The sequence below is a fragment of the Phyllobates terribilis genome, unplaced genomic scaffold, assembly GCF_046119375.1.
Source record: "Phyllobates terribilis strain yellow unplaced genomic scaffold, ASM4611937v1 Scaffold_5__5_contigs__length_657084704, whole genome shotgun sequence".
NCBI classification, from domain to species: domain Eukaryota; kingdom Metazoa; phylum Chordata; class Amphibia; order Anura; family Dendrobatidae; genus Phyllobates; species Phyllobates terribilis.
This window is the reverse complement of record NW_027362765.1, coordinates 561906224-561978312: the sequence shown is the minus strand read 5'-3', so window position 1 is coordinate 561978312 and position 72089 is coordinate 561906224.

Sequence of the window (72089 nt, the reverse complement as noted above, 5' to 3'; positions counted from 1 at the left end):
TGGAGGTCAGTATAGATGGACTAATAGAACAAGTCCCACACACTGCTAGAAGGCCAAATATTTTTTGAAAGCTAGATGCAGAAAAAAATTATATTCAATTTGCAACCTGATGGAGGTCAGTATAGATGGACTAAAAGAACAAGTCCCACACACTGCTAGAAGGCCAAATATTTTTTCAGAGCTAGATGCAGAAAAATATTATATTCAATTTGCAACCTGATAGAGGTCAGTATAGATAGACTAATAGAACAAGTCCCACACACTGCTAGAAGCCCAAATATTTTTTCAGGGCTGGATGCAGAAAAATATTATATTCAATTTGCAATGTGATGGAGGTCAGTATAGATGGACTAATAGAACAAGTCCCACACACTGCTAGAAGGTCAAATATTTTTTCCGAGCTATGTGCAGAAAAATATTATATTCAATTTGCAACCTGATGGAGGTCCGTTGAGATGGACTACTAGAACAAGTCCCACACACTGCTAGAAGGCCAAATATTTTTTCAGAGCTAGATGCAGAAAAATATTATATTCAATTTGCAACCTGATGGAGGTCAGTATAGATGGACTACTAGAACAAGTCCCACACATTGCTAGAAGGCCAAATATTTTTTCAGAGCTACATGCAGAAAAATATTTTATTCAATTTGCAACCTGATGGAGGTCAGTATAGATGGACTAATAGAACAAGTTCCACACACTGCTAGAAGGTCAAATATTTTTTCAGAGCTAGATGCAGAAAAATATTATATTCAATTTGCAACCTGATGGAGGTCAGTATAGATGGACTACTAGAACAAGTCCCACACACTGCTAGAAGGCCAAATATTTTTTCAGAGCTAGATGCAGAAAAATATTATATTCAATTTGCAACCTGATGGAGGTTAGTATAGATGGACTAATAGAACAAGTCCCACACACTGCTAGAAGGCCAAATATTTTTTCATAGCTAGATGCAGAAAAATATTATATTCAATTTGCAACCTGATGGAGGTCAGTATAGATGGACTAATAGAACAAGTCCCACACACTGCTAGAAGGCCAAATATTTTTTCCGAGCCATGTGCAGAAAAATATTATATTCAATTTGCAACCTGATGGAGGTCAGTATAGATGGACTACTAGAACAAGTCCCACACACTGCTAGAAGGCCAAATATTTTTTCAGAGCTAGATGCAGAAAAATATTATATTCAATTTGCAACCTGATGGAGGTCAGTATAGATGGACTAATAGAACAAGTCCCACACACTGCTAGAAGGTCAAATATTTTTTCAGAGCTAGATGCAGAAAAATATTATATTCAATTTGCAACCTGATGGAGGTCAGTATAGATGAACTAATAGAACAAGTCCCACACACAGCTAGAAGCCCAAATATTTTTTCAGAGCTAGATGCAGAAAAATATTATAATCAATTTGCAACGTGATGGAGGTCAGTATAGATGGACTAATAGAACAAGTCCCACACACTGCTAGAAGGCCAAATATTTTTTCCGAGCTATGTGCAGAAAAATATTATATTCAATTTGCAACCTGATGGAGGTCCGTATAGATGGACTACTAGAACAAGTCCCACACACTGCTAGAAGGCCAAATATTTTTTCAGAGCTAGATGCAGAAAAATATTATATTCAATTTGCAACCTGATGGAGGTCAGTATAGATGGACTATTAGAACAAGTCCCACACACTGCTAGAAGGCCAAATATTTTTTCAGAGCTAGATGCAGAAAAATATTATATTCAATTTGCAACCTGATGGAGGTCAGTATAGATGGACTAATAGAACAAGTCCCACACACTGCTAGAAGGCCAAATATTTTTTCAGAGCTGGATGTAGAAAAATATTATATTCAATTTGCAACCTGATGGAGGTCAGTATAGATGGACTAATAGAACAAGTCCCAAACACTGCTAGAAGCCCAAATATTTTTTCAGAGCTAGATGCAGAAAAATATTATATTCAATTTGCAACCTGATGGAGGTCAGTATAGATGGACTAATAGAACAAGTCCCACGCACTGCTAGAAGGCCAAATATTTTTTCAGAGCTAGATGCAGAAAAATATTATATTCAATTTGCAACCTGATGGAGGTCAGTATAGATGGACTAATAGAACAAGTCCCACACACTGCTAGAAGCCCAAATATTTTTTCAGAGCTAGATGCAGAAAAATATTACATTCAATTTGCAACCTGATGGAGGTCAGTATAGATGGACTAATAGAACAAGTCCCACACACTGCTAGAAGGCCAAATATTTTTTCATAGCTAGATGCAGAAAAATATTATATTCAATTTGCAACCTGATGGAGGTCAGTATAGATGGACTAATAGAACAAGTCCCACACACTGCTAGAAGGCCAAATATTTTTTCCGAGCCATGTGCAGAAAAATATTATATTCAATTTGCAACCTGATGGAGGTCAGTATAGATGGACTAATAGAACAAGTCCCACACACTGCTAGAAGGCCAAATATTTTTTCAGAGCTAGATGCAGAAAAATATTATATTCAATTTGCAACCTGATAGAGGTCAGTATAGATAGACTAATAGAACAAGTCCCACACACTGCTAGAAGCCCAAATATTTTTTCAGGGCTGGATGCAGAAAAATATTATATTCAATTTGCAACGTGATGGAGGTCAGTATAGATGGACTAATAGAACAAGTCCCACACACTGCTAGAAGGCCAAATATTTTTTCCGAGCTATGTGCAGAAAAATATTATATTCAATTTGCAACCTGATGGAGGTCAGTATAGATGGACTACTAGAACAAGTCCCACACACTGCTAGAAGGCCAAATATTTTTTCAGAGCTAGATGCAGAAAAATATTATATTCAATTTGCAACCTGATGGAGGTTAGTATAGATGGACTAATAGAACAAGTCCCACACACTGCTAGAAGACCAAATATTTTTTCATAGCTAGATGCAGAAAAATATTATATTCAATTTGCAACCTGATGGAGGTCAGTATAGATGGACTAATAGAACAAGTCCCACACACTGCTAGAAGGCCAAATATTTTTTCTGAGCCATGTGCAGAAAAATATTATATTCAATTTGCAACCTGATGGAGGTCAGTATAGATGGACTACTAGAACAAGTCCCACACACTGCTAGAAGGCCAAATATTTTTTCAGAGCTAGATGCAGAAAAATATTATATTCAATTTGCAACCTGATGGAGGTCAGTATAGATGGACTATTAGAACAAGTCCCACACACTGCTAGAAGGCCAAATATTTTTTCAGAGCTAGATGCAGAAAAATATTATATTCAATTTGCAACCTGATGGAGGTCAGTATAGATGGACTAATAGAACAAGTCCCACACACTGCTAGAAGGCCAAATATTTTTTCAGAGCTGGATGCAGAAAAATATTATATTCAATTTGCAACCTGATGGAGGTCAGTATAGATGGACTAATAGAACAAGTCCCAAACACTGCTAGAAGCCCAAATATTTTTTCAGAGCTAGATGCAGAAAAATATTATATTCAATTTGCAACCTGATGGAGGTCAGTATAGATGGACTAATAGAACAAGTCCCACGCACTGCTAGAAGGCCAAATATTTTTTCAGAGCTAGATGCAGAAAAATATTATATTCAATTTGCAACCTGATGGAGGTCAGTATAGATGGACTAATAGAACAAGTCCCACACACTGCTAGAAGCCCAAATATTTTTTCAGAGCTAGATGCAGAAAAATATTACATTCAATTTGCAACCTGATGGAGGTCAGTATAGATGGATTAATAGAACAAGTCCCACACACTGCTAGAAGGCCAAATATTTTTTCATAGCTAGATGCAGAAAAATATTATATTCAATTTGCAACCTGATGGAGGTCAGTATAGATGGACTAATAGAACAAGTCCCACACACTGCTAGAAGGCCAAATATTTTTTCCGAGCCATGTGCAGAAAAATATTATATTCAATTTGCAACCTGATGGAGGTCAGTATAGATGGACTAATAGAACAAGTCCCACACACTGCTAGAAGGCCAAATATTTTTTCAGAGCTAGATGCAGAAAAATATTATATTCAATTTGCAACCTGATGGAGGTCAGTATAGATGGACTAATAGAACAAGTCCCACACACTGCTAGAAGGTCAAATATTTTTTCAGAGCTAGATGCAGAAAAATATTATATTCAATTTGCAACCTGATGGAGGTCAGTATAGATGGACTAATAGAACAAGTCCCACACACTGCTAGAAGGTCAAATATTTTTTCAGAGCTAGATGCAGAAAAATATTATATTCAATTTGCAACCTCATGGAGGTCAGTATAGATGGACTAATAGAACAAGTCCCACACACAGCTAGAAGCCCAAATATTTTTTCAGAGGTAGATGCAGAAAAAAATTATATTCAGTTTGCAACCTGATGGAGGTCAGTATAGATGGACTAATAGAACAAGTCCCACACACAGCTTGAATCCCAAATATTTTTTCAGAGCTAGATGCAGAAAAAAATTATATTCAATTTGCAATGTGATGGAGGTCAGTATAGATGGACTAATAGAACAAGTCCCACACACTGCTAGAAGGCCAAATATTTTTTCAGAGCTAGATGCAGAAAAATATTATATTCAATTTGCAACCTGATGGAGGTCAGTATAGATGGACTAATAGAACAAGTCCCACACACTGCTAGAAGGTCAAATATTTTTTCAGAGCTGGATGCAGAAAAATATTATATTCAATTTGCAACCTGATGGAGGTCAGTATAGATGGACTAATAGAACAATTCCCAAACTCTGCTAGAAGCCCAAATATTTTTTCAGAGCTAGATGCAGAAAAATATTATATTCAATTTGCAACCTGATGGAGGTCAGTATAGATGGACTAATAGAACAGGTCCCACACACTCCTAGAAGGCCAAATATTTTTTCAGAGCTAGATGCAGAAAAAAATTATATTCAATTTGCAACGTGATGGAGGTCAGTATAGATGGACTAATAGAACAAGTCCCACACACTGCTAGAAGGCCAAATATTTTTTCAAAGCTAGATGCAGAAAAAAATTATATTCAATTTGCAACCTGATGGAGGTCAGTATAGATGGACTAAAAGAACAAGTCCCACACACTGCTAGAAGGCCAAATATTTTTTCAGAGCTAGATGCAGAAAAATATTATATTCAATTTGCAACCTGATAGAGGTCAGTATAGATAGACTAATAGAACAAGTCCCACACACTGCTAGAAGCCCAAATATTTTTTCATAGCTAGATGCAGAAAAATATTATATTCAATTTGCAACCTGATGGAGGTCAGTATAGATGGACTAATAGAACAAGTCCCACACACTGCTAGAAGGCCAAATATTTTTTCCGAGCCATGTGCAGAAAAATATTATATTCAATTTGCAACCTGATGGAGGTCAGTATAGATGGACTACTATAACAAGTCCCACACACTGCTAGAAGGCCAAATATTTTTTCAGAGCTAGATGCAGAAAAATATTATATTCAATTTGAAACCTGATGGAGGTCAGTATAGATGGACTAATAGAACAAGTCCCACACACTGCTAGAAGGTCAAATATTTTTTCAGAGCTAGATGCAGAAAAATATTATATTCAATTTGCAACCTGATGGAGGTCAGTATAGATGAATTAATAGAACAAGTCCCACACACAGCTAGAAGCCCAAATATTTTTTCAGAGCTAGATGCAGAAAAATATTATAATCAATTTGCAACGTGATGGAGGTCAGTATAGATGGACTAATAGAACAAGTCCCACACACTGCTAGAAGGCCAAATATTTTTTCTGAGCTATGTGCAGAAAAATATTATATTCAATTTGCAACCTGATGGAGGTCCGTATAGATGGACTACTAGAACAAGTCCCACACACTGCTAGAAGGCCAAATATTTTTTCAGAGCTAGATGCAGAAAAATATTATATTCAATTTGCAACCTGATGGAGGTCAGTATAGATGGACTATTAGAACAAGTCCCACACACTGCTAGAAGGCCAAATATTTTTTCAGAGCTAGATGCAGAAAAATATTATATTCAATTTGCAACCTGATGGAGGTCAGTATAGATGGACTAATAGAACAAGTCCCACACACTGCTTGAAGGCCAAATATTTTTTCAGAGTTGGATGCAGAAAAATATTATATTCAATTTGCAACCTGATGGAGGTCAGTATAGATGGACTAATAGAACAAGTCCCAAACACTGCTAGAAGCCCAAATATTTTTTCAGAGCTAGATGCAGAAAAATATTATATTCAATTTGCAACCTGATGGAGGTCAGTATAGATGGACTAATAGAACAAGTCCCACGCACTGCTAGAAGGCCAAATATTTTTTCAGAGCTAGATGCAGAAAAATATTATATTCAATTTGCAACCTGATGGAGGTCAGTATAGATGGACTAATAGAACAAGTCCCACACACTGCTAGAAGCCCAAATATTTTTTCAGAGCTAGATGCAGAAAAATATTACATTCAATTTGCAACCTGATGGAGGTCAGTATAGATGGACTAATAGAACAAGTCCCACACACTGCTAGAAGGCCAAATATTTTTTCATAGCTAGATGCAGAAAAATATTATATTCAATTTGCAACCTGATGGAGGTCAGTATAGATGGACTAATAGAACAAGTCCCACACACTGCTAGAAGGCCAAATATTTTTTCCGAGCCATGTGCAGAAAAATATTATATTCAATTTGCAACCTGATGGAGGTCAGTATAGATGGACTAATAGAACAAGTCCCACACACTGCTAGAAGGTCAAATATTTTTTCAGAGCTAGATGCAGAAAAATATTATATTCAATTTGCAACCTGATGGAGGTCAGTATAGATGGACTAATAGAACAAGTCCCACACACTGCTAGAAGGTCAAATATTTTTTCAGAGCTAGATGCAGAAAAATATTATATTCAATTTGCAACCTAATGGAGGTCAGTATAGATGGACTAATAGAACAAGTCCCACACACAGCTAGAAGCCCAAATATTTTTTCAGAGGTAGATGCAGAAAAAAATTATATTCAGTTTGCAACCTGATGGAGGTCAGTATAGATGGACTAATAGAACAAGTCCCACACACAGCTTGAATCCCAAATATTTTTTCAGAGCTAGATGCAGAAAAAAATTATATTCAATTTGCAACGTGATGGAGGTCAGTATAGATGGACTAATAGAACAAGTCCCACACACTGCTAGAAGGCCAAATATTTTTTCAGAGCTAGATGCAGAAAAATATTATATTCAATTTGCAACCTGATGGAGGTCAGTATAGATGGACTAATAGAACAAGTCCCACACACTGCTAGAAGGCCAAATATTTTTTCAGAGCTAGATGCAGAAAAATATTATATTCAATTTGCAACCTGATGGAAGTCAGTATAGATGGACTAATAGAACAAGTCCCACACACTGCTAGAAGGTCAAATATTTTTTCAGAGCTGGATGCAGAAAAATATTATATTCAATTTGCAACCTGATGGAGGTCAGTATAGATGGACTAATAGAACAAGTCCCAAACTCTGCTAGAAGCCCAAATATTTTTTCAGAGCTAGATGCAGAAAAATATTATATTCAATTTGCAACCTGATGGAGGTCAGTATAGATGGACTAATAGAACAAGTCCCACACACTCCTAGAAGGCCAAATATTTTTTCAGAGCTAGATGCAGAAAAAAATTATATTCAATTTGCAACGTGATGGAGGTCAGTATAGATGGACTACTAGAACAAGTCCCACACACTGCTAGAAGGCCAAATATTTTTTCAGAGCTAGATGCAGAAAAATATTATATTCAATTTGCAACCTGATGGAGGTCAGTATAGATGGACTATTAGAACAAGTCCCACACACTGCTAGAAGGCCAAATATTTTTTCAGAGCTAGATGCAGAAAAATATTATATTCAATTTGCAACCTGATGGAGGTCAGTATAGATGGACTAATAGAACAAGTCCCACACACTGCTAGAAGGCCAAATATTTTTTCAGAGCTGGATGCAGAAAAATATTATATTCAATTTGCAACCTGATGGAGGTCAGTATAGATGGACTAATAGAACAAGTCCCAAACACTGCTAGAAGCCCAAATATTTTTTCAGAGCTAGATGCAGAAAAATATTATATTCAATTTGCAACCTGATGGAGGTCAGTATAGATGGACTAATAGAACAAGTCCCACGCACTGCTAGAAGGCCAAATATTTTTTCAGAGCTAGATGCAGAAAAATATTATATTCAATTTGCAACCTGATGGAGGTCAGTATAGATGGACTAATAGAACAAGTCCCACACACTGCTAGAAGCCCAAATATTTTTTCAGAGCTAGATGCAGAAAAATATTATATTCAATTTGCAACCTGATGGAGGTCAGTATAGATGGACTAATAGAACAAGTCCCACACACTGCTAGAAGGCCAAATATTTTTTCATAGCTAGATGCAGAAAAATATTATATTCAATTTGCAACCTGATGGAGGTCAGTATAGATGGACTAATAGAACAAGTCCCACACACTGCTAGAAGGCCAAATATTTTTTCCGAGCCATGTGCAGAAAAATATTATATTCAATTTGCAACCTGATGGAGGTCAGTATAGATGGACTAATAGAACAAGTCCCACACACTGCTAGAAGGCCAAATATTTTTTCAGAGCTAGATGCAGAAAAATATTATATTCAATTTGCAACCTGATGGAGGTCAGTATAGATGGACTAATAGAACAAGTCCCACACACTGCTAGAAGGTCAAATATTTTTTCAGAGCTAGATGCAGAAAAATATTATATTCAATTTGCAACCTGATGGAGGTCAGTATAGATGGACTAATAGAACAAGTCCCACACACTGCTAGAAGGTCAAATATTTTTTCAGAGCTAGATGCAGAAAAATATTATATTCAATTTGCAACCTCATGGAGGTCAGTATAGATGGACTAATAGAACAAGTCCCACACACAGCTAGAAGCCCAAATATTTTTTCAGAGGTAGATGCAGAAAAAAATTATATTCAGTTTGCAACCTGATGGAGGTCAGTATAGATGGACTAATAGAACAAGTCCCACACACAGCTTGAATCCCAAATATTTTTTCAGAGCTAGATGCAGAAAAAAATTATATTCAATTTGCAATGTGATGGAGGTCAGTATAGATGGACTAATAGAACAAGTCCCACACACTGCTAGAAGGCCAAATATTTTTTCAGAGCTAGATGCAGAAAAATATTATATTCAATTTGCAACCTGATGGAGGTCAGTATAGATGGACTAATAGAACAAGTCCCACACACTGCTAGAAGGTCAAATATTTTTTCAGAGCTGGATGCAGAAAAATATTATATTCAATTTGCAACCTGATGGAGGTCAGTATAGATGGACTAATAGAACAATTCCCAAACTCTGCTAGAAGCCCAAATATTTTTTCAGAGCTAGATGCAGAAAAATATTATATTCAATTTGCAACCTGATGGAGGTCAGTATAGATGGACTAATAGAACAGGTCCCACACACTCCTAGAAGGCCAAATATTTTTTCAGAGCTAGATGCAGAAAAAAATTATATTCAATTTGCAACGTGATGGAGGTCAGTATAGATGGACTAATAGAACAAGTCCCACACACTGCTAGAAGGCCAAATATTTTTTCAAAGCTAGATGCAGAAAAAAACTATATTCAATTTGCAACCTGATGGAGGTCAGTATAGATGGACTAAAAGAACAAGTCCCACACACTGCTAGAAGGCCAAATATTTTTTCAGAGCTAGATGCAGAAAAATATTATATTCAATTTGCAACCTGATAGAGGTCAGTATAGATAGACTAATAGAACAAGTCCCACACACTGCTAGAAGCCCAAATATTTTTTCAGGGCTGGATGCAGAAAAATATTATATTCAATTTGCAATGTGATGGAGGTCAGTATAGATGGACTAATAGAACAAGTCCCACACACTGCTAGAAGGTCAAATATTTTTTCCGAGCTATGTGCAGAAAAATATTATATTCAATTTGCAACCTGATGGAGGTCAGTATAGATGGACTACTAGAACAAGTCCCACACACTGCTAGAAGGCCAAATATTTTTTCAGAGCTAGATGCAGAAAAATATTATATTCAATTTGCAACCTGATGGAGGTCAGTATAGATGGACTAATAGAACAAGTCCCACACACTGCTAGAAGGTCAAATATTTTTTCAGAGCTAGATGCAGAAAAATATTATATTCAATTTGCAACCTGATGGAGGTCAGTATAGATGAACTAATAGAACAAGTCCCACACACAGCTAGAAGCCCAAATATTTTTTCAGAGCTAGATGCAGAAAAAAATTATATTCAAGTTGCAACGTGATGGAGGTCAGTATAGATGGACTAATAGAACAAGTCCCACACACTGCTAGAAGGCCAAATATTTTTTCCGAGCTATGTGCAGAAAAATATTATATTCAATTTGCAACCTGATGGAGGTCAGTATAGATGGACTACTAGAACAAGTCCCACACACTGCTAGAAGGCCAAATATTTTTTCAGAGCTAGATGCAGAAAAATATTATATTCAATTTGCAACCTGATGGAGGTCAGTATAGATGGACTAATAGAACAAGTTCCACACACTGCTAGAAGGTCAAATATTTTTTCAGAGCTAGATGCAGAAAAATATTATATTCAATTTGCAACCTGATGGAGGTCAGTATAGATGGACTACTAGAACAAGTCCCACACACTGCTAGAAGGCCAAATATTTTTTCAGAGCTAGATGCAGAAAAATATTATATTCAATTTGCAACCTGATGGAGGTTAGTATAGATGGACTAATAGAACAAGTCCCACACACTGCTAGAAGGCCAAATATTTTTTCATAGCTAGATGCAGAAAAATATTATATTCAATTTGCAACCTGATGGAGGTCAGTATAGATGGACTAATAGAACAAGTCCCACACACTGCTAGAAGGCCAAATATTTTTTCCGAGCCATGTGCAGAAAAATATTATATTCAATTTGCAACCTGATGGAGGTCAGTATAGATGGACTACTATAACAAGTCCCACACACTGCTAGAAGGCCAAATATTTTTTCAGAGCTAGATGCAGAAAAATATTATATTCAATTTGCAACCTGATGGAGGTCAGTATAGATGGACTAATAGAACAAGTCCCACACACTGCTAGAAGGTCAAATATTTTTTCAGAGCTAGATGCAGAAAAATATTATATTCAATTTGCAACCTGATGGAGGTCAGTATAGATGAATTAATAGAACAAGTCCCACACACAGCTAGAAGCCCAAATATTTTTTCAGAGCTAGATGCAGAAAAATATTATAATCAATTTGCAACGTGATGGAGGTCAGTATAGATGGACTAATAGAACAAGTCCCACACACTGCTAGAAGGCCAAATATTTTTTCTGAGCTATGTGCAGAAAAATATTATATTCAATTTGCAACCTGATGGAGGTCCGTATAGATGGACTACTAGAACAAGTCCCACACACTGCTAGAAGGCCAAATATTTTTTCAGAGCTAGATGCAGAAAAATATTATATTCAATTTGCAACCTGATGGAGGTCAGTATAGATGGACTATTAGAACAAGTCCCACACACTGCTAGAAGGCCAAATATTTTTTCAGAGCTAGATGCAGAAAAATATTATATTCAATTTGCAACCTGATGGAGGTCAGTATAGATGGACTAATAGAACAAGTCCCACACACTGCTAGAAGGCCAAATATTTTTTCAGAGTTGGATGCAGAAAAATATTATATTCAATTTGCAACCTGATGGAGGTCAGTATAGATGGACTAATAGAACAAGTCCCAAACACTGCTAGAAGCCCAAATATTTTTTCAGAGCTAGATGCAGAAAAATATTATATTCAATTTGCAACCTGATGGAGGTCAGTATAGATGGACTAATAGAACAAGTCCCACGCACTGCTAGAAGGCCAAATATTTTTTCAGAGCTAGATGCAGAAAAATATTATATTCAATTTGCAACCTGATGGAGGTCAGTATAGATGGACTAATAGAACAAGTCCCACACACTGCTAGAAGCCCAAATATTTTTTCAGAGCTAGATGCAGAAAAATATTACATTCAATTTGCAACCTGATGGAGGTCAGTATAGATGGACTAATAGAACAAGTCCCACACACTGCTAGAAGGCCAAATATTTTTTCATAGCTAGATGCAGAAAAATATTATATTCAATTTGCAACCTGATGGAGGTCAGTATAGATGGACTAATAGAACAAGTCCCACACACTGCTAGAAGGCCAAATATTTTTTCCGAGCCATGTGCAGAAAAATATTATATTCAATTTGCAACCTGATGGAGGTCAGTATAGATGGACTAATAGAACAAGTCCCACACACTGCTAGAAGGTCAAATATTTTTTCAGAGCTAGATGCAGAAAAATATTATATTCAATTTGCAACCTGATGGAGGTCAGTATAGATGGACTAATAGAACAAGTCCCACACACTGCTAGAAGGTCAAATATTTTTTCAGAGCTAGATGCAGAAAAATATTATATTCAATTTGCAACCTAATGGAGGTCAGTATAGATGGACTAATAGAACAAGTCCCACACACAGCTAGAAGCCCAAATATTTTTTCAGAGGTAGATGCAGAAAAAAATTATATTCAGTTTGCAACCTGATGGAGGTCAGTATAGATGGACTAATAGAACAAGTCCCACACACAGCTTGAATCCCAAATATTTTTTCAGAGCTAGATGCAGAAAAAAATTATATTCAATTTGCAACGTGATGGAGGTCAGTATAGATGGACTAATAGAACAAGTCCCACACACTGCTAGAAGGCCAAATATTTTTTCAGAGCTAGATGCAGAAAAATATTATATTCAATTTGCAACCTGATGGAGGTCAGTATAGATGGACTAATAGAACAAGTCCCACACACTGCTAGAAGGCCAAATATTTTTTCAGAGCTAGATGCAGAAAAATATTATATTCAATTTGCAACCTGATGGAAGTCAGTATAGATGGACTAATAGAACAAGTCCCACACACTGCTAGAAGGTAAAATATTTTTTCAGAGCTGGATGCAGAAAAATATTATATTCAATTTGCAACCTGATGGAGGTCAGTATAGATGGACTAATAGAACAAGTCCCAAACTCTGCTAGAAGCCCAAATATTTTTTCAGAGCTAGATGCAGAAAAATATTATATTCAATTTGCAACCTGATGGAGGTCAGTATAGATGGACTAATAGAACAAGTCCCACACACTCCTAGAAGGCCAAATATTTTTTCAGAGCTAGATGCAGAAAAAAATTATATTCAATTTGCAACGTGATGGAGGTCAGTATAGATGGACTAATAGAACAAGTCCCACACACTGCTAGAAGGCCAAATATTTTTTCAGAGCTAGATGCAGAAAAATATTATATTCAATTTGCAACCTGATGGAGGTCAGTATAGATGGACTAATAGAACAAGTCCCACACACTGCTAGAAGGCCAAATATTTTTTCAGAGCTGGATGCAGAAAAATATTATATTCAATTTGCAACCTGATGGAGGTCAGTATAGATGGACTAATAGAACAAGTCCCAAACACTGCTAGAAGCCCAAATATTTTTTCAGAGCTAAATGCAGAAAAATATTATATTCAATTTGCAACCTGATGGAGGTCAGTATAGATGGACTAATAGAACAAGTCCCATGCACTGCTAGAAGGCCAAATATTTTTTCAGAGCTAGATGCAGAAAAATATTATATTCAATTTGCAACCTGATGGAGGTCAGTATAGATGGACTAATAGAACAAGTCCCACACACTGCTAGAAGCCCAAATATTTTTTCAGAGCTAGATGCAGAAAAATATTACATTCAATTTGCAACCTGATGGAGGTCAGTATAGATGGACTAATAGAACAAGTCCCACACACTGCTAGAAGGCCAAATATTTTTTCATAGCTAGATGCAGAAAAATATTATATTCAATTTGCAACCTGATGGAGGTCAGTATAGATGGACTAATAGAACAAGTCCCACACAATGCTAGAAGGCCAAATATTTTTTCCGAGCCATGTGCAGAAAAATATTATATTCAATTTGCAACCTGATGGAGGTCAGTATAGATGGACTAATAGAACAAGTCCCACACACTGCTAGAAGGCCAAATATTTTTTCAGAGCTAGATGCAGAAAAATATTATATTCAATTTGCAACCTGATGGAGGTCAGTATAGATGGACTAATAGAACAAGTCCCATGCACTGCTAGAAGGCCAAATATTTTTTCAGAGCTAGATGCAGAAAAATATTATATTCAATTTGCAACCTGATGGAGGTCAGTATAGATGGACTAATAGAACAAGTCCCACACACTGCTAGAAGCCCAAATATTTTTTCAGAGCTAGATGCAGAAAAATATTATATTCAATTTGCAACCTGATGGAGGTCAGTATAGATGGACTAATAGAACAAGTCCCACACACTGCTAGAAGGTCAAATATTTTTTCAGAGCTAGATGCAGAAAAATATTATATTCAATTTGAAACCTGATGGAGGTCAGTATAGATGGACTAATAGAACAAGTCCCACACACTGCTAGAAGGTCAAATATTTTTTCAGAGCTAGATGCAGAAAAATATTATATTCAATTTGCAACCTAATGGAGGTCAGTATAGATGGACTAATAGAACAAGTCCCACACACAGCTAGAAGCCCAAATATTTTTTCAGAGGTAGATGCAGAAAAAAAATTATATTCAGTTTGCAACCTGATGGAGGTCAGTATAGATGGACTAATAGAACAAGTCCCACACACAGCTTGAATCCCAAATATTTTTTCAGAGCTAGATGCAGAAAAAAATTATATTCAATTTGCAACGTGATGGAGGTCAGTATAGATGGACTAATAGAACAAGTCCCACACACTGCTAGAAGGCCAAATATTTTTTCAGAGCTAGATGCAGAAAAATATTATATTCAATTTGCAGCCTGATGGAGGTCAGTATAGATGGACTAATAGAACAAGTCCCACACACTGCTAGAAGGTCAAATATTTTTTCAGAGCTGGATGCAGAAAAATATTATATTCAATTTGCAACCTGATGGAGGTCAGTATAGATGGACTAATAGAACAAGTCCCACACACTGCTAGAAGGCCAAATATTTTTTCAGAGCTAGATGCAGAAAAATATTATATTCAATTTGCAGCCTGATGGAGGTCAGTATAGATGGACTAATAGAACAAGTCCCACACACTGCTAGAAGGTCAAATATTTTTTCAGAGCTGGATGCAGAAAAATATTATATTCAATTTGCAACCTGATGGAGGTCAGTATAGATGGACTAATAGAACAAGTCCCAAACTCTGCTAGAAGCCCAAATATTTTTTCAGAGCTAGATGCAGAAAAATATTATATTCAATTTGCAACCTGATGGAGGTCAGTATAGATGGACTAATAGAACAAGTCCCACACACTCCTAGAAGGCCAAATATTTTTTCAGAGCTAGATGCAGAAAAAAATTATATTCAATTTGCAACGTGATGGAGGTCAGTATAGATGGACTAATAGAACAAGTCCCACACACTGCTAGAAGGCCAAATATTTTTTCAGAGCTAGATGCAGAAAAATATTATATTCAATTTGCAACCTGATGGAGGTCAGTATAGATGGACTAATAGAACAAGTCCCACACACTGCTAGAAGGCCAAATATTTTTTCAGAGCTGGATGCAGAAAAATATTATATTCAATTTGCAACCTGATGGAGGTCAGTATAGATGGACTAATAGAACAAGTCCCAAACACTGCTAGAAGCCCAAATATTTTTTCAGAGCTAGATGCAGAAAAATATTATATTCAATTTGCAACCTGATGGAGGTCAGTATAGATGGACTAATAGAACAAGTCCCATGCACTGCTAGAAGGCCAAATATTTTTTCAGAGCTAGATGCAGAAAAATATTATATTCAATTTGCAACCTGATGGAGGTCAGTATAGATGGACTAATAGAACAAGTCCCACACACTGCTAGAAGCCCAAATATTTTTTCAGAGCTAGATGCAGAAAAATATTACATTCAATTTGCAACCTGATGGAGGTCAGTATAGATGGACTAATAGAACAAGTCCCACACACTGCTAGAAGGCCAAATATTTTTTCATAGCTAGATGCAGAAAAATATTATATTCAATTTGCAACCTGATGGAGGTCAGTATAGATGGACTAATAGAACAAGTCCCACACAATGCTAGAAGGCCAAATATTTTTTCCGAGCCATGTGCAGAAAAATATTATATTCAATTTGCAACCTGATGGAGGTCAGTATAGATGGACTAATAGAACAAGTCCCACACACTGCTAGAAGGCCAAATATTTTTTCAGAGCTAGATGCAGAAAAATATTATATTCAATTTGCAACCTGATGGAGGTCAGTATAGATGGACTAATAGAACAAGTCCCATGCACTGCTAGAAGGCCAAATATTTTTTCAGAGCTAGATGCAGAAAAATATTATATTCAATTTGCAACCTGATGGAGGTCAGTATAGATGGACTAATAGAACAAGTCCCACACACTGCTAGAAGCCCAAATATTTTTTCAGAGCTAGATGCAGAAAAATATTATATTCAATTTGCAACCTGATGGAGGTCAGTATAGATGGACTAATAGAACAAGTCCCACACACTGCTAGAAGGTCAAATATTTTTTCAGAGCTAGATGCAGAAAAATATTATATTCAATTTGCAACCTGATGGAGGTCAGTATAGATGGACTAATAGAACAAGTCCCACACACTGCTAGAAGGTCAAATATTTTTTCAGAGCTAGATGCAGAAAAATATTATATTCAATTTGCAACCTAATGGAGGTCAGTATAGATGGACTAATAGAACAAGTCCCACACACAGCTAGAAGCCCAAATATTTTTTCAGAGGTAGATGCAGAAAAAAAATTATATTCAGTTTGCAACCTGATGGAGGTCAGTATAGATGGACTAATAGAACAAGTCCCACACACAGCTTGAATCCCAAATATTTTTTCAGAGCTAGATGCAGAAAAAAATTATATTCAATTTGCAACGTGATGGAGGTCAGTATAGATGGACTAATAGAACAAGTCCCACACACTGCTAGAAGGCCAAATATTTTTTCAGAGCTAGATGCAGAAAAATATTATATTCAATTTGCAGCCTGATGGAGGTCAGTATAGATGGACTAATAGAACAAGTCCCACACACTGCTAGAAGGTCAAATATTTTTTCAGAGCTGGATGCAGAAAAATATTATATTCAATTTGCAACCTGATGGAGGTCAGTATAGATGGACTAATAGAACAAGTCCCACACACTGCTAGAAGGCCAAATATTTTTTCAGAGCTAGATGCAGAAAAATATTATATTCAATTTGCAGCCTGATGGAGGTCAGTATAGATGGACTAATAGAACAAGTCCCACACACTGCTAGAAGGTCAAATATTTTTTCAGAGCTGGATGCAGAAAAATATTATATTCAATTTGCAACCTGATGGAGGTCAGTATAGATGGACTAATAGAACAAGTCCCAAACTCTGCTAGAAGCCCAAATATTTTTTCAGAGCTAGATGCAGAAAAATATTATATTCAATTTGCAACCTGATGGAGGTCAGTATAGATGGACTAATAGAACAGGTCCCACACACTCCTAGAAGGCCAAATATTTTTTCAGAGCTAGATGCAGAAAAATATTATATTCAATTTGCAACCTGATGGAGGTCAGTATAGATGGACTACTAGAACAAGTCCCACACACTGCTAGAAGGCCAAATATTTTTTCAGAGCTAGATGCAGAAAAATATTATATTCAATTTGCAACCTGATGGAGGTCAGTATAGATGGACTAATAGAACAAGTCCCACACACTGCTAGAAGGTCAAATATTTTTTCAGAGCTAGATGCAGAAAAATATTATATTCAAATTGCAACCTGATGGAGGTCAGTATAGATGAACTAATAGAACAAGTCCCACACACAGCTAGAAGCCCAAATATTTTTTCAGAGCTAGATGCAGAAAAAAATTATATTCAAGTTGCAACGTGATGGAGGTCAGTATAGATGGACTAATAGAACAAGTCCCACACACTGCTAGAAGGCCAAATATTTTTTCCGAGCTATGTGCAGAAAAATATTATATTCAATTTGCAACCTGATGGAGGTCAGTATAGATGGACTACTAGAACAAGTCCCACACACTGCTAGAAGGCCAAATATTTTTTCCGAGCCATGTGCAGAAAAATATTATATTCAATTTGCAACCTGATGGAGGTCAGTATAGATGAACTAATAGAACAAGTCCCACACACAGCTAGAAGCCCAAATATTTTTTCAGAGCTAGATGCAGAAAAATATTATAATCAATTTGCAACGTGATGGAGGTCAGTATAGATGGACTAATAGAACAAGTCCCACACACTGCTAGAAGGCCAAATATTTTTTCCGAGCTATGTGCAGAAAAATATTATATTCAATTTGCAACCTGATGGAGGTCCGTATAGATGGACTACTAGAACAAGTCCCACACACTGCTAGAAGGCCAAATATTTTTTCAGAGCTAGATGCAGAAAAATATTATATTCAATTTGCAACCTGATGGAGGTCAGTATAGATGGACTGTTAGAACAAGTCCCACACACTGCTAGAAGGCCAAATATTTTTTCAGAGCTAGATGCAGAAAAATATTATATTCAACTTGCAACCTGATGGAGGTCAGTATAGATGGACTAATAGAACAAGTCCCACACACTGCTAGAAGGCCAAATATTTTTTCAGAGCTGGATGCAGAAAAATATTATATTCAATTTGCAACCTGATGGAGGTCAGTATAGATGGACTAATAGAACAAGTCCCAAACACTGGTAGAAGCCCAAATATTTTTTCAGAGCTAGATGCAGAAAAATATTATATTCAATTTGCAACCTGATGGAGGTCAGTATAGATGGACTAATAGAACAAGTCCCACGCACTGCTAGAAGGCCAAATATTTTTTCAGAGCTAGATGCAGAAAAATAATATATTCAATTTGCAACCTGATGGAGGTCAGTATAGATGGACTAATAGAACAAGTCCCACACACTGCTAGAAGCCCAAATATTTTTTCAGAGCTAGATGCAGAAAAATATTACATTCAATTTGCAACCTGATGGAGGTCAGTATAGATGGACTAATAGAACAAGTCCCACACACTGCTAGAAGGCCAAATATTTTTTCATAGCTAGATGCAGAAAAATATTATATTCAATTTGCAACCTGATGGAGGTCAGTATAGATGGACTAATAGAACAAGTCCCACACACTGCTAGAAGGCCAAATATTTTTTCCGAGCCATGTGCAGAAAAATATTATATTCAATTTGCAACCTGATGGAGGTCAGTATAGATGGACTAATAGAACAAGTCCCACACACTGCTAGAAGGCCAAATATTTTTTCAGAGCTAGATGCAGAAAAATATTATATTCAATTTGCAACCTGATGGAGGTCAGTATAGATGGACTAATAGAACAAGTCCCACACACTGCTAGAAGGTCAAATATTTTTTCAGAGCTAGATGCAGAAAAATATTATATTCAATTTGCAACCTGATGGAGGTCAGTATAGATGGACTAATAGAACAAGTCCCACACACTGCTAGAAGGTCAAATATTTTTTCAGAGCTAGATGCAGAAAAATATTATATTCAATTTGCAACCTAATGGAGGTCAGTATAGATGGACTAATAGAACAAGTCCCACACACAGCTAGAAGCCCAAATATTTTTTCAGAGGTAGATGCAGAAAAAAATTATATTCAGTTTGCAACCTGATGGAGGTCAGTATAGATGGACTAATAGAACAAGTCCCACACACAGCTTGAATCCCAAATATTTTTTCAGAGCTAGATGCAGAAAAAAATTATATTCAATTTGCAACGTGATGGAGGTCAGTATAGATGGACTAATAGAACAAGTCCCACACACTGCTAGAAGGCCAAATATTTTTTCAGAGCTAGATGCAGAAAAATATTATATTCAATTTGCAACCTGATGGAGGTCAGTATAGATGGACTAATAGAACAAGTCCCACACACTGCTAGAAGGCCAAATATTTTTTCAGAGCTAGATGCAGAAAAATATTATATTCAATTTGCAACCTGATGGAAGTCAGTATAGATGGACTAATAGAACAAGTCCCACACACTGCTAGAAGGTCAAATATTTTTTCAGAGCTGGATGCAGAAAAATATTATATTCAATTTGCAACCTGATGGATGTCAGTATAGATGGACTAATAGAACAAGTCCCAAACTCTGCTAGAAGTCCAAATATTTTTTCAGAGCTAGATGCAGAAAAATATTATATTCAATTTGCAACCTGATGGAGGTCAGTATAGATGGACTAATAGAACAAGTCCCACACACTCCTAGAAGGCCAAATATTTTTTCAGAGCTAGATGCAGAAAAAAATTATATTCAATTTGCAACGTGATGGAGGTCAGTATAGATGGACTAATAGAACAAGTCCCACACACTGCTAGAAGGCCAAATATTTTTTCAAAGCTAGATGCAGAAAAAAATTATATTCAATTTGCAATCTGATGGAGGTCAGTATAGATGGACTAAAATAACAAGTCCCACACACTGCTAGAAGGCCAAATATTTTTTCAGAGCTAGATGCAGAAAAATATTATGTTCAATTTGCAACCTGATAGAGGTCAGTATGGATAGACTAATAGAACAAGTCCCACACACTGCTAGAAACCCAAATATTTTTTCAGGGCTGGATGCAGAAAAATATTATATTCAATTTGCAACGTGATGGAGGTCAGTATAGATGGACTAATAGAACAAGTCCCACACACTGCTAGAAGGTCAAATATTTTTTCCGAGCTATGTGCAGAAAAATATTATATTCAATTTGCAACCTGATGGAGGTCAGTATAGATGGACTACTAGAACAAGTTCCACACACTGCTAGAAGGCCAAATATTTTTTCAGAGCTAGATGCAGAAAAATATTATATTCAATTTGCAACCTGATGGAGGTCAGTATAGATGGACTAATAGAACAAGTCCCACACACTGCTAGAAGGTCAAATATTTTTTCAGAGCTAGATACAGAAAAATATTATATTCAATTTGCAACCTGATGGAGGTCAGTATAGATGAACTAATAGAACAAGTCCCACACACAGCTAGAAGCCCAAATATTTTTTCAGAGCTAGATGCAGAAAAAAATTATATTCAAGTTGCAACGTGATGGAGGTCAGTATAGATGGACTAATAGAACAAGTCCCACACACTGCTAGAAGGCCAAATTTTTTTTCCGAGCTATGTGCAGAAAAATATTATATTCAATTTGCAACCTGATGGAGGTCAGTATAGATGGACTACTAGAACAAGTCCCACACACTGCTAGAAGGCCAAATATTTTTTCAGAGCTAGATGCAGAAAAAAATTATATTCAAATTGCAACCTGATGGAGGTCAGTATAGATGGACTAATAGAACAAGTCCCAAACTCTGCTAGAAGCACAAATATTTTTTCAGAGCTAGATGCAGAAAAATATTATATTCAATTTGCAACCTGATGGAGGTCAGTATAGATGGACTAATAGTACAAGTCCCACACACTCCTAGAAGGCCAAATATTTTTTCAGAGCTAGATGCAGAAAAAAATTATATTCAATTTGCAACGTGATGGAGGTCAGTATAGATGGACTAATAGAACAAGTCCCACACACTGCTAGAAGGCCAAATATTTTTTCAAAGCTAGATGCAGAAAAAAATTATATTCAATTTGCAACCTGATGGAGGTCAGTATAGATGGACTAAAAGAACAAGTCCCACACACTGCTAGAAGGCCAAATATTTTTTCAGAGCTAGATGCAGAAAAATATTATATTCAATTTGCAACCTGATGGAGGTCAGTATAGATAGACTAATAGAACAAGTCCCACACACTGCTAGAAGCCCAAATATTTTTTCAGGGCTGGATGCAGAAAAATATTATATTCAATTTGCAACGTGATGGAGGTCAGTATAGATGGACTAATAGAACAAGTCCCACACACTGCTAGAAGGCCAAATATTTTTTCCGAGCTATGTGCAGAAAAATATTATATTCAATTTGCAACCTGATGGAGGTCAGTATAGATGGACTACTAGAACAAGTTCCACACACTGCTAGAAGGTCAAATATTTTTTCAGAGCTAGATGCAGAAAAATATTATATTCAATTTGCAACCTGATGGAGGTCAGTATAGATGAACTAATAGAACAAGTCCCACACACAGCTAGAATCCCAAATATTTTTCCAGAGCTAGATGCAGAAAAAAATTATATTCAATTTGCAACGTGATGGAGGTCAGTATAGATGGACTAATAGAACAAGTCCCACACACTGCTAGAAGGCCAAATATTTTTTCAGAGCTAGATGCAGAAAAATATTACATTCAATTTGCAACCTGATGGAGGTCAGTATAGATGGACTAATAGAACAAGTCCCACACACTGCTAGAAGGCCAAATATTTTTTCATAGCTAGATGCAGAAAAATATTATATTCAATTTGCAACCTGATGGAGGTCAGTAAAGATGGACTAATAGAACAAGTCCCACACACTGCTAGAAGGCCAAATATTTTTTCCGAGCCATGTGCAGAAAAATATTATATTCAATTTGCAACCTGATGGAGGTCAGTATAGATGGACTAATAGAACAAGTCCCACACACTGCTAGAAGGCCAAATATTTTTTCAGAGCTAGATGCAGAAAAATATTATATTCAATTTGCAACCTGATGGAGGTCAGTATAGATGGACTAATAGAACAAGTCCCACACACTGCTAGAAGGTCAAATATTTTTTCAGAGCTAGATGCAGAAAAATATTATATTCAATTTGCAACCTGATGGAGGTCAGTATAGATGGACTAATAGAACAAGTCCCACACACTGCTAGAAGGTCAAATATTTTTTCAGAGCTAGATGCAGAAAAATATTATATTCAATTTGCAACCTAATGGAGGTCAGTATAGATGGACTAATAGAACAAGTCCCACACACAGCTAGAAGCCCAAATATTTTTTCAGAGGTAGATGCAGAAAAAAATTATATTCAGTTTGCAACCTGATGGAGGTCAGTATAGATGGACTAATAGAACAAGTCCCACACACAGCTTGAATCCCAAATATTTTTTCAGAGCTAGATGCAGAAAAAAATTATATTCAATTTGCAACGTGATGGAGGTCAGTATAGATGGACTAATAGAACAAGACCCACACACTGCTAGAAGGCCAAATATTTTTTCAGAGCTAGATGCAGAAAAATATTATATTCAATTTGCAACCTGATGGAGGTCAGTATAGATGGACTAATAGAACAAGTCCCACACACTGCTAGAAGGTCAAATATTTTTTCAGAGCTAGATGCAGAAAAATATTATATTCAATTTGCAACCTGATGGAGGTCAGTATATATGGACTAATAGAACAAGTCCCACACACTGCTAGAAGGTCAAATATTTTTTCAGAGCTAGATGCAGAAAAATATTATATTCAATTTGCAACCTAATGGAGGTCAGTATAGATGGACTAATAGAACAAGTCCCACACACAGCTAGAAGCCCAAATATTTTTTCAGAGGTAGATGCAGAAAAAAATTATATTCAGTTTGCAACCTGATGGAGGTCAGTATAGATGGACTAATAGAACAAGTCCCACACACAGCTTGAATCCTAAATATTTTTTCAGAGCTAGATGCAGAAAAAAATTATATTCAATTTGCAACGTGATGGAGGTCAGTATAGATGGACTAATAGAACAAGTCCCACACACTGCTAGAAGGCCAAATATTTTTTCAGAGCTAGATGCAGAAAAATATTATATTCAATTTGCAACCTGATGGAGGTCAGTATAGATGGACTAATAGAACAAGTCCCACACACTGCTAGAAGGCCAAATATTTTTTCAGAGCTAGATGCAGAAAAATATTATATTCAATTTGCAACCTGATGGAAGTCAGTATAGATGGACTAATAGAACAAGTCCCACACACTGCTAGAAGGTCAAATATTTTTTCAGAGCTGGATGCAGAAAAATATTATATTCAATTTGCAACCTGATGGAGGTCAGCATAGATGGACTAATAGAACAAGTCCCAAACTCTGTTAGAAGCCCAAATATTTTTTCAGAGCTAGATGCAGAAAAATATTATATTCAATTTGCAACCTGATGGAGGTCAGTATAGATGGACTAATAGAACAAGTCCCACACACTGCTAGAAGGTCAAATATTTTTTCAGAGCTAGATGCAGAAAAATATTATATTCAATTTGCAACCTGATGGAGGTCAGTATAGATGAACTAATAGAACAAGTCCCACACACAGCTAGAAGCCCAAATATTTTTTCAGAGCTAGATGCAGAAAAAAATTATATTCAAGTTGCAACGTGATGGAGGTCAGTATAGATGGACTAATAGAACAAGTCCCACACACTGCTAGAAGGCCAAATTTTTTTTCCGAGCTATGTGCAGAAAAATATTATATTCAATTTGCAACCTGATGGAGGTCAGTATAGATGGACTACTAGAACAAGTCCCACACACTGCTAGAAGGCCAAATATTTTTTCAGAGCTAGATGCAGAAAAAAATTATATTCAAATTGCAACCTGATGGAGGTCAGTATAGATGGACTAATAGAACAAGTCCCAAACTCTGCTAGAAGCACAAATATTTTTTCAGAGCTAGATGCAGAAAAATATTATATTCAATTTGCAACCTGATGGAGGTCAGTATAGATGGACTAATAGTACAAGTCCCACACACTCCTAGAAGGCCAAATATTTTTTCAGAGCTAGATGCAGAAAAAAATTATATTCAATTTGCAACGTGATGGAGGTCAGTATAGATGGACTAATAGAACAAGTCCCACACACTGCTAGAAGGCCAAATATTTTTTCAAAGCTAGATGCAGAAAAAAATTATATTCAATTTGCAACCTGATGGAGGTCAGTATAGATGGACTAAAAGAACAAGTCCCACACACTGCTAGAAGGCCAAATATTTTTTCAGAGCTAGATGCAGAAAAATATTATATTCAATTTGCAACCTGATGGAGGTCAGTATAGATAGACTAATAGAACAAGTCCCACACACTGCTAGAAGCCCAAATATTTTTTCAGGGCTGGATGCAGAAAAATATTATATTCAATTTGCAACGTGATGGAGGTCAGTATAGATGGACTAATAGAACAAGTCCCACACACTGCTAGAAGGCCAAATATTTTTTCCGAGCTATGTGCAGAAAAATATTATATTCAATTTGCAACCTGATGGAGGTCAGTATAGATGGACTACTAGAACAAGTTCCACACACTGCTAGAAGGTCAAATATTTTTTCAGAGCTAGATGCAGAAAAATATTATATTCAATTTGCAACCTGATGGAGGTCAGTATAGATGAACTAATAGAACAAGTCCCACACACAGCTAGAATCCCAAATATTTTTCCAGAGCTAGATGCAGAAAAAAATTATATTCAATTTGCAACGTGATGGAGGTCAGTATAGATGGACTAATAGAACAAGTCCCACACACTGCTAGAAGGCCAAATATTTTTTCAGAGCTAGATGCAGAAAAATATTACATTCAATTTGCAACCTGATGGAGGTCAGTATAGATGGACTAATAGAACAAGTCCCACACACTGCTAGAAGGCCAAATATTTTTTCATAGCTAGATGCAGAAAAATATTATATTCAATTTGCAACCTGATGGAGGTCAGTAAAGATGGACTAATAGAACAAGTCCCACACACTGCTAGAAGGCCAAATATTTTTTCCGAGCCATGTGCAGAAAAATATTATATTCAATTTGCAACCTGATGGAGGTCAGTATAGATGGACTAATAGAACAAGTCCCACACACTGCTAGAAGGCCAAATATTTTTTCAGAGCTAGATGCAGAAAAATATTATATTCAATTTGCAACCTGATGGAGGTCAGTATAGATGGACTAATAGAACAAGTCCCACACACTGCTAGAAGGTCAAATATTTTTTCAGAGCTAGATGCAGAAAAATATTATATTCAATTTGCAACCTGATGGAGGTCAGTATAGATGGACTAATAGAACAAGTCCCACACACTGCTAGAAGGTCAAATATTTTTTCAGAGCTAGATGCAGAAAAATATTATATTCAATTTGCAACCTAATGGAGGTCAGTATAGATGGACTAATAGAACAAGTCCCACACACAGCTAGAAGCCCAAATATTTTTTCAGAGGTAGATGCAGAAAAAAATTATATTCAGTTTGCAACCTGATGGAGGTCAGTATAGATGGACTAATAGAACAAGTCCCACACACAGCTTGAATCCCAAATATTTTTTCAGAGCTAGATGCAGAAAAAAATTATATTCAATTTGCAACGTGATGGAGGTCAGTATAGATGGACTAATAGAACAAGACCCACACACTGCTAGAAGGCCAAATATTTTTTCAGAGCTAGATGCAGAAAAATATTATATTCAATTTGCAACCTGATGGAGGTCAGTATAGATGGACTAATAGAACAAGTCCCACACACTGCTAGAAGGTCAAATATTTTTTCAGAGCTAGATGCAGAAAAATATTATATTCAATTTGCAACCTGATGGAGGTCAGTATATATGGACTAATAGAACAAGTCCCACACACTGCTAGAAGGTCAAATATTTTTTCAGAGCTAGATGCAGAAAAATATTATATTCAATTTGCAACCTAATGGAGGTCAGTATAGATGGACTAATAGAACAAGTCCCACACACAGCTAGAAGCCCAAATATTTTTTCAGAGGTAGATGCAGAAAAAAATTATATTCAGTTTGCAACCTGATGGAGGTCAGTATAGATGGACTAATAGAACAAGTCCCACACACAGCTTGAATCCTAAATATTTTTTCAGAGCTAGATGCAGAAAAAAATTATATTCAATTTGCAACGTGATGGAGGTCAGTATAGATGGACTAATAGAACAAGTCCCACACACTGCTAGAAGGCCAAATATTTTTTCAGAGCTAGATGCAGAAAAATATTATATTCAATTTGCAACCTGATGGAGGTCAGTATAGATGGACTAATAGAACAAGTCCCACACACTGCTAGAAGGCCAAATATTTTTTCAGAGCTAGATGCAGAAAAATATTATATTCAATTTGCAACCTGATGGAGGTCAGTATAGATGGACTAATAGAACAAGTCCCACACACTGCTAGAAGGTCAAATATTTTTTCAGAGCTAGATGCAGAAAAATATTATATTCAATTTGCAACCTGATGGAGGTCAGTATAGATGGACTAATAGAACAAGTCCCACACACTGCTAGAAGGTCAAATATTTTTTCAGAGCTAGATGCAGAAAAATATTATATTCAATTTGCAACCTAATGGAGGTCAGTATAGATGGACTAATAGAACAAGTCCCACACACAGCTAGAAGCCCAAATATTTTTTCAGAGGTAGATGCAGAAAAAAATTATATTCAGTTTGCAACCTGATGGAGGTCAGTATAGATGGACTAATAGAACAAGTCCCACACACAGCTTGAATCCCAAATATTTTTTCAGAGCTAGATGCAGAAAAAAATTATATTCAATTTGCAACGTGATGGAGGTCAGTATAGATGGACTAATAGAACAAGACCCACACACTGCTAGAAGGCCAAATATTTTTTCAGAGCTAGATGCAGAAAAATATTATATTCAATTTGCAACCTGATGGAGGTCAGTATAGATGGACTAATAGAACAAGTCCCACACACTGCTAGAAGGTCAAATATTTTTTCAGAGCTAGATGCAGAAAAATATTATATTCAATTTGCAACCTGATGGAGGTCAGTATATATGGACTAATAGAACAAGTCCCACACACTGCTAGAAGGTCAAATATTTTTTCAGAGCTAGATGCAGAAAAATATTATATTCAATTTGCAACCTAATGGAGGTCAGTATAGATGGACTAATAGAACAAGTCCCACACACAGCTAGAAGCCCAAATATTTTTTCAGAGGTAGATGCAGAAAAAAATTATATTCAGTTTGCAACCTGATGGAGGTCAGTATAGATGGACTAATAGAACAAGTCCCACACACAGCTTGAATCCTAAATATTTTTTCAGAGCTAGATGCAGAAAAAAATTATATTCAATTTGCAACGTGATGGAGGTCAGTATAGATGGACTAATAGAACAAGTCCCACACACTGCTAGAAGGCCAAATATTTTTTCAGAGCTAGATGCAGAAAAATATTATATTCAATTTGCAACCTGATGGAGGTCAGTATAGATGGACTAATAGAACAAGTCCCACACACTGCTAGAAGGCCAAATATTTTTTCAGAGCTAGATGCAGAAAAATATTATATTCAATTTGCAACCTGATGGAAGTCAGTATAGATGGACTAATAGAACAAGTCCCACACACTGCTAGAAGGTCAAATATTTTTTCAGAGCTGGATGCAGAAAAATATTATATTCAATTTGCAACCTGATGGAGGTCAGCATAGATGGACTAATAGAACAAGTCCCAAACTCTGTTAGAAGCCCAAATATTTTTTCAGAGCTAGATGCAGAAAAATATTATATTCAATTTGCAACCTGATGGAGGTCAGTATAGATGGACTAATAGAACAAGTCCCACACACTGCTAGAAGGTCAAATATTTTTTCAGAGCTAGATGCAGAAAAATATTATATTCAATTTGCAACCTGATGGAGGTCAGTATAGATGAACTAATAGAACAAGTCCCACACACAGCTAGAAGCCCAAATATTTTTTCAGAGCTAGATGCAGAAAAAAATTATATTCAAGTTGCAACGTGATGGAGGTCAGTATAGATGGACTAATAGAACAAGTCCCACACACTGCTAGAAGGCCAAATTTTTTTTCCGAGCTATGTGCAGAAAAATATTATATTCAATTTGCAACCTGATGGAGGTCAGTATAGATGGACTACTAGAACAAGTCCCACACACTGCTAGAAGGCCAAATATTTTTTCAGAGCTAGATGCAGAAAAAAATTATATTCAAATTGCAACCTGATGGAGGTCAGTATAGATGGACTAATAGAACAAGTCCCAAACTCTGCTAGAAGCACAAACATTTTTTCAGAGCTAGATGCAGAAAAATATTATATTCAATTTGCAACCTGATGGAGGTCAGTATAGATGGACTAATAGTACAAGTCCCACACACTCCTAGAAGGCCAAATATTTTTTCAGAGCTAGATGCAGAAAAAAATTATATTCAATTTGCAACGTGATGGAGGTCAGTATAGATGGACTAATAGAACAAGTCCCACACACTGCTAGAAGGCCAAATATTTTTTCAAAGCTAGATGCAGAAAAAAATTATATTCAATTTGCAACCTGATGGAGGTCAGTATAGATGGACTAAAAGAACAAGTCCCACACACTGCTAGAAGGCCAAATATTTTTTCAGAGCTAGATGCAGAAAAATATTATATTCAATTTGCAACCTGATAGAGGTCAGTATAGATAGACTAATAGAACAAGTCCCACACACTGCTAGAAGCCCAAATATTTTTTCAGGGCTGGATGCAGAAAAATATTATATTCAATTTGCAACGTGATGGAGGTCAGTATAGATGGACTAATAGAACAAGTCCCACACACTGCTAGAAGGCCAAATATTTTTTCCGAGCTATGTGCAGAAAAATATTATATTCAATTTGCAACCTGATGGAGGTCAGTATAGATGAACTAATAGAACAAGTCCCACACACAGCTAGAATCCCAAATATTTTTTCAGAGCTAGATGCAGAAAAAAATTATATTCAATTTGCAACGTGATGGAGGTCAGTATAGATGGACTAATAGAACAAGTCCCACACACTGCTAGAAGGCCAAATATTTTTTCAGAGCTAGATGCAGAAAAATATTACATTCAATTTGCAACCTGATGGAGGTCAGTATAGATGGACTAATAGAACAAGTCCCACACACTGCTAGAAGGCCAAATATTTTTTCATAGCTAGATGCAGAAAAATATTATATTCAATTTGCAACCTGATGGAGGTCAGTATAGATGGACTAATAGAACAAGTCCCACACACTGCTAGAAGGCCAAATATTTTTTCCGAGCCATGTGCAGAAAAATATTATATTCAATTTGCAACCTGATGGAGGTCAGTATAGATGGACTAATAGAACAAGTCCCACACACTGCTAGAAGGCCAAATATTTTTTCAGAGCTAGATGCAGAAAAATATTATATTCAATTTGCAACCTGATGGAGGTCAGTATAGATGGACTAATAGAACAAGTCCCACACACTGCTAGAAGGTCAAATATTTTTTCAGAGCTAGATGCAGAAAAATATTATATTCAATTTGCAACCTGATGGAGGTCAGTATAGATGGACTAATAGAACAAGTCCCACACACTGCTAGAAGGTCAAATATTTTTTCAGAGCTAGATGCAGAAAAATATTATATTCAATTTGCAACCTAATGGAGGTCAGTATAGATGGACTAATAGAACAATTCCCACACACAGCTAGAAGCCCAAATATTTTTTCAGAGGTAGATGCAGAAAAAAATTATATTCAGTTTGCAACCTGATGGAGGTCAGTATAGATGGACTAATAGAACAAGTCCCACACACAGCTTGAATCCCAAATATTTTTTCAGAGCTAGATGCAGAAAAAAATTATATTCAATTTGCAACGTGATGGAGGTCAGTATAGATGGACTAATAGAACAAGACCCACACACTGCTAGAAGGCCAAATATTTTTTCAGAGCTAGATGCAGAAAAATATTATATTCAATTTGCAACCTGATGGAGGTCAGTATAGATGGACTAATAGAACAAGTCCCACACACTGCTAGAAGGTCAAATATTTTTTCAGAGCTAGATGCAGAAAAATATTATATTCAATTTGCAACCTGATGGAGGTCAGTATAGATGGACTAATAGAACAAGTCCCACACACTGCTAGAAGGTCAAATATTTTTTCAGAGCTAGATGCAGAAAAATATTATATTCAATTTGCAACCTAATGGAGGTCAGTATAGATGGACTAATAGAACAAGTCCCACACACAGCTAGAAGCCCAAATATTTTTTCAGAGGTAGATGCAGAAAAAAATTATATTCAGTTTGCAACCTGATGGAGGTCAGTATAGATGGACTAATAGAACAAGTCCCACACACAGCTTGAATCCTAAATATTTTTTCAGAGCTAGATGCAGAAAAAAATTATATTCAATTTGCAGCGTGATGGAGGTCAGTATAGATGGACTAATAGAACAAGTCCCACACACTGCTAGAAGGCCAAATATTTTTTCAGAGCTAGATGCAGAAAAATATTATATTCAATTTGCAACCTGATGGAGGTCAGTATAGATGGACTAATAGAACAAGTCCCACACACTGCTAGAAGGCCAAATATTTTTTCAGAGCTAGATGCAGAAAAATATTATATTCAATTTGCAACCTGATGGAAGTCAGTATAGATGGACTAATAGAACAAGTCCCACACACTGCTAGAAGTTAAAATATTTTTTCAGAGCTGGATGCAGAAAAATATTATATTCAATTTGCAACCTGATGGAGGTCAGCATAGATGGACTAATAGAACAAGTCCCAAACTCTGCTAGAAGCCCAAATATTTTTTCAGAGCTAGATGCAGAAAAATATTATATTCAATTTGCAACCTGATGGAGGTCAGTATAGATGGACTACTAGAACAAGTCCCACACACTGCTAGAAGGCCAAATATTTTTTCAGAGCTAGATGCAGAAAAATATTATATTCAATTTGCAACCTGATGGAGGTCAGTATAGATGGACTAATAGAACAAGTCCCACACACTGCTAGAAGGTCAAATATTTTTTCATAGCTAGATGCAGAAAAATATTATATTCAATTTGCAACCTGATGGAGGTCAGTATAGATGAACTAATAGAACAAGTCCCACACACAGCTAGAAGCCCAAATATTTATTTAGAGCTAGATGCAGAAAAAAATTATATTCAATTTGCAACGTGATGGAGGTCAGTATAGATGGACTAATAGAACAAGTCCCACACACTGCTAGAAGGCCAAATATTTTTTCAGAGCTAGATGCAGAAAAATATTATATTCAATTTGCAACCTGATGGAGGTTAGAATAGATGGACTAATAGAACAAGTTCCACACACTGCTAGGTCAAATATTTTTTCAGAGCTAGATGCAGAAAAATATTATATTCAATTTGCAACCTGATGGAGGTCAGTATAGATGAACTAATAGAACAAGTCCCACACACAGCTAGAATCCCAAATATTTTTTCAGAGCTAGATGCAGAAAAAAATTATATTCAATTTGCAACGTGATGGAGGTCAGTATAGATGGACTAATAGAACAAGTCCCACACACTGCTAGAAGGCCAAATATTTTTTCAGAGCTAGATGCAGAAAAATATTATATTCAATTTGCAACCTGATGGAGGTCAGTATAGATGGACTAATAGAACAAGTCCCACACACTGCTAGAAGGCCAAATATTTTTTCAGAGCTAGATGCAGAAAAATATTATATTCAATTTGCAACCTGATGGAGGTCAGTATTGATGGACTAATAGAACAAGTCCCACACACTGCTAGAAGGCCAAATATTTTTTCAGAGCTGGATGCAGAAAAATATTATATTCAATTTGCAACCTGATGGAGGTCAGTATAGATGGACTAATAGAACAAGTCCCAAACACTGCTAGAAGCCCAAATATTTTTTCAGAGCTAGATGCAGAAAAATATTATATTCAATTTGCAACCTGATGGAGGTCAGTATAGATGGACTAGTAGAACAAGTCCCACACACTGCTAGAAGGTCAAATATTTTTTCAGAGCTAGATCCAGAAAAATGTTATATTCAATTTGCAACCTGATGGAGGTCAGTATAGATGGACTAATAGAACAAGTCCCACACACTGCTAGAAGGCCAAATATTTTTTCATAGCTAGATGCAGAAAAATATTATATTCAATTTGCAACCTGATGGAGGTCAGTATGGATGGACTAATAGAACAAGTCCCACTCAGTGCTAGAAGGCCAAATATTTTTTCCGAGCCATGTGCAGAAAAATATTATATTCAATTTGCAACCTGATGGAGGTCAGTATAGATGGACTAATAGAACAAGTCCCACACACTGCTAGAAGGCCAAATATTTTTTCAGAGCTAGATGCAGAAAAATATTATATTCAATTTGCAACCTGATGGAGGTCAGTATAGATGGACTAATAGAACAAGTTCCACACACTGCTAGAAGGTCAAATATTTTTTCAGAGCTAGATGGAGAAAAATATTATATTCAATTTGCAACCTGATGGAGGTCAGTATAGATGAACTGTTATGTTCTGCTACCAGAGCTAAGGAAAGAGAGGAGATCTGTCCCTACGATAGAACTCAGCTGAATCCCTACGATGTAACAGGGAACCTGATCCTGCGATCAGACCTGCTAAAGTCCTAAGCTAGTCTGTACGAAGACCTATAGATGTGGGGGAGGAATCCCTACAAGTACTAAGGACTGGGAGGAATATGGGACACCTCCTAACAGAAATAGTAGCAGAAAGACGAACAAACAAAATATATAGAACATAGAGGTCAGTAGACCAAGCAAACTAACAGAGCAAGACACAGAGCACAGGCTAGCTAGAAAGTAGATATACAGTGAAGTCCAGCAAAGCCAGAAGGGCGGAGCAGGATTAAATAGGCCAACAAGGTCATGTGACCAGCAAAGGAAAAAAAACCTAACAGCAAGGTTCTAACAGTACCCCCCCTTCTAGGAGGATCCTCCGGATCCCCTAGGACCAGGCTTATCAGGAAATCTCCTGTGAAACGCTCTGATAAGTCTGGACGCGGAAACATCATCTGACCTCACCCAAGAGTTATCCTCGGGTCCGAAACCTTTCCAGGCCACAAGATACTGCAAACTACCTCTATACCGTCTAGAGTCAAGGATGCGAGAAATTTCATATTCCCCGTCCTCCACCACCGGAGGAACAGAGGCAGAGGCGTCACCATCCGACACAACAGCTTTTTTTAACAGAGAGACATGAAAGACCGGATTAATTCTCCAGGAGGTAGGAACCTCCAACCTAACAGCAGATTGGTTGACAACCTGAAGCACCTTAAAGGGCCCTACAAACTTGGGACCCAATTTCTTAGAAGGAATCCTCAACCGCAGATTCCTAGAGGACAACCAAACCATGTCACCAACAGCGAATAAAACCTCCTGTCGTTTCCTATCAAAGTAGTCTTTAGATTTTCTGTTGGCCTCCTGAAGATTACCACGCACATCCGTCCAAACTCTTTCCAAATCACCGGAAAAATTCTCCTCCTCAGGCACGGCAGATCCCAACTTGGAGAACGACCCAAACGACGGATGTCTCCCAGAACAACAAAAAAAAGGCGAACAACCAGCAGAAGAAGATGTATGATTGTTCAGAGCAAATTCGGCAAGTGGCAGAAACTCAGACCACCCCTCTTGATTGTCTGCCACAAAACAACGCAAGAACTGCTCAACATCCTGGTTTTTCCTTTCTGTCTGGCCATTAGATTCAGGATGATATCCGGACGAAAACGACAAATAAATTCCCAACCTGTCACAAAAGGCACGCCAAAAACGAGCCACGAACTGAGGACCCCTATCAGAAACAATGTCAGTAGGAACGCCATGAAGTCTGACAATTTCCTTGACAAAGGCCTTAGCGAGAGTTTTAGCGCAGGGCAGTTTGACGAAGGGAACCAAGTGACACATCTTGCTAAAACGGTCCACGACCACCCAGATGACAGTAAAACCCTCAGAGGGGGGAAGGTCAGTTATAAAGTCCATAGCCAAATGTGTCCAAGGAGCACTGGGGACCTCCAAAGGACAAAGCAACCCCGCAGCAGGAGTATGTGAGGACTTAGATCTATCACATACAGTACATTGGCGCACCCACTTAATGACTTCCTTCTGCCATCCAGGCCACCAAAAACTGCGACCCACCAGTCTCTTGGTCTCAGAGATTCCGGGATGACCTGCCAACCGAGATTCGTGACACTCAACAAACAAATCTCTCCTAAAGGTCCCAGGCACAAACAACCTCCCATGAGGAGTGTTAGATGGGGCATTCTCCTGAGCTTTAAGAATCTCATCTTCCAAAACGGAGTCTAAAGCAGCTATCACAACACCTTCTTGTAAAATGTTTTCCTCTTTCTCAGCACCGACTATGGGAGAAAAACTGCGAGACAAGGCATCGGCCTTAACATTCTTAGTACCAGGGATGTAAGTAACGGAGAAATTAAACCGCGAGAAAAACAGTGCCCACCTAGCCTGACGGGCATTCAGGCGCTTGGCAGCGTCAAGATATATCAGATTTTTATGATCCGTAAGAACCTGAACGGGAAATTCCGCACCTTCCAAGAAGTGGCGCCAGTGTTCAAATGCGAGTTTAATAGCCAATAATTCCCAATTACCAATATCGTAATTCAATTCAGTCTCCGAAAATTTTTTCGAAAAAAAGGCACAGGGATGTAATCCATCCCCGTTATCCTGAGACAATACTGCGCCAACCCCCACAGAGGAAGCATCAACCTCAACCAAAAACGGCCTAGTAACATCAGGCTGCATAAGGATGGGAGCAGAGGTGAACCTCTCTTTGAGATACACAAAAGCTTCAATGGCCTCAGAAGACCACTGAACCGCATCAGCACCTTTCCTGGTGAGATTAGTCAGAGGTTTGACAATACTAGAAAAATTTTCTATGAATTTTCTATAGTAATTGGCGAAACCCAAAAACCTCTGTATCGATTTCAAACCAATAGGCCTAGGCCATTCCTGCACAGCCTGAACCTTAACCGGATCCATCTCAAAACCTTTGCTGGAGATAATGTAGCCCAAAAAACTAATTCTCTGTACAGCGAACTCACATTTCTCCAGCTTAGCAAAAAGCGAATTGTCCATTAATAACTGTAATACCTCACGCACGCTCCGCCAATGAGACTCCAGATCTGGCGAATAAATCAAAATGTCATCCAAATACACAACCACATTTTTACCGATCAAAGGTCTAAGGATGTCATTAATCAGATTCTGAAAAAATGCAGGAGCATTAGTAAGACCAAAAGGCATAACCAGATTCTCAAAATGACCCACAGGAGTGTTAAAAGCAGTCTTCCATTCATCACCCTCCTTCATGCGCAACAGATTGTATGCCCCCTTAAGGTCAATTTTAGAGAACCACTTGGCCCCCAATAACTGGATAAACAGATCAGGAATCAATGGCAGTGGGTAAGGATTGCGTACCGTAATTTTGTTAATCTCACGAAAATCCAGACAAGGACGTAAACCGCCGTCCTTTTTTTTTACAAAAAAAAATCCAACCGCCACAGGAGACTTAGAGGGCCTAATGTGACCGGCGGCCAAACTTGTCTGTATGTATTCCTCCAAAGCCTTCCTCTCAGGAATAGTAAGGTTAAATAAACGACTTTTAGGAAGAGTCGCTCCAGGGACAAATTCAATAGAACAATCATAGTCTCTATGGGGAGGCAAAACCTGCGATTCTTTCTCAGAAAAAACTCTCCAAAAATCCTGAATAGGAACAGGCAATTCTCCCCTATCCAAAGCTGCAATACGCCCGTTACAACACTTGTCATAACATTTATGGCTCCAGGATTTAATTTCACTGGTAGACCAATCCAGTACAGGATTGTGAAATTTTAACCAGGGCAATCCCAATATTACTGGAGAAGGAAAGTTATTCAACACTACCAAATCCAATTTCTCATGGTGAACACCATTAATAGTGAGAGGAAATTCACAGACCTTGAGAGTAATATTCTTCAAAGGGGAACCATCCACAGAAACCACAGCAATGGGGGATGATAAAGGTTCAGGTTTTAAATTGAGTTTTTCCACGAATCCCCCATCAATTACATTCAGTGTAGACCCGCAATCAACAAACACCCGAAATTCCATTAATTTTTCCTGAGCAATCGTGGAAGCAGCTAAAAATATACCCTTGGAATTTAAACAGGCAATACGGGCATGACTGACCATTTTTTTTTCTTTCTTCATACGAAGCTCACAGCCTTTAATCAAATGACCAGATTTTCCGCAATAGAAACACAAGCCTTCCGAAAAACGACGGTCTTTTTCTTGAGAGCGAGGTGCCACCGATCCAACCTCCATCGGTTCACCACTGTTAGTACACACATTATCATAACCAGAAACTGACATAGCAGAGGATTTGCTCTCATTAACCCTAGCACGCAGTCTTCTATCCACCCGTATAGCTAATTGCATAGCCTGTTGCAAATCCTCAGGTGTAGGATAAGCAATTAGCAGGTCTTTAACCCTTTCACTGAGCCCAGCAAGAAATAGACTTTTCAGAGCAGAATCGTTCCACCCTGTTTGAGTGGACCAACGACGAAAATGAGTACAATATTTTTCGACATTACCTGATCCTTGTTTTAAACGTCTCAACTCAGTCTCAGCTGATGCGACACGGTCAGGATCATCATATAATAGTCCCAAAGCAGAAAAAAAACTATCCACTGATCTGAAGCATGTATCACTAGGTTGCAAAGAAAAGGCCCACTCCTGAGGCTCTTTGCGCAAAAGTGACATTATGAACCCTACGCGCTGGGATTCATCCCCAGAGGACTTGGGTCTCAAACGAAAATACAATAAGCAAGCATTTTTAAATGAAAAAAATTCTCGATGTTCACCAAAAAATAAATCCGGCAAACATACCTTAGGCTCCAAGAAATATGCTCCAGGACAGTTACTCACGTGCTGACGGAGCTCGGCCACTTCCAGAGAGAGTCCCTGCAGGTGTTTAGCCAAATCCTGAACCGACACCATGATGGAACAAAAAAAATCTTTCCTTAGAGAATTTGCTGGCTGGACTTACTGTTATGTTCTGCTACCAGAGCTAAGGAAAGAGAGGAGATCTGTCCCTACGATAGAACTCAGCTGAATCCCTACGATGTAACAGGGAACCTGATCCTGCGATCAGACCTGCTAAAGTATTAAGCTAGTCTGTACGAAGACCTATAGATATGGGGGAGGAATCCCTACAAGTACTAAGGACTGGGAGGAATATGGGACACCTCCTAACAGAAATAGTAGCAGAAAGACGAACAAACAAAATATATAGAACATAGAGGTCAGTAGACCAAGCAAACTAACAGAGCAAGACACAGAGCACAGGCTAGCTAGAAAGTAGATATACAATGAAGTCCAGCAAAGCCAGAAGGGCGGAGCAGGATTAAATAGGCCAACAAGGTCATGTGACCAGCAAAGGAAAAAAAACCTAACAGCAAGGTTCTAACATGAACTAATAGAACAAGTCCCACACACAGCTAGAATCCCAAATATTTTTTCAGAGCTAGATGCAGAAAAAAATTATATTCAATTTGCAACGTGATGGAGGTCAGTATAGATGGACTAATAGAACAAGTCCCACACACTGCTAGAAGGCCAAATATTTTTTCAGAGCTAGATGCAGAAAAATATTATATTCAATTTGCCACCTGATGGAGGTCAGTATAGATGGACTAAGAGAACAAGTCCCACACACTGCTAGAAGGCCAAATATTTTTTCAGAGCTGGATGCAGAAAAATATTATATTCAATTTGCAACCTGATGGAGGTCAGTATAGATGGACTAATAGAACAAGTCCCAAACACTGCTAGAAGCCCAAATATTTTTCAGAGCTAGATGCAGAAAAATATTATATTCAATTTGCAACCTGATGGAGGTCAGTATAGATGGACTAATAGAACAAGTCCCACACACTGCTAGAAGGCCAAATATTTTTTCAGAGCTGGATGCAGAAAAATATTATATTCAATTTGCAACCTGATGGAGGTCAGTATAGATGGACTAATAGAACAAGTCCCACACACTGCTAGAAGGCCAAATATTTTTTCATAGCTAGATGCAGAAAAATATTATATTCAATTTGCAACCTGATGGAGGTCAGTATAGATGGACTAATAGAACAAGCCCACTCAGTGCTAGAAGGCCAAATATTTTTTCCGAGCCATGTGCAGAAAAATATTATATTCAATTTGCAACCTGATGGAGGTCAGTATAGATGGACTAATAGAACAAGTCCCACACACTGCTAGAATGCCAAATATTTTTTCAGAGCTAGATGCAGAAAAATATTATATTCAATTTGCAACCTGATGGAGGTCAGAATAGATGGACTATTAGAACAAGTCCCACACACTGCTAGAAGGCCAAATATTTTTTCAGAGCTAGATGCAGAAAAATATTATATTCAATTTGCAACCTGATGGAGGTCAGTATAGATGGACTAATAGAACAAGTCCCACACACTGCCAGAAGGCCAAATATTTTTTCAGAGCTGGATGCAGAAAAATATTATATTAAATTTGCAACCTGATGGAGGTCAGTATAGATGGACTAATAGAACAAGTCCCACGCACTGCTAGAAGGCCAAATATTTTTTCAGAGCTAGATGCAGAAAAATATTATATTCAATTTGCAACCTGATGGAGGTCAGTATAGATGGACTAATAGAACAAGTCCCACACACTGCTAGAAGGTCAAATATTTTTTCAGAGCTAGATGCAGAAAAATATTATATTCAATTTGCAACCTGATGGAGGTCAGTATAGATGGACTAATAGAACAAGTCCCACACACTGCTAGAAGGTCAAATATTTTTTCAGAGCTAGATGCAGAAAAATATTATATTCAATTTGCAACCTAATGGAGGTCAGTATAGATGGACTAATAGAACAAGTCCCACACACAGCTAGAAGCCCAAATATTTTTTCAGAGGTAGATGCAGAAAAAAATTATATTCAGTTTGCAACCTGATGGAGGTCAGTATAGATGGACTAATAGAACAAGTCCCACACACAGCTTGAATCCCAAATATTTTTTCAGAGCTAGATGCAGAAAAAAATTATATTCAATTTGCAACGTGATGGAGGTCAGTATAGATGGACTAATAGAACAAGTCCCACACACTGCTAGAAGGCCAAATATTTTTTCAGAGCTAGATGCAGAAAAATATTATATTCAATTTGCAACCTGATGGAGGTCAGTATAGATGGACTAATAGAACAAGTCCCACACACTGCTAGAAGGCCAAATATTTTTTCAGAGCTAGATGCAGAAAAATATTATATTCAATTTGCAACCTGATGGAAGTCAGTATAGATGGACTAATAGAACAAGTCCCACACACTGCTAGAAGGTCAAATATTTTTTCAGAGCTGGATGCAGAAAAATATTCTATTCAATTTGCAACCTGATGGAGGTCAGTATAGATGGACTAATAGAACAAGTCCCAAACTCTGCTAGAAGCCCAAATATTTTTTCAGAGCTAGATGCAGAAAAATATTATATTCAATTTGCAACCTGATGGAGGTCAGTATAGATGGACTAATAGAACAAGTCCCACACACTCCTAGAAGGCCAAATATTTTTTCAGAGCTAGATGCAGAAAAAAATTATATTCAATTTGCAACGTGATGGAGGTCAGTATAGATGGACTAATAGAACAAGTCCCACACACTGCTAGAAGGCCAAATATTTTTTCAAAGCTAGATGCAGAAAAAAATTATATTCAATTTGCAACCTGATGGAGGTCAGTATAGATGGACTAAAAGAACAAGTCCCACACACTGCTAGAAGGCCAAATATTTTTTCAGAGCTAGATGCAGAAAAATATTATATTCAATTTGCAACCTGATAGAGGTCAGTAGAGATAGACTAATAGAACAAGTCCCACACACTACTAGAAGCCCAAATATTTTTTCAGGGCTGGATGCAGAAAAATATTATATTCAATTTGCAACGTGATGGAGGTCAGTATAGATGGACTAATAGAACAAGTCCCACACACTGCTAGAAGGTCAAATATTTTTTCCGAGCTATGTGCAGAAAAATATTATATTCAATTTGCAACCTGATGGAGGTCAGTATAGATGGACTACTAGAACAAGTCCCACACACTGCTAGAAGGCCAAATATTTTTTCAGAGCTAGATGCAGAAAAATATTATATTCAATTTGCAACCTGATGGAGGTCAGTATAGATGGACTAATAGAACAAGTCCCACACACTGCTAGAAGGTCAAATATTTTTTCAGAGCTAGATGCAGAAAAATATTATATTCAATTTGCAACCTGATGGAGGTCAGTATACATGAACTAATAGAACAAGTCCCACACACAGCTAGAAGCCCAAATATTTTTTCAGAGCTAGATGCAGAAAAAAATTATATTCAAGTTGCAACGTGATGGAGGTCAGTATAGATGGACTAATAGAACAAGTCCCACACACTGCTAGAAGGCCAAATATTTTTTCCGAGCTATGTGCAGAAAAATATTATATTCAATTTGCAACCTGATGGAGGTCAGTATAGATGGACTACTAGAACAAGTCCCACACACTGCTAGAAGGCCAAATATTTTTTCAGAGCTAGATGCAGAAAAATATTATATTCAATTTGCAACCTGATGGAGGTCAGTATAGATGGACTAATAGAACAAGTTCCACACACTGCTAGAAGGTCAAATATTTTTTCATAGCTAGATGCAGAAAAATATTATATTCAATTTGCAACCTGATGGAGGTCAGTATAGATGAACTAATAGAACAAGTCCCACACACAGCTAGAATCCCAAATATTTTTTCAGAGCTAGATGCAGAAAAAAATTATATTCAATTTGCAACGTGATGGAGGTCTGTATAGATGGACTAATAGAACAAGTCCCACACACTGCTAGAAGGCCAAATATTTTTTCAGAGCTAGATGCAGAAAAATATTATATTCAATTTGCAACCTGATGGAGGTCAGTATAGATGGACTAATAGAACAAGTCCCACACACTGCTAGAAGGCCAAATATTTTTTCAGAGCTAGATGCAGAAAAATATTATATTCAATTTGCAACCTGATGGAGGTCAGTATAGATGGACTAATAGAACAAGTCCCAAACACTGCTAGAAGCCCAAATATTTTTTCAGCGCTAGATGCAGAAAAATATTATATTCAATTTGCAACCTGATGGAGGTCAGTATAGATGGACTAATAGAACAAGTCCCACACACTGCTAGAAGGCCAAATATTTTTTCAGAGCTAGATGCAGAAAAATATTATATTCAATTTGCAACCTGATGGAGGTCAGTATAGATGGACTAATAGAACAAGTCCCACACACTGCTAGAAGCCCAAATATTTTTTCAGAGCTAGATGCAGAAAAATATTATATTCAATTTGCAACCTGATGGAGGTCAGTATAGATGGACTAATAGAACAAGTCCCACACACTGCTAGAAGGCCAAATATTTTTTCATAGCTAGATGCAGAAAAATATTATATTCAATTTGCAACCTGATGGAGGTCAGTATAGATGGACTAATAGAACAAGTCCCACTCAGTGATAGAAGGCCAAATATTTTTTCCGAGCCATGTGCAGAAAAATATTATATTCAATTTGCAACCTGATGGAGGTCAGTATAGATGGACTAATAGAACAAGTCCCACACACTGCTAGAAGGCCAAATATTTTTTCAGAGCTAGAAGCAGAAAAATATTATATTCAATTTGCAACCTGATGGAGGTCAGTATAGATGGACTAATAGAACAAGTCCCACACACTGCTAGAAGGCCAAATATTTTTTCAGAGCTAGAAGCAGAAAAATATTATATTCAATTTGCAACGTGATGGAGGTCAGTATAGATGGACTAATAGAACAAGTCCCACACACTGCTAGAAGGCCAAATATTTTTTCAGAGCTATGTGCAGAAAAATATTATATTCAATTTTCAACCTGATGGAGGTCAGTATAGATGGACTAATAGAACAAGTCCCACACACTGCTAGAAGGTCAAATATTTTTTCAGAGCTAGATGCAGAAAAATATTATATTCAATTTGCAACCTGATGGAGGTCAGTATAGATGAACTAATAGAACAAGTCCCACACACAGCTAGAAGCCCAAATATTTATTCAGAGCTAGATGCAGAAAAAAATTATATTCAATTTGCAACGTGATGGAGGTCAGTATAGATGGACTAATAGAACAAGTCCCACACACTGCTAGAAGGCCAAATATTTTTTCCGAGCTATGTGCAGAAAAATATTATGTTCAATTTGCAACCTGATGGAGGTCAGTATAGATGGACTACTAGAACAAGTCCCACACACTGCTAGAAGGCCAAATATTTTTTCAGAGCTAGATGCAGAAAAATATTATATTCAATTTGCAACCTGATGGAGGTCAGAATAGATGGACTAATAGAACAAGTTCCACACACTGCTAGGTCAAATATTTTTTCAGAGCTAGATGCAGAAAAATATTATATTCAATTTGCAACCTAATGGAGGTCAGTATAGATGGACTAATAGAACAAGTCCCACACACAGCTAGAAGCCCAAATATTTTTTCAGAGGTAGATGCAGAAAAAAATTATATTCAGTTTGCAACCTGATGGAGGTCAGTATAGATGGACTAATAGAACAAGTCCCACACACAGCTTGAATCCCAAATATTTTTTCAGAGCTAGATGCAGAAAAATATTATATTCAATTTGCAACCTGATGGAGGTCAGTATAGATGGACTAATAGAACAAGTCCCACACACTGCTAGAAGGCCAAATATTTTTTCAGAGCTAGATGCAGAAAAATATTATATTCAATTTGCAACCTGATGGAAGTCAGTATAGATGGACTAATAGAACAAGTCCCACACACTGCTAGAAGGTCAAATATTTTTTCAGAGCTGGATGCAGAAAAATATTATATTCAATTTGCAACCTGATGGAGGTCAGTATAGATGGACTAATAGAACAAGTCCCAAACTCTGCTAGAAGCCCAAATATTTTTTCAGAGCTAGATGCAGAAAAATATTATATTCAATTTGCAACCTGATGGAGGTCAGTATAGATGGACTAATAGAACAAGTCCCACACACTCCTAGAAGGCCAAATATTTTTTCATAGCTAGATGCAGAAAAATATTATATTCAATTTGCAACCTGATGGAGGTCAGTATAGATGGACTAATAGAACAAGCCCACTCAGTGCTAGAAGGCCAAATATTTTTTCCGAGCCATGTGCAGAAAAATATTATATTCAATTTGCAACCTGATGGAGGTCAGTATAGATGGACTAATAGAACAAGTCCCACACACTGCTAGAATGCCAAATATTTTTTCAGAGCTAGATGCAGAAAAATATTATATTCAATTTGCAACCTGATGGAGGTCAGAATAGATGGACTATTAGAACAAGTCCCACACACTGCTAGAAGGCCAAATATTTTTTCAGAGCTAGATGCAGAAAAATATTATATTCAATTTGCAACCTGATGGAGGTCAGTATAGATGGACTAATAGAACAAGTCCCACACACTGCCAGAAGGCCAAATATTTTTTCAGAGCTGGATGCAGAAAAATATTATATTAAATTTGCAACCTGATGGAGGTCAGTATAGATGGACTAATAGAACAAGTCCCACGCACTGCTAGAAGGCCAAATATTTTTTCAGAGCTAGATGCAGAAAAATATTATATTCAATTTGCAACCTGATGGAGGTCAGTATAGATGGACTAATAGAACAAGTCCCACACACTGCTAGAAGGTCAAATATTTTTTCAGAGCTAGATGCAGAAAAATATTATATTCAATTTGCAACCTGATGGAGGTCAGTATAGATGGACTAATAGAACAAGTCCCACACACTGCTAGAAGGTCAAATATTTTTTCAGAGCTAGATGCAGAAAAATATTATATTCAATTTGCAACCTAATGGAGGTCAGTATAGATGGACTAATAGAACAAGTCCCACACACAGCTAGAAGCCCAAATATTTTTTCAGAGGTAGATGCAGAAAAAAATTATATTCAGTTTGCAACCTGATGGAGGTCAGTATAGATGGACTAATAGAACAAGTCCCACACACAGCTTGAATCCCAAATATTTTTTCAGAGCTAGATGCAGAAAAAAATTATATTCAATTTGCAACGTGATGGAGGTCAGTATAGATGGACTAATAGAACAAGTCCCACACACTGCTAGAAGGCCAAATATTTTTTCAGAGCTAGATGCAGAAAAATATTATATTCAATTTGCAACCTGATGGAGGTCAGTATAGATGGACTAATAGAACAAGTCCCACACACTGCTAGAAGGCCAAATATTTTTTCAGAGCTAGATGCAGAAAAATATTATATTCAATTTGCAACCTGATGGAAGTCAGTATAGATGGACTAATAGAACAAGTCCCACACACTGCTAGAAGGTCAAATATTTTTTCAGAGCTGGATGCAGAAAAATATTCTATTCAATTTGCAACCTGATGGAGGTCAGTATAGATGGACTAATAGAACAAGTCCCAAACTCTGCTAGAAGCCCAAATATTTTTTCAGAGCTAGATGCAGAAAAATATTATATTCAATTTGCAACCTGATGGAGGTCAGTATAGATGGACTAATAGAACAAGTCCCACACACTCCTAGAAGGCCAAATATTTTTTCAGAGCTAGATGCAGAAAAAAATTATATTCAATTTGCAACGTGATGGAGGTCAGTATAGATGGACTAATAGAACAAGTCCCACACACTGCTAGAAGGCCAAATATTTTTTCAAAGCTAGATGCAGAAAAAAATTATATTCAATTTGCAACCTGATGGAGGTCAGTATAGATGGACTAAAAGAACAAGTCCCACACACTGCTAGAAGGCCAAATATTTTTTCAGAGCTAGATGCAGAAAAATATTATATTCAATTTGCAACCTGATAGAGGTCAGTAGAGATAGACTAATAGAACAAGTCCCACACACTACTAGAAGCCCAAATATTTTTTCAGGGCTGGATGCAGAAAAATATTATATTCAATTTGCAACGTGATGGAGGTCAGTATAGATGGACTAATAGAACAAGTCCCACACACTGCTAGAAGGTCAAATATTTTTTCCGAGCTATGTGCAGAAAAATATTATATTCAATTTGCAACCTGATGGAGGTCAGTATAGATGGACTACTAGAACAAGTCCCACACACTGCTAGAAGGCCAAATATTTTTTCAGAGCTAGATGCAGAAAAATATTATATTCAATTTGCAACCTGATGGAGGTCAGTATAGATGGACTAATAGAACAAGTCCCACACACTGCTAGAAGGTCAAATATTTTTTCAGAGCTAGATGCAGAAAAATATTATATTCAATTTGCAACCTGATGGAGGTCAGTATACATGAACTAATAGAACAAGTCCCACACACAGCTAGAAGCCCAAATATTTTTTCAGAGCTAGATGCAGAAAAAAATTATATTCAAGTTGCAACGTGATGGAGGTCAGTATAGATGGACTAATAGAACAAGTCCCACACACTGCTAGAAGGCCAAATATTTTTTCCGAGCTATGTGCAGAAAAATATTATATTCAATTTGCAACCTGATGGAGGTCAGTATAGATGGACTACTAGAACAAGTCCCACACACTGCTAGAAGGCCAAATATTTTTTCAGAGCTAGATGCAGAAAAATATTATATTCAATTTGCAACCTGATGGAGGTCAGTATAGATGGACTAATAGAACAAGTTCCACACACTGCTAGAAGGTCAAATATTTTTTCATAGCTAGATGCAGAAAAATATTATATTCAATTTGCAACCTGATGGAGGTCAGTATAGATGAACTAATAGAACAAGTCCCACACACAGCTAGAATCCCAAATATTTTTTCAGAGCTAGATGCAGAAAAAAATTATATTCAATTTGCAACGTGATGGAGGTCTGTATAGATGGACTAATAGAACAAGTCCCACACACTGCTAGAAGGCCAAATATTTTTTCAGAGCTAGATGCAGAAAAATATTATATTCAATTTGCAACCTGATGGAGGTCAGTATAGATGGACTAATAGAACAAGTCCCACACACTGCTAGAAGGCCAAATATTTTTTCAGAGCTAGATGCAGAAAAATATTATATTCAATTTGCAACCTGATGGAGGTCAGTATAGATGGACTAATAGAACAAGTCCCAAACACTGCTAGAAGCCCAAATATTTTTTCAGCGCTAGATGCAGAAAAATATTATATTCAATTTGCAACCTGATGGAGGTCAGTATAGATGGACTAATAGAACAAGTCCCACACACTGCTAGAAGGCCAAATATTTTTTCAGAGCTAGATGCAGAAAAATATTATATTCAATTTGCAACCTGATGGAGGTCAGTATAGATGGACTAATAGAACAAGTCCCACACACTGCTAGAAGCCCAAATATTTTTTCAGAGCTAGATGCAGAAAAATATTATATTCAATTTGCAACCTGATGGAGGTCAGTATAGATGGACTAATAGAACAAGTCCCACACACTGCTAGAAGGCCAAATATTTTTTCATAGCTAGATGCAGAAAAATATTATATTCAATTTGCAACCTGATGGAGGTCAGTATAGATGGACTAATAGAACAAGTCCCACTCAGTGATAGAAGGCCAAATATTTTTTCCGAGCCATGTGCAGAAAAATATTATATTCAATTTGCAACCTGATGGAGGTCAGTATAGATGGACTAATAGAACAAGTCCCACACACTGCTAGAAGGCCAAATATTTTTTCAGAGCTAGAAGCAGAAAAATATTATATTCAATTTGCAACCTGATGGAGGTCAGTATAGATGGACTAATAGAACAAGTCCCACACACTGCTAGAAGGCCAAATATTTTTTCAGAGCTAGAAGCAGAAAAATATTATATTCAATTTGCAACGTGATGGAGGTCAGTATAGATGGACTAATAGAACAAGTCCCACACACTGCTAGAAGGCCAAATATTTTTTCAGAGCTATGTGCAGAAAAATATTATATTCAATTTTCAACCTGATGGAGGTCAGTATAGATGGACTAATAGAACAAGTCCCACACACTGCTAGAAGGTCAAATATTTTTTCAGAGCTAGATGCAGAAAAATATTATATTCAATTTGCAACCTGATGGAGGTCAGTATAGATGAACTAATAGAACAAGTCCCACACACAGCTAGAAGCCCAAATATTTATTCAGAGCTAGATGCAGAAAAAAATTATATTCAATTTGCAACGTGATGGAGGTCAGTATAGATGGACTAATAGAACAAGTCCCACACACTGCTAGAAGGCCAAATATTTTTTCCGAGCTATGTGCAGAAAAATATTATGTTCAATTTGCAACCTGATGGAGGTCAGTATAGATGGACTACTAGAACAAGTCCCACACACTGCTAGAAGGCCAAATATTTTTTCAGAGCTAGATGCAGAAAAATATTATATTCAATTTGCAACCTGATGGAGGTCAGAATAGATGGACTAATAGAACAAGTTCCACACACTGCTAGGTCAAATATTTTTTCAGAGCTAGATGCAGAAAAATATTATATTCAATTTGCAACCTAATGGAGGTCAGTATAGATGGACTAATAGAACAAGTCCCACACACAGCTAGAAGCCCAAATATTTTTTCAGAGGTAGATGCAGAAAAAAATTATATTCAGTTTGCAACCTGATGGAGGTCAGTATAGATGGACTAATAGAACAAGTCCCACACACAGCTTGAATCCCAAATATTTTTTCAGAGCTAGATGCAGAAAAATATTATATTCAATTTGCAACCTGATGGAGGTCAGTATAGATGGACTAATAGAACAAGTCCCACACACTGCTAGAAGGCCAAATATTTTTTCAGAGCTAGATGCAGAAAAATATTATATTCAATTTGCAACCTGATGGAAGTCAGTATAGATGGACTAATAGAACAAGTCCCACACACTGCTAGAAGGTCAAATATTTTTTCAGAGCTGGATGCAGAAAAATATTATATTCAATTTGCAACCTGATGGAGGTCAGTATAGATGGACTAATAGAACAAGTCCCAAACTCTGCTAGAAGCCCAAATATTTTTTCAGAGCTAGATGCAGAAAAATATTATATTCAATTTGCAACCTGATGGAGGTCAGTATAGATGGACTAATAGAACAAGTCCCACACACTCCTAGAAGGCCAAATATTTTTTCATAGCTAGATGCAGAAAAATATTATATTCAATTTGCAACCTGATGGAGGTCAGTATAGATGGACTAATAGAACAAGCCCACTCAGTGCTAGAAGGCCAAATATTTTTTCCGAGCCATGTGCAGAAAAATATTATATTCAATTTGCAACCTGATGGAGGTCAGTATAGATGGACTAATAGAACAAGTCCCACACACTGCTAGAATGCCAAATATTTTTTCAGAGCTAGATGCAGAAAAATATTATATTCAATTTGCAACCTGATGGAGGTCAGAATAGATGGACTATTAGAACAAGTCCCACACACTGCTAGAAGGCCAAATATTTTTTCAGAGCTAGATGCAGAAAAATATTATATTCAATTTGCAACCTGATGGAGGTCAGTATAGATGGACTAATAGAACAAGTCCCACACACTGCCAGAAGGCCAAATATTTTTTCAGAGCTGGATGCAGAAAAATATTATATTAAATTTGCAACCTGATGGAGGTCAGTATAGATGGACTAATAGAACAAGTCCCAAACACTGCTAGAAGCCCAAATATTTTTTCAGAGCTAGATGCAGAAAAATATTATATTCAATTTGCAACCTGATGGAGGTCAGTATAGATGGACTAATAGAACAAGTCCTACGCACTGCTAGAAGGCCAAATATTTTTTCAGAGCTAGATGCAGAAAAATATTATATTCAATTTGCAACCTGATGGAGGTCATTATAGATGGACTAATAGAACAAGTCCCACACACTGCTAGAAGCCCAAATATTTTTTCAGAGCTAGATGCAGAAAAATATTACATTCAATTTGCAACCTGATGGAGGTCAGTATAGATGGACTAATAGAACAAGTCCCACACACTGCTAGAAGGCCAAATATTTTTTCATAGCTAGATGCAGAAAAATATTATATTCAATTTGCAACCTGATGGAGGTCAGAATAGATGGACTAATAGAACAAGTCCCACGCACTGCTAGAAGGCCAAATATTTTTTCAGAGCTAGATGCAGAAAAATATTATATTCAATTTGCAACCTGATGGAGGTCAGTATAGATGGACTAATAGAACAAGTCCCACACACTGCTAGAAGGTCAAATATTTTTTCAGAGCTAGATGCAGAAAAATATTATATTCAATTTGCAACCTGATGGAGGTCAGTATAGATGGACTAATAGAACAAGTCCCACACACTGCTAGAAGGTCAAATATTTTTTCCGACCTATGTGCAGAAAAATATTATATTCAATTTGCAACCTGATGAAGGTCAGTATAGATGGACTACTAGAACAAGTCCCACACACTGCTAGAAGGCCAAATATTTTTTCAGAGCTAGATGCAGAAAAATATTATATTCAATTTGCAACCTGATGGAGGTCAGTATAGATGGACTAATAGAACAAGTCCCACACACTGCTAGAAGGTCAAATATTTTTTCAGAGCTAGATGCAGAAAAATATTATATTCAATTTGCAACCTGATGGAGGTCAGTATACATGAACTAATAGAACAAGTCCCAAACACAGCTAGAAGCCCAAATATTTTTTCAGAGCTAGATGCAGAAAAATATTATATTCAATTTGCAACCTGATGGAGGTCAGTATAGATGGACTAATAGAACAAGTCCCACACACTGCTAGAAGGTCAAATATTTTTTCAGAGCTAGATGCAGAAAAATATTATATTAAATTTGCAACCTGATGGAGGTCAGTATAGATGGACTAATAGAACAAGTCCCACACACTGCTAGAAGGTCAAATATTTTTTCAGAGCTAGATGCAGAAAAATATTATATTCAATTTGCAACCTAATGGAGGTCAGTATAGATGGACTAATAGAACAAGTCCCACACACAGCTAGAAGCCCAAATATTTTTTCAGAGGTAGATGCAGAAAAAAATTATATTCAGTTTGCAACCTGATGGAGGTCAGTATAGATGGACTAATAGAACAAGTCCCACACACAGCTTGAATCCCAAATATTTTTTCAGAGCTAGATGCAGAAAAAAATTATATTCAATTTGCAACGTGATGGAGGTCAGTATAGATGGACTAATAGAACAAGTCCCACACACTGCTAGAAGGCCAAATATTTTTTCAGAGCTAGATGCAGAAAAATATTATATTCAATTTGCAACCTGATGGAGGTCAGTATAGATGGACTAATAGAACAAGTCCCACACACTGCTAGAAGGCCAAATATTTTTTCAGAGCTAGATGCAGAAAAATATTATATTGAATTTGCAACCTGATGGAAGTCAGTATAGATGGACTAATAGAACAAGTCCCACACACTGCTAGAAGGTCAAATATTTTTTCAGAGCTGGATGCAGAAAAATATTCTATTCAATTTGCAACCTGATGGAGGTCAGTATAGATGGACTAATAGAACAAGTCCCAAACTCTGCTAGAAGCCCAAATATTTTTTCAGAGCTAGATGCAGAAAAATATTATATTCAATTTGCAACCTGATGGAGGTCAGTATAGATGGACTAATAGAACAAGTCCCACACACTCCTAGAAGGCCAAATATTTTTTCAGAGCTAGATGCAGAAAAAAATTATATTCAATTTGCAACGTGATGGAGGTCAGTATAGATGGACTAATAGAACAAGTCCCACACACTGCTAGAAGGCCAAATATTTTTTCAAAGCTAGATGCAGAAAAAAATTATATTCAATTTGCAACCTGATGGAGGTCAGTATAGATGGACTAAAAGAACAAGTCCCACACACTGCTAGAAGGCCAAATATTTTTTCAGAGCTAGATGCAGAAAAATATTATATTCAATTTGCAACCTGATAGAGGTCAGTAGAGATAGACTAATAGAACAAGTCCCACACACTACTAGAAGCCCAAATATTTTTTCAGGGCTGGATGCAGAAAAATATTATATTCAATTTGCAACGTGATGGAGGTCAGTATAGATGGACTAATAGAACAAGTCCCACACACTGCTAGAAGGTCAAATATTTTTTCCGAGCTATGTGCAGAAAAATATTATATTCAATTTGCAACCTGATGGAGGTCAGTATAGATGGACTACTAGAACAAGTCCCACACACTGCTAGAAGGCCAAATATTTTTTCAGAGCTAGATGCAGAAAAATATTATATTCAATTTGCAACCTGATGGAGGTCAGTATAGATGGACTAATAGAACAAGTCCCACACACTGCTAGAAGGTCAAATATTTTTTCAGAGCTAGATGCAGAAAAATATTATATTCAATTTGCAACCTGATGGAGGTCAGTATACATGAACTAATAGAACAAGTCCCAAACACAGCTAGAAGCCCACATATTTTTTCAGAGCTAGATGCAGAAAAAAATTATATTCAAGTTGCAACGTGATGGAGGTCAGTATAGATGGACTAATAGAACAAGTCCCACACACTGCTAGAAGGCCAAATATTTTTTCCGAGCTATGTGCAGAAAAATATTATATTCAATTTGCAACCTGATGGAGGTCAGTATAGATGGACTACTAGAACAAGTCCCACACACTGCTAGAAGGCCAAATATTTTTTCAGAGCTAGATGCAGAAAAATATTATATTCAATTTGCAACCTGATGGAGGTCAGTATAGATGGACTAATAGAACAAGTTCCACACACTGCTAGAAGGTCAAATATTTTTTCATAGCTAGATGCAGAAAAATATTATATTCAATTTGCAACCTGATGGAGGTCAGTATAGATGAACTAATAGAACAAGTCCCACACACAGCTAGAATCCCAAATATTTTTTCAGAGCTAGATGCAGAAAAAAATTATATTCAATTTGCAACGTGATGGAGGTCAGTATAGATGGACTAATAGAACAAGTCCCACACACTGCTAGAAGGCCAAATATTTTTTCAGAGCTAGATGCAGAAAAATATTATATTCAATTTGCAACCTGATGGAGGTCAGTATAGATGGACTAATAGAACAAGTCCCACACACTGCTAGAAGGCCAAATATTTTTTCAGAGCTAGATGCAGAAAAATATTATATTCAATTTGCAACCTGATGGAGGTCAGTATAGATGGACTAATAGAACAAGTCCCAAACACTGCTAGAAGCCCAAATATTTTTTCAGAGCTAGATGCAGAAAAATATTATATTCAATTTGCAACCTGATGGAGGTCAGTATAGATGGACTAATAGAACAAGTCCCACACACTGCTAGAAGGCCAAATATTTTTTCAGAGCTAGATGCAGAAAAATATTATATTCAATTTGCAACCTGATGGAGGTCAGTATAGATGGACTAATAGAACAAGTCCCACACACTGCTAGAAGCCCAAATATTTTTTCAGAGCTAGATGCAGAAAAATATTATATTCAATTTGCAACCTGATGGAGGTCAGTATAGATGGACTAATAGAACAAGTCCCACACACTGCTAGAAGGCCAAATATTTTTTCATAGCTAGATGCAGAAAAATATTATATTCAATTTGCAACCTGATGGAGGTCAGTATAGATGGACTAATAGAACAAGTCCCACTCAGTGATAGAAGGCCAAATATTTTTTCCGAGCCATGTGCAGAAAAATATTATATTCAATTTGCAACCTGATGGAGGTCAGTATAGATGGACTAATAGAACAAGTCCCACACACTGCTAGAAGGCCAAATATTTTTTCAGAGCTAGAAGCAGAAAAATATTATATTCAATTTGCAACGTGATGGAGGTCAGTATAGATGGACTAATAGAACAAGTCCCACACACTGCTAGAAGGCCAAATATTTTTTCCGAGCTATGTGCAGAAAAATATTATATTCAATTTGCAACCTGATGGAGGTCAGTATAGATGGACTAATAGAACAAGTCCCACACACTGCTAGAAGATCAAATATTTTTTCAGAGCTAGATGCAGAAAAATATTATATTCAATTTGCAACCTGATGGAGGTCAGTATAGATGAACTAATAGAACAAGTCCCACACACAGCTAGAAGCCCAAATATTTATTCAGAGCTAGATGCAGAAATAAATTATATTCAATTTGCAACGTGATGGAGGTCAGTATAGATGGACTAATAGAACAAGTCCCACACACTGCTAGAAGGCCAAATATTTTTTCCGAGCTATGTGCAGAAAAATATTATATTCAATTTGCAACCTGATGGAGGTCAGTATAGATGGACTACTAGAACAAGTCCCACACACTGCTAGAAGGCCAAATATTTTTTCAGAGCTAGATGCAGAAAAATATTATATTCAATTTGCAACCTGATGGAGGTCAGAATAGATGGACTAATAGAACAAGTTCCACACACTGCTAGGTCAAATATTTTTTCAGAGCTAGATGCAGAAAAATATTATATTCAATTTGCAACCTAATGGAGGTCAGTATAGATGGACTAATAGAACAAGTCCCACACACAGCTAGAAGCCCAAATATTTTTTCAGAGGTAGATGCAGAAAAAAATTATATTCAGTTTGCAACCTGATGGAGGTCAGTATAGATGGACTAATAGAACAAGTCCCACACACAGCTTGAATCCCAAATATTTTTTCAGAGCTAGATGCAGAAAAATATTATATTCAATTTGCAACCTGATGGAGGTCAGTATAGATGGACTAATAGAACAAGTCCCACACACTGCTAGAAGGCCAAATATTTTTTCAGAGCTAGATGCAGAAAAATATTATATTCAATTTGCAACCTGATGGAAGTCAGTATAGATGGACTAATAGAACAAGTCCCACACACTGCTAGAAGGTCAAATATTTTTTCAGAGCTGGGTGCAGAAAAATATTATATTCAATTTGCAACCTGATGGAGGTCAGTATAGATGGACTAATAGAACAAGTCCCAAACTCTGCTAGAAGCCCAAATATTTTTTCAGAGCTAGATGCAGAAAAATATTATATTCAATTTGCAACCTGATGGAGGTCAGTATAGATGGACTAATAGAACAAGTCCCACACACTCCTAGAAGGCCAAATATTTTTTCAAAGCTAGATGCAGAAAAAAATTATATTCAATTTGCAACCTGATGGAGGTCAGTATAGATGGACTAAAAGAACAAGTCCCACACACTGCTAGAAGGCCAAATATTTTTTCAGAGCTAGATGCAGAAAAATATTATATTCAATTTGCAACCTGATAGAGGTCAGTAGAGATAGACTAATAGAACAAGTCCCACACACTACTAGAAGCCCAAATATTTTTTCAGGGCTGGATGCAGAAAAATATTATATTCAATTTGCAACGTGATGGAGGTCAGTATAGATGGACTAATAGAACAAGTCCCACACACTGCTAGAAGGTCAAATATTTTTTCCGAGCTATTTGAAGAAAAATATTATATTCAATTTGCAACCTGATGGAGGTCAGTATAGATGGACTACTAGAACAAGTCCCACACACTGCTAGAAGGCCAAATATTTTTTCAGAGCTAGATGCAGAAAAATATTATATTCAATTTGCAACCTGATGGAGGTCAGTATAGATGGACTAATAGAACAAGTCCCACACACTGCTAGAAGGTCAAATATTTTTTCAGAGCTAGATGCAGAAAAATATTATATTCAATTTGCAACCTGATGGAGGTCAGTATACATGAACTAATAGAACAAGTCCCACACACAGCTAGAAGCCCAAATATTTTTTCAGAGCTAGATGCAGAAAAAAATTATATTCAAGTTGCAACGTGATGGAGGTCAGTATAGATGGACTAATAGAACAAGTCCCACACACTGCTAGAAGGCCAAATATTTTTTCCGAGCTATGTGCAGAAAAATATTATATTCAATTTGCAACCTGATGGAGGTCAGTATAGATGGACTACTAGAACAAGTCCCACACACTGCTAGAAGGCCAAATATTTTTTCAGAGCTAGATGCAGAAAAATATTATATTCAATTTGCAACCTGATGGAGGTCAGTATAGATGGACTAATAGAACAAGTTCCACACACTGCTAGAAGGTCAAATATTTTTTCATAGCTAGATGCAGAAAAATATTATATTCAATTTGCAACCTGATGGAGGTCAGTATAGATGAACTAATAGAACAAGTCCCACACACAGCTAGAATCCCAAATATTTTTTCAGAGCTAGATGCAGAAAAAAATTATATTCAATTTGCAACGTGATGGAGGTCAGTATAGATGGACTAATAGAACAAGTTCCACACACTGCTAGAAGGTCAAATATTTTTTCATAGCTAGATGCAGAAAAATATTATATTCAATTTGCAACCTGATGGAGGTCAGTATAGATGGACTAATAGAACAAGTCCCACACACTGCTAGAAGGTCAAATATTTTTTCAGAGCTAGATGCAGAAAAATATTATATTCAATTTGCAACCTGATGGAGGTCAGTATACATGAACTAATAGAACAAGTCCCACACACAGCTAGAAGCCCAAATATTTTTTCAGAGCTAGATGCAGAAAAAAATTATATTCAAGTTGCAACGTGATGGAGGTCAGTATAGATGGACTAATAGAACAAGTCCCACACACTGCTAGAAGGCCAAATATTTTTTCCGAGCTATGTGCAGAAAAATATTATATTCAATTTGCAACCTGATGGAGGTCAGTATAGATGGACTACTAGAACAAGTCCCACACACTGCTAGAAGGCCAAATATTTTTTCAGAGCTAGATGCAGAAAAATATTATATTCAATTTGCAACCTGATGGAGGTCAGTATAGATGGACTAATAGAACAAGTTCCACACACTGCTAGAAGGTCAAATATTTTTTCATAGCTAGATGCAGAAAAATATTATATTCAATTTGCAACCTGATGGAGGTCAGTATAGATGAACTAATAGAACAAGTCCCACACACAGCTAGAATCCCAAATATTTTTTCAGAGCTAGATGCAGAAAAAAATTATATTCAATTTGCAACGTGATGGAGGTCAGTATAGATGGACTAATAGAACAAGTTCCACACACTGCTAGAAGGTCAAATATTTTTTCATAGCTAGATGCAGAAAAATATTATATTCAATTTGCAACCTGATGGAGGTCAGTATAGATGGACTAATAGAACAAGTCCCACACACTGCTAGAAGGCCAAATATTTTTTCAGAGCTAGATGCAGAAAAATATTATATTCAATTTGCAACCTGATGGAGGTCAGTATAGATGGACTAATAGAACAAGTCCCAAACACTGCTAGAAGCCCAAATATTTTTTCAGAGCTAGATGCAGAAAAATATTATATTCAATTTGCAACCTGATGGAGGTCAGTATAGATGGACTAATAGAACAAGTCCCACACACTGCTAGAAGGCCAAATATTTTTTCATAGCTAGATGCAGAAAAATATTATATTCAATTTGCAACCTGATGGAGGTCAGTATAGATGGACTAATAGAACAAGTCCCACTCAGTGCTAGAAGGCCAAATATTTTTTCCGAGCCATGTGCAGAAAAATATTATATTCAATTTGCAACCTGATGGAGGTCAGAATAGATGGACTAATAGAACAAGTTCCACACACTGCTAGGTCAAATATTTTTTCAGAGCTAGATGCAGAAAAATATTATATTCAATTTGCAACCTGATGGAGGTCAGTATAGATGAACTAATAGAACAAGTCCCACACACAGCTAGAATCCCAAATATTTTTTCAGAGCTAGATGCAGAAAAAAATTATATTCAATTTGCAACGTGATGGAGGTCAGTATAGATGGACTAACAGAACAAGTCCCACACACTGCTAGAAGGCCAAATATTTTTTCAGAGCTAGATGCAGAAAAATATTATATTCAATTTGCAACCTGATGGAGGTCAGTATAGATGGACTAATAGAACAAATCCCACACACTGCTAGAAGGCCAAATATTTTTTCAGAGCTAGATGCAGAAAAATATTATATTCAATTTGCAACCTGATGGAGGTCAGTATTGATGGACTAATAGAACCAGTCCCACACACTGCTAGAAGGCCAAATATTTTTTCAGAGCTAGATGCAGAAAAAAATTATTTTTAATTTGCAACCTGATGGAGGTCAGTATAGATGGACTAATAGACCAAGTCCCACACACCGCTAGAAGCCCAAATATTTTTTCAGAGCTAGATGAAGAAAAAAATTATATTCAATTTGCAACCTGATGGAGGTCAGTATAGATGGACTAATAGAACAAGTCCCACACACTGCTAGAAGGCCAAATATTTTTTCAGAGCTAGATGCAGAAAAATATTATATTCAATTTGCAACCTGATGGAGGTCAGTATAGATGGACTAATAGAACAAGTCCCACACACTGCTAGAAGCCCAAATATTTTTTCAGAGCTAGATGCAGAAAAATATTATATTCAATTTGCAACCTGATGGAGGTCAGTATAGATGGACTAATAGAACAAGTCCCACACACTGCTAGAAGGCCAAATTTTTTTTCAGAGCTAGATGCAGAAAAAAATTATTTTTAATTTGCAACCTGATGGAGGTCAGTATAGATGGACTAATAGACCAAGTCCCACACACCGCTAGAAGCCCAAATATTTTTTCAGAGCTAGATGCAGAAATTTTTTTTATTCAATTTGCAACCTGATGGAGGTCAGTATAGATGGACTAATAGACCAAGTCCCACACACTGCTAGAAGCCCAAATATTTTTTCAGAGATAAATGAAGAAAAAAATTATTTTTAATTTGCAACCTGATGGAGGTCAGTATTAATGGACTAATAGACCAAGTCCCACACACTGCTAGAAGCCCAAATATTTTTTCAGAGCTAGATGCAGAAAAAAATTATTTTTAATTTGCAACCTGATGGAGGTCAGTATAGATGGACTAATAGACCAAGTCCCACACACCGCTAGAAGCCCAAATATTTTTTCAGAGCTAGATGCAGAAAAAATTTTTATTCAGTTTGCAACCTGATGGAGGTCAGTATAGATGGACTAATAGAATGATGCTATGCCCAAAAGATTTTACTTCACTAGGTGCAGTAAAAAAATTGGTATTCTATACACAGGTGGTATATCTTGCAACACAGATAGGCTACTCCACTGACTAACACACTCTGCAATAGGCCAAAAAGGATTAGCTTTGCTAGATTCAGCCAAATGCTGTGAAAAAAACTTGCACAGCACTGGCACAGACCTGCCTGGCAAAAACTGATAGGAACTGATGTAACCTAGTCCTGAAAAGGACTCCAATTACAATTAGTCTTTACTCCCACAATCTATCTATTTAAGAGCACAGACCTGCCTGATAAAAGTCGTAGGAAATGCTGTAACCTAGTCCTTAAAAGGACTGCAATCACAACTATTCCCTACTCCCAAGCTATCTGTATATTTGTGCGAAAATTGGCTTGAAATTAACAAGGTATAGTGCACACAGCAACAGCGGTGCCGTCTAACACGCAGCTGCAGCAGTGAGAAAATGGTGGCGACGGGGAAAATGGCTTGGTCTTATAGGGCAAGGACATGTGACATACACTGCCAATCACACATGCCCTTGCTTGTGTGAAAAAAAGCACTTCGCTCCGTGTGTGCGCTGCTGATAGGCTGACAGATTGCACCTCCCCACTGAAAATGCGGGAAAGAGAAAAAAAAATGGAGATCTTCATTGTTCCTGCAGAGATCCATCCCCTGCCCCTCCCCCCGCCCCGCTGTACACTCAAACTGCGTATTAACATTAATTTTCATCATTACTGAGAAAAAATCCAGTTATGATTTTGGTGCACGAACAGTTATCGAACATAACCTCGAACAGCCGAATTTTTCTCAAATTGTTCGTGTTCGCCGACCGGCTCGAACACCGCCCAAAACAGCTCGAATTTGAGATTGGCGAACAGTTCGAGTAGAACAACGCTCATCTCTAATTATATTCAATTTGCAACCTGATGGAGGTCAGTATAGATGGACTAATAGAACAAGTCGGACACACTGCTAGAAGGCCAAATATTTTTTCAGAGCTAGATGCAGAAAAATATTATATTCAATTTGCAACCTGATGGAGGTCAGTATAGATGGACTAATAGAACAAGTCCCACACACTGCTAGAAGGTCAAATATTTTTTCAGAGCTAGATGCAGAAAAATATTATATTCAATTTGCAACCTGATGGAGGTCAGTATAGATGAACTAATAGAACAAGTCCCACACACAGCTAGAAGCCCAAATATTTTTTCAGAGCTAGATGCAGAAAAAAATTATATTCAATTTGCAAAGTGATGGAGGTCAGTATAGATGGACTAATAGAACAAGTCCCACACACTGCTAGAAGGCCAAATATTTTTTCCGAGCTATGTGCAGAAAAATATTATATTCAATTTGCAACCTGATGGAGGTCAGTATAGATGGACTACTAGAACAAGTCCCACACACTGCTAGAAGGCCAAATATTTTTTCAGAGCTAGATGCAGAAAAATATTATATTCAATTTGCAACCTGATGGAGGTCAGTATAGATGGACTAATAGAACAAGTTCCACACACTGCTAGAAGGTCAAATATTTTTTCAGAGCTAGATGGAGAAAAATATTATATTCAATTTGCAACCTGATGGAGGTCAGTATAGATGAACTAATAGAACAAGTCCCACACACAGCTAGAATCCCAAATATTTTTTCAGAGCTAGATGCAGAAAAAAATTATATTCAATTTGCAACGTGATGGAGGTCAGTATAGATGGACTAATAGAACAAGTCCCACACACTGCTAGAAGGCCAAATATTTTTTCAGAGCTAGATGCAGAAAAATATTATATTCAATTTGCAACCTGATGGAGGTCAGTATAGATGGACTAATAGAACAAGTCCCACACACTGCTAGAAGGCCAAATATTTTTTCAGAGCTGGATGCAGAAAAATATTATATTCAATTTGCAACCTGATGGAGGTCAGTATAGATGGACTAATAGAACAAGTCCAAAACACTGCTAGAAGCCCAAATATTTTTTCAGAGCTAGATGCAGAAAAATATTATATTCAATTTGCAACCTAATGGAGGTCAGTATAGATGGACTAATAGAACAAGTCCCACACACTGCTAGAAGGCCAAATATTTTTTCAGAGCTGGATGCAGAAAAATATTATATTCAATTTGCAACCTGATGGAGGTCAGTATAGATGGACTAATAGAACAAGTCCCACACACTGCTAGAAGGCCAAATATTTTTTCATAGCTAGATGCAGAAAAATATTATATTCAATTTGCAACCTGATGGAGGTCAGTATAGATGGACTAATAGAACAAGTCCCACTCAGTGCTAGAAGGCCAAATATTTTTTTCCGAGCCATGTGCAGAAATATATTATATTCAATTTGCAACCTGATGGAGGTCAGTATAGATGGACTTATAGAACAAGTCCCACACACTGCTAGAATGCCATATATTTTTTCAGAGATAGATGCAGAAAAAAATGATATTCATTTTGCAACCTGATGGAGGTCAGTATAGATGGACTAATAGAACAAGTCACACACACTGCTAGAAGGCCAAATATTTTTTCAGAGCTGGATGCAGAAAAATATTATATTCAATTTGCAACCTGATGGAGGTCAGTATAGATGGACTAATAGAACAAGTCCCAAACACTGCTAGAAGCCCAAATATTTTTTCAGAGCTAGATGCAGAAAAAAATGATATTCAATTTGCAACCTGATGGAGGTCAGTATAGATGGACTAATAGAACAAGTCCCACACACTGCTAGAAGGCCAAATATTTTTTCAGAGCTGGATGCAGAAAAATATTATATTCAATTTGCAACCTGATGGAGGTCAGTATAGATGGACTAATAGAACAAGTCCCAAACACTGCTAGAAGCCCAAATATTTTTTCAGAGCTAGATGCAGAAAAATATTATATTCAATTTGCAACCTGATGGAGGTCAGTATAGATGGACTAATAGAACAAGTCCCACACACTGCTAGAAGGCCAAATATTTTTTCAGAGCTAGATGCAGAAAAATATTATATTAAATTTGCAACCTGATGGAGGTCAGTATAGATGGACTAATAGAACAAGTCCCACACACTGCTAGAAGCCCAAATATTTTTTCAGAGCTAGATGCAGAAAAATATTATATTAAATTTGCAACCTGATGGAGGTCAGTATAGATGGACTAATAGAACAAGTCCCACACACTGCTAGAAGGCCAAATATTTTTTCATAGCTAGATGCAGAAAAATATTATATTCAATTTGCAACCTGATGGAGGTCAGTATAGATGGACTAATAGAACAAGTCCCACTCAGTGCTAGAAGGCCAAATATTTTTTCCGAGCCATGTGCAGAAAAATATTATATTCAATTTGCAACCTGATGGAGGTCAGTATAGATGGACTAAAAGAACAAGTCCCACACACTGCTAGAAGGCCAAATATTTTTTCAGAGCTAGATGCAGAAAAATATTATATTCAATTTGCAACCTGATGGAGGTCAGTATAGATGGACTAATAGAACAAGTCCCACACACTGCTAGAAGGTCAAATATTTTTTCAGAGCTAGATGCAGAAAAATATTATATTCAATTTGCAACCTGATGGAGGTCAGTATAGATGGACTAATAGAACAAGTCCCACTCAGTGCTAGAAGGCCAAATATTTTTTCAGAGGTAGATGCAGAAAAAAATTATATTCAATTTGCAACCTGATGGAGGTCAGTATAGATGGACTAATAGAACAAGTCCCACACACAGCTAGAATCCCAAATATTTTTTCAAAGCTAGATGCAGAAAAAAATTATATTCAATTTGCAACGTGATGGAGGTCAGTATAGATGGACTAATAGAACAAGTGCCACACACTGCTAGAAGGCCAAATATTTTTTCAGAGCTGGATGCAGAAAAATATTATATTCAATTTGCAACCTGATGGAGGTCAGTATAGATGGACTAATAGAACAAGTCCCACACACTGCTAGAAGCCCAAATATTTTTTCAGAGCTAGATGCAGAAAAATATTATATTCAATTTGCAACCTGATGGAGGTCAGTATAGATGGACTAATAAAACAAGTCCCAGACACTGCTAGAAGGCCAAATATTTTTTCAGAGCTAGATGCAGAAAAATATTATATTCATTTTGCAACCTGATGGAGGTCAGTATAGATGGACTAATAAAACAAGTCCCACACACTGCTAGAAGCCCAAATATTTATTCAGAGCTAGATGCAGAAAAATATTATATTCAATTTGCAACCTGATGGAGTTCAGTATAGATGGACTAATACAACAAGTCCCACACACTGCTAGAAGGCCAAATATTTTTTCAGAGCTAGATGCAGAAAAATATTATATTCAATTTGCAACCTGATGGAGGTCAGTATAGATGGACTAATAGAACAAGTCCCACACACTGCTAGAAGGCCAAATATTTTTTCCGAGCCATGTGCAGAAAAATATTATATTCAATTTGCAACCTGATGGAGGTCAGTATAGATGGACTAATAGAACAAGTCCCACACACTGCTAGAAGGCCAAATATTTTTTCAGAGCTAGATGCAGAAAAATATTATATTCAATTTGCAACCTGATGGAGGTCAGTATAGATGGACTAATAGAACAAGTCCCACACACTGCTAGAAGGTCAAATATTTTTTCAGAGCTAGATGCAGAAAAATATTATATTCAATTTGCAACCTGATGGAGGTCAGTATAGATGGACTAATAGAACAAGTCCCACACACAGCAAGAAGCCCAAATATTTTTTCAGAGGTAGATGCAGAAAAAAATTATATTCAGTTTGCAACCTGATGGAGGTCAGTATAGATGGACTAATAGAACAAGTCCCACACACTGCTAGAAGCCCAAATATTTTTTCAGAGCTAGATGCAGAAAAATATTATATTAAATTTGCAACCTGATGGAGGTCAGTATAGATGGACTAATAGAACAAGTCCCACACACTGCTAGAAGGCCAAATATTTTTTCATAGCTAGATGCAGAAAAATATTATATTCAATTTGCAACCTGATGGAGGTCAGTATAGATGGACTAATAGAACAAGTCCCACTCAGTGCTAGAAGGCCAAATATTTTTTCCGAGCCATGTGCAGAAAAATATTATATTCAATTTGCAACCTGATGGAGGTCAGTATAGATGGACTAAAAGAACAAGTCCCACACACTGCTAGAAGGCCAAATATTTTTTCAGAGCTAGATGCAGAAAAATATTATATTCAATTTGCAACCTGATGGAGGTCAGTATAGATGGACTAATAGAACAAGTCCCACACACTGCTAGAAGGTCAAATATTTTTTCAGAGCTAGATGCAGAAAAATATTATATTCAATTTGCAACCTGATGGAGGTCAGTATAGATGGACTAATAGAACAAGTCCCACTCAGTGCTAGAAGGCCAAATATTTTTTCAGAGGTAGATGCAGAAAAAAATTATATTCAATTTGCAACCTGATGGAGGTCAGTATAGATGGACTAATAGAACAAGTCCCACACACAGCTAGAATCCCAAATATTTTTTCAAAGCTAGATGCAGAAAAAAATTATATTCAATTTGCAACGTGATGGAGGTCAGTATAGATGGACTAATAGAACAAGTGCCACACACTGCTAGAAGGCCAAATATTTTTTCAGAGCTGGATGCAGAAAAATATTATATTCAATTTGCAACCTGATGGAGGTCAGTATAGATGGACTAATAGAACAAGTCCCACACACTGCTAGAAGCCCAAATATTTTTTCAGAGCTAGATGCAGAAAAATATTATATTCAATTTGCAACCTGATGGAGGTCAGTATAGATGGACTAATAAAACAAGTCCCAGACACTGCTAGAAGGCCAAATATTTTTTCAGAGCTAGATGCAGAAAAATATTATATTCATTTTGCAACCTGATGGAGGTCAGTATAGATGGACTAATAAAACAAGTCCCACACACTGCTAGAAGCCCAAATATTTATTCAGAGCTAGATGCAGAAAAATATTATATTCAATTTGCAACCTGATGGAGTTCAGTATAGATGGACTAATACAACAAGTCCCACACACTGCTAGAAGGCCAAATATTTTTTCAGAGCTAGATGCAGAAAAATATTATATTCAATTTGCAACCTGATGGAGGTCAGTATAGATGGACTAATAGAACAAGTCCCACACACTGCTAGAAGGCCAAATATTTTTTCCGAGCCATGTGCAGAAAAATATTATATTCAATTTGCAACCTGATGGAGGTCAGTATAGATGGACTAATAGAACAAGTCCCACACACTGCTAGAAGGCCAAATATTTTTTCAGAGCTAGATGCAGAAAAATATTATATTCAATTTGCAACCTGATGGAGGTCAGTATAGATGGACTAATAGAACAAGTCCCACACACTGCTAGAAGGTCAAATATTTTTTCAGAGCTAGATGCAGAAAAATATTATATTCAATTTGCAACCTGATGGAGGTCAGTATAGATGGACTAATAGAACAAGTCCCACACACAGCAAGAAGCCCAAATATTTTTTCAGAGGTAGATGCAGAAAAAAATTATATTCAGTTTGCAACCTGATGGAGGTCAGTATAGATGGACTAATAGAACAAGTCCCACACACAGCTAGAATCCCAAATATTTTTTCAGAGCTAGATGCAGAAAAAAATTATATTCAATTTGCAAAGTGATGGAGGTCAGTATCGATGGACTAATAGAACAAGTGCCACACACTGCTAGAAGGCCAAATATTTTTTCAGAGCTGGATGCAGAAAAATATTATATTCAATTTGCAACCTGATGGAGGTCAGTATAGATGGACTAATAGAACAAGTCCCAAACACTGCTAGAAGCCCAAATATTTTTTCAGAGCTAGATGCAGAAAAATATTATATTCAATTTGCAACCTGATGGAGGTCAGTATAGATGGACTAATAAAACAAGTCCCAGACACTGCTAGAAGGCCAAATATTTTTTCAGAGCTAGATGCAGAAAAATATTATATTCATTTTGCAACCTGATGGAGGTCAGTATAGATGGACTAATAAAACAAGTCCCACACACTGCTAGAAGCCCAAATATTTATTCAGAGCTAGATGCAGAAAAATATTATATTCAATTTGCAACCTGATGGAGGTCAGTATAGATGGACTAATACAACAAGTCCCACACACTGCTAGAAGGCCAAATATTTTTTCAGAGCTAGATGCAGAAAAATATTATATTCAATTTGCAACCTGATGGAGGTCAGTATAGATGGACTAATAGAACAAGTCCCACACACTGCTAGAAGGCCAAATATTTTTTCCGAGCCATGTGCAGAAAAATATTATATTCAATTTGCAACCTGATGGAGGTCAGTATAGATGGACTAATAGAACAAGTCCCACACACTGCTAGAAGGCCAAATATTTTTTCAGAGCTAGATGCAGAAAAATATTATATTCAATTTGCAACCTGATGGAGGTCAGTATAGATGGACTAATAGAACAAGTCCCACACACTGCTAGAAGGTCAAATATTTTTTCAGAGCTAGATGCAGAAAAATATTATATTCAATTTGCAACCTGATGGAGGTCAGTATAGATGGACTAATAGAACAAGTCCCACACACAGCAAGAAGCCCAAATATTTTTTCAGAGGTAGATGCAGAAAAAAATTATATTCAGTTTGCAACCTGATGGAGGTCAGTATAGATGGACTAATAGAACAAGTCCTACACACAGCTAGAATCCCAAATATTTTTTCAGAGCTAGATGCAGAAAAAAATTATATTCATTTTGCAACGTGATGGAGGTCAGTATAGATGGACTAATAGAACAAGTCCCACACACTGCTAGAAGGCCAAATATTTTTTCAGAGCTAGATGCAGAAAAATATTATATTCAATTTGCAACCTGATGGAGGTCAGTATAGATGGACTAATAGAACAAGTCCCACACACTGCTAGAAGGCCAAATATTTTTTCAGAGCTAGATGCAGAAAAATATTATATTCAATTTGCAACCTGATGGAGGTCAGTATAGATGGACTAATAGAACAAGTCCCACACACTGCTAGAAGGCCAAATATTTTTTCAGAGCTGGATGCAGAAAAATATTAAATTCAATTTGCAACCTGATGGAGGTCAGTATAGATGGACTAATAGAACAAGTCCCTCACACTGCTAGAAGCCCAAATATTTTTTCAGAGCTAGATGCAGAAAAATATTATATTCAATTTGCAACCTGATGGAGGTCAGTATAGATGGACTAATAGAACAAGTCCCACACACTGCTAGAAGGTCAAATATTTTTTCAGAGCTAGATGCAGAAAAATATTATATTCAATTTGCAACCTGATGGAGGTCAGTATAGATGGACTAATAGAACAAGTCCCACACACAGCTAGAAGCCCAAATATTTTTTCAGAGGTAGATGCAGAAAAAAATTATATTCAGTTTGCAACGTGATGGAGGTCAGTATAGATGGACTAATAGAACAAGTCCCACACACTGCTAGAAGGCCAAATATTTTTTCAGAGCTGGATGCAGAAAAATATTATATTCAATTTGCAACCTGATGGAGGTCAGTATAGATGGACTAATAGAACAAGTCCCAAACACTGCTAGAAGCCCAAATTTTTTTTCAGAGCTAGATGCAGAAAAATATTATATTCAATTTTCAACCTGATGGAGGTCAGTATAGATGGACTAATAGAACAAGTCCCACACACTGCTAGAAGGCCAAATATTTTTTCAGAGCTAGATGCAGAAAAATATTATATTCATTTTGCAACCTGATGGAGGTCAGTATAGATGGACTAATAGAACAAGTCCCACACACTGCTAGAAGCCCAAATATTTATTCAGAGCTAGATGCAGAAAAATATTATATTCAATTTGCAACCTGATGGAGGTCAGTATAGATGGACTAATAGAACAAGTCCCACACACTGCTAGAAGGCCAAATGTTTTTTTAATAGCTAGATGCAGAAAAATACTATATTCAATTTGCAACCTGATGGAGGTCAGTATAGATGGACTAATAGAACAAGTCCCACACACAGCTAGAAGCCCAAATATTTTTTCAAAGGTAGATGCAGAAAAAAAATATATTCAATTTGCAACCTGATGGAGGTCAGTATAGATGGACTAATAGAACAAGTCCCACACACAGCTAGAATCCCAAATATTTTTTCAGAGCTAGATGCAGAAAAAAATTATATTCATTTTGCAATGTGATGGAGGTCAGTATAGATGGACTAATAGAACAAGTCCCACACACTGCTAGAAGGCCAAATATTTTTTCAGAGCTGGATGCAGAAAAATATTATATTCAATTTGCAACCTGATGGAGGTCAGTATAGATGGACTAATAGAACAAGTCCCAAACACTGCTAGAAGCCCAAATATTTTTTCAGAGCTAGATGCAGAAAAATATTATTTTCAATTTGCAACCTGATGGAGGTCAGTATAGATGGACTAATAGAACAAGTCCCACACACTGCTAGAAGGCCAAATATTTTTTCAGAGCTAGATGCAGAAAAATATTATATTCATTTTGCAACCTGATGGAGGTCAGTATAGATGGACTAATAGAGCAAGTCCCACACACTGCTAGAAGCCCAAATATTTATTCAGAGCTAGATGCAGAAAAATATTAAATTCAATTTGCAACCTGATGGAGGTCAGTATAGATGGACTAATAGAACAAGTCCCACACACTGCTAGAAGGCCAAATATTTTTTCAGAGCTAGATGCAGAAAAATATTATATTCAATTTGCAACCTGATGGAGGTCAGTATAGATGGACTAATAGAACAAGTCCCACACACTGCTAGAAGGCCAAATATTTTTTCCGAGCCATGTGCAGAAAAATATTATATTCAATTTGCAACCTGATGGAGGTCAGTATAGATGGACTAATAGAACAAGTCCCACACACTGCTAGAAGGCCAAATATTTTTTCAGAGCTAGATGCAGAAAAATATTATATTCAATTTGCAACCTGATGGAGGTCAGTATAGATGGACTAATAGAACAAGTCCCACACACTGCTAGAAGGTCAAATATTTTTTCAGAGCTAGATGCAGAAAAATATTATATTCAATTTGCAACCTGATGGAGGTCAGTATAGATGGACTAATAGAACAAGTCCCACACACAGCAAGAAGCCCAAATATTTTTTCAGAGGTAGATGCAGAAAAAAATTATATTCAGTTTGCAACCTGATGGAGGTCAGTATAGATGGACTAATAGAACAAGTCCTACACACAGCTAGAATCCCAAATATTTTTTCAGAGCTAGATGCAGAAAAAAATTATATTCATTTTGCAACGTGATGGAGGTCAGTATAGATGGACTAATAGAACAAGTCCCACACACTGCTAGAAGGCCAAATATTTTTTCAGAGCTAGATGCAGAAAAATATTATATTCAATTTGCAACCTGATGGAGGTCAGTATAGATGGACTAATAGAACAAGTCCCACACACTGCTAGAAGGCCAAATATTTTTTCAGAGCTAGATGCAGAAAAATATTATATTCAATTTGCAACCTGATGGAGGTCAGTATAGATGGACTAATAGAACAAGTCCCACACACTGCTAGAAGGCCAAATATTTTTTCAGAGCTGGATGCAGAAAAATATTAAATTCAATTTGCAACCTGATGGAGGTCAGTATAGATGGACTAATAGAACAAGTCCCTCACACTGCTAGAAGCCCAAATAATTTTTCAGAGCTAGATGCAGAAAAATATTATATTCAATTTGCAACCTGATGGAGGTCAGTATAGATGGACTAATAGAACAAGTCCCACACACTGCTAGAAGGTCAAATATTTTTTCAGAGCTAGATGCAGAAAAATATTATATTCAATTTGCAACCTGATGGAGGTCAGTATAGATGGACTAATAGAACAAGTCCCACACACAGCTAGAAGCCCAAATATTTTTTCAGAGGTAGATGCAGAAAAAAATTATATTCAGTTTGCAACGTGATGGAGGTCAGTATAGATGGACTAATAGAACAAGTCCCACACACTGCTAGAAGGCCAAATATTTTTTCAGAGCTGGATGCAGAAAAATATTATATTCAAATTGCAACCTGATGGAGGTCAGTATAGATGGACTAATAGAACAAGTCCCAAACACTGCTAGAAGCCCAAATTTTTTTTCAGAGCTAGATGCAGAAAAATATTATATTCAATTTTCAACCTGATGGAGGTCAGTATAGATGGACTAATAGAACAAGTCCCACACACTGCTAGAAGGCCAAATATTTTTTCAGAGCTAGATGCAGAAAAATATTATATTCATTTTGCAACCTGATGGAGGTCAGTATAGATGGACTAATAGAACAAGTCCCACACACTGCTAGAAGCCCAAATATTTATTCAGAGCTAGATGCAGAAAAATATTATTTTCAATTTGCAACCTGATGGAGGTCAGTATAGATGGACTAATAGAACAAGTCCCACACACTGCTAGAAGGCCAAATGTTTTTTTAATAGCTAGATGCAGAAAAATACTATATTCAATTTGCAACCTGATGGAGGTCAGTATAGATGGACTAATAGAACAAGTCCCACACACAGCTAGAAGCCCAAATATTTTTTCAGAGGTAGATGCAGAAAAAAAATATATTCAATTTGCAACCTGATGGAGGTCAGTATAGATGGACTAATAGAACAAGTCCCACACACAGCTAGAATCCCAAATATTTTTTCAGAGCTAGATGCAGAAAAAAATTATATTCATTTTGCAATGTGATGGAGGTCAGTATAGATGGACTAATAGAACAAGTCCCACACACTGCTAGAAGGCCAAATATTTTTTCAGAGCTGGATGCAGAAAAATATTATATTCAATTTGCAACCTGATGGAGGTCAGTATAGATGGACTAATAGAACAAGTCCCAAACACTGCTAGAAGCCCAAATATTTTTTCAGAGCTAGATGCAGAAAAATATTATATTCAATTTGCAACCTGATGGAGGTCAGTATAGATGGACTAATAGAACAAGTCCCACACACTGCTAGAAGGCCAAATATTTTTTCAGTGCTAGATGCAGAAAAATATTATATTCATTTTGCAACCTGATGGAGGTCAGTATAGATGGACTAATAGAGCAAGTCCCACACACTGCTAGAAGCCCAAATATTTATTCAGAGCTAGATGCAGAAAAATATTAAATTCAATTTGCAACCTCATGGAGGTCAGTATAGATGGACTAATAGAACAAGTCCCACACACTGCTAGAAGGCCAAATATTTTTTCAGAGCTAGATGCAGAAAAATATTATATTCAATTTGCAACCTGATGGAGGTCAGTATAGATGGACTAATAGAACAAGTCCCACACACTGCTAGAAGGCCAAATATTTTTTCCGAGCCATGTGCAGAAAAATATTATATTCAATTTGCAACCTGATGGAGGTCAGTATAGATGGACTAATAGAACAAGTCCCACACACTGCTAGAAGGCCAAATATTTTTTCAGAGCTAGATGCAGAAAAATATTATATTCAATTTGCAACCTGATGGAGGTCAGTATAGATGGACTAATAGAACAAGTCCCACACACTGCTAGAAGGTCAAATATTTTTTCAGAGCTAGATGCAGAAAAATATTATATTCAATTTGCAACCTGATGGAGGTCAGTATAGATGGACTAATAGAACAAGTCCCACACACAGCAAGAAGCCCAAATATTTTTTCAGAGGTAGATGCAGAAAAAAATTATATTCAGTTTGCAACCTGATGGAGGTCAGTATAGATGGACTAATAGAACAAGTCCCACACACAGCTAGAATCCCAAATATTTTTTCAGAGCTAGATGCAGAAAAAAATTATATTCATTTTGCAACGTGATGGAGGTCAGTATAGATGGACTAATAGAACAAGTCCCACACATTGCTAGAAGGCCAAATATTTTTTCAGAGCTAGATGCAGAAAAATATTATATTCAATTTGCAACCTGATGGAGGTCAGTATAGATGGACTAATAGAACAAGTCCCACACACTGCTAGAAGGCCAAATATTTTTTCAGAGCTAGATGCAGAAAAATATTATATTCAATTTGCAACCTGATGGAGGTCAGTATAGATGGACTAATAGAACAAGTCCCACACCCTGCTAGAAGGCCAAATATTTTTTCAGAGCTGGATGCAGAAAAATATTAAATTCAATTTGCAACCTGATGGAGGTCAGTATAGATGGACTAATAGAACAAGTCCCACACACTGCT